The 72,089-nt window shown below is 46.9% G+C and overlaps 1 protein-coding gene across 1 annotated transcript; it reads left to right on the forward strand.

The window, feature by feature from the left end:
* The first annotated feature begins 3,431 nt into the window (after positions 1-3,431).
* LOC147124987 (5-hydroxytryptamine receptor 2A-like) lies at positions 3,432-44,960 on the forward strand. The gene is made up of 3 exons (XM_086007488.1): positions 3,432-4,293; positions 11,741-11,941; positions 43,988-44,960. The coding sequence occupies exons 1-3, from the start codon at positions 3,960-3,962 to the stop codon at positions 44,806-44,808; spliced, it is 1,356 nt and encodes a 451-aa protein (XP_085863614.1). The 5' UTR covers positions 3,432-3,959; the 3' UTR covers positions 44,809-44,960.
* Positions 44,961-72,089: the final 27,129 nt, after the last annotated feature.

Raw genomic sequence — 72,089 nt, forward strand, 5'->3', positions numbered from 1 at the left:
CATGGTATATTTAATTGTTGCGCTAATTCATAGAATCATAGAATGATACAGCACAGAAAGCAGCCATTCGGCCCATCGTGTTTCTGTCCGCTCTTTGAAAGAGCTATCCAATTAGTCCCATTCCTCTGCCCTTTCCGCATAGCCCTGCAAAATTTTCTTTTTCAATTATTTTTCAATTCCCTCTTGAAAGTTACTATTTGAATCTGCTTCCACCACCCTTTCAGGCAGTGAATTGCAGATCATAACAATTTGCTGTGTAAAAAATGTTTTCCTCATCTCGCTTCTGGTTCTTTTCCCATTATCTTAAATCTGTGTCCTCTGGTTACCGACCCTTCTGCCACTGGAAACAGTTTCTCCTTATTTAATTTATCAATACCCTTCATGATTTTGAACACCTGTATCAAATCTCCTCTTAACCTTCTCTGCTCTAAGGAGAACAACCCCTGCTCTCCAGTCTATCCACGTAACTGAAGTCCCTCATCCCTGATACCATTCTAGTAAATCTCTTCTGCGCCCTCTCCAAGGCCTCGACATCCTTCCTAAAGTGTGGTTCCCAGACTTGGACACCATACTTAAGCTGAGACCTAACCAGTGATTTATAAAAGTTTAGCATAACTTCCTGCTTTTGTAATCTAAAATTGTGCCATTTAGTTTATATTGCCTCTCATTCTTCCTACCAAAATGTATCACTTCACACTTCTTTGCATTAAATTACGTCTGCCATGTGTCTGCCCATTTTACCAGTCTGTTTATGTCCTCCTGAAGTCTGTTACTATCCTCCACACTGTTTACTACATTTCTGAGTTTTGTGTCATCTGCAAACTTTGAAATTATGCTCTGTATACCATGGTCCAGATCATTAGTACTTATCAAATCGAGCAGTGGTCCTAATATTGACCCCTGGGGGACACCACTGCACACTCCCCTCCAGTCTGAAAAACAACTGTTCACCACTACTCTCTGCTTTCTATCTCTTAGCCAATTTCGCATCCATGCTGTCACTGCCCCTTTAATCCCATGGGCTTCAATCTTGCTAATTACATTACATACTGATTATGTTTTATTCAGCTGCAGTGTACTAAGTTATAATTTGTTTCAAACAAATACAGGTACTTAATGAATGCTTTCTTACAGCAATCAAATAAATACGAAGTAATTAAATTAAATCTCTAGGAGGGTTATTGTGTTCATTTAACAAAAAGCAGAGGCATGTTAGGAAGAGGCAATGGGATCTTTTATCATTTTACTGCAAACCTCTACTTTGAATCTTGCTCCAATCTTAAAATTGTTTGTTAAGAATTATTAACATCTTGTCAAAGGCCAATAATTCACATGGGGGAGGGAACATAAAAGAGAAGTGAACTACGAACTGAAATATCACCCAAGCACTGACAAGTGCACAGCACAGAGGCGTTTCAACTCCACGCTGGGTGCAGCAGCCAGTGTCGCAGGAGGAGCAGGATAGACTGTCCGGGGAGCACAGAGCCTGTAGGGGGTGTCCCATTCACAGAACAAACTCCTCCAGGCTTCAGATCTAATGCATCAGACTCATTCGCCCACTTGAGCATAATAGAGGCACGGGGTTCAGTGTGAAAGCTGTGACTGAGATTTATAACCTGGTCCACGAGGACCTGCGGGACTAATCAACCATCTGTGCCGCACTATCGGTGGCAGCAAAGATCACTGCTGCTCGCAACCTTTATGCCAAAGGGGCTTTCCAGGCACTTGCCCACAGCTGTATTGTCGTCCATTACGGATGTAGCTGGGGCCCTGGTTCCCCACAGGCCCACCTACCTGCACTTCAGCAGCAAACAGCAGCAGTAGAGACAGCTGCAGTTTTACCATATTCATGACTTCCCTGAACTGCAGGTGATCATTATCGCTATTTGTGTGCCTACTAATAACTAAACAGGAAGAGATATTATTCCATCAATGTGTAAATGAGAGCTGATCCCCTCGTGTGGAAAGGTTGCACAGTGTCCACCATCTCTGCGCGTGTTGGCTGCAGTGCAGGTGGTGACAGTTGGTGCTCTACTCAATGCTAAAAAACACTTTTAAAAAACAATTATTCTTGGGATGTGGGCATCGCTGGCAGGGCCGGCATTTATTGCCCATTCCTAGTTGCCCTTGAGAAGGTGGCAGTGAGCCGCCTTCTTGAACCGCTGCAGTCCGTGTGCTGAAGGTACTCCCACAGTGCTGTTAGGGAGGGAGTTCCAGGATTTTGACCCAGCGACGATGAAGGAACTAAGCTTTGCCTATAATTAGGGCTGCATGCCATGTGGTAATCACATGATCGAGTTATGAGTAGTACATGATCAGGTGGAGCTGTCCTTTGGATGAAAAAGTTCTTCCAGATTTCACTCCTGAAAGGCCCAGCTCTAACTTTAAGATTATGTCCCCTCATTTTGGATTCCCCATCATAGGAAATAGTTTTCTGTATCTACCCTATAGAATCCTTTTAACATTTTAAACACCTCAATCAAATCACCCCTCACTCTTCTACACTCAAGGATTACAAGCCAAGTTTATGCCTGTCCTCATAATTTAACCCTCTAAGCCCTGGTATCATTCTGGTGAATCTGCGTTACATCCCCTCCAAGGCCAATATATCCTACCTGAGGTGTGGTGCCCAAAACTGAACGCACTGCTCCAAAGGCTTTATATAACTGAAGCATAACTTCCTCCCCTTTGTAATCCAGCCCCTTTGAGAGGACAGAGGATAGCCTTTTTGATTGCTTTTTATACCTGTCTACTATCTTTAAATGATTTATGTATTTGGATTCATCTATACTGGCAAACTGGCATTAAATCTGTTTAGTAGCATTAACATCATGAAGCAATTTTCCAATTCAGAAAGCAAATGATGTTTCACATTGGGTGCAAAATTATGTTTATGATGTTTTTCATCTTGTACAAGTCTCAGTTGATAATGTAGAAACACTAAAAAGAATACACCATAAGCTCTGTACATAATTAAAGCATATTATCATGAATAATTTTGAACATACTGAGTTAATGCTCCCCTCATGTTCTGTGTGAGGTAATGATGGATAGAGCAGAAGCTAACAAACTAAGGGAAAAGATCATTTCCAGGATAATGGAGATGAAAAATAAATCAGAATTGGTGCTTCAATAAATTACTTGCCTATGTGTGATAATAGTTTTGGCAGAGATTGTAATAAATCAGTCGGTTGTTTGACAATTTACTGAAACCTGAGCTGCAGAAGCAACTAAAATGAATGCGTGTGTATGTAAGAATGGTACTCATGTAGGCAGAAGATATATTTATGTATCATTCCAAGGACATGAGGCACTATTCATTGAATATTGAATGCAGGTAGGAGTGCAGGGTTTTGATTAAATTAATATTTATAAGTATAGAATGAGAATAACAATGTAATAATCTTCTAATTATGATTCTTTTCAGAATCAGACTCATTCAACTCCAGGAGAAGAACATCTTGATTAGATTGATTAATGAGTTGATGAAAAAACAGCCTGTGGAAACCCAAAAGAAACTTTACAGCTTCTGAAAAAAAACAAAAGCAGAAAAGGGACAGAAGAAGAAACAACCATTTGAGAAAAGTGGATGACACCATGAACCACTTGAGGAGCTTGGCAACGATTGTGGTGATATTCTGGTTGCTGCTGCAAGAGGTGTGAAGAAAATACCACAGTCTATGTTCAGATAACCCAGGTGTGAACTTTGAGAACCCTACTGTTACCTGCACTTCACTGTTACTCATTCTGTTAGTCTGACAAAAAAATGCTTGAAGGCTTAAAATACTTGACTTCTCAATTGAATGCTCACAGAATGATGGATGGATTATCTTCGTATGTGTCCGAACTCACAGAGGTAGTCTTCCCTTTAATACAGACCTTTCACAAAAGTAAAGGACAAAGCATTTTGGATCTTATTTAAAAAGTAGTTCACAATTTGTCAGCTTCACTGCGGTTCCATGTCTCTGGAATTTAGTTTTCACAGTGTTCTGATGGCCAGATACATCAACAGCTCTTATACCCTGAACCAGAGTTTGACCACAGGGGAAGTACTTAATGCCTCAGACCCAGAGGACATCTCACACACAGCCATCTCAAAAAAGAACTGGCCAGCCTTGCTGATTCTTGTCATCGTCGTGTTGACTGTTGGGGGCAATATATTAGTGATCATGGCAGTCTCCCTGGAGAAAAAACTGCAGAATGCAACAAACTACTTCCTAATGTCGCTGGCTGTTGCTGATATGCTGGTGGGGATTTTAGTCATGCCAGTCTCGTTAATTACTATTCTCTATGGTAAGTTTTGTTTGGGTTTTACGAACCTGTTGACAATGTGGTTGGCAAAGCCTCTTGCAAAATTGTCCACAGATTTCAATTAAATGCAGCAATCAACCCATTTTGGAATGGGAAATGGGCTGAGATCTGTAAGGTAATTAATTTTCTCTTCCAACGACAGAAGCTGGCAATCAGATTCCAGTATTGTGCGAAGGAGCACAATTCATAATTCTGCTATGTGATTCTTCCTATTGTTGAATGGATGTAACCAGAACAGCAAAAATGTTGCATGTGCATTTAAGACCATCAAAATCTCTGAGACTGTGAGTGCAATTTAAAGAATGTAGCTATCCTAATTATAAAATCGAAAGCATGTGTTTTAAATAAATTTAACAACAAGCACTTGCAAGTATTGGCACATATGTTTAATGTTCAGAGGGAGAATAAAGCAGGTAGCCGTAAAGAAACATGTCTAGGGGTGAAAGACAATGTGCCAGGCAGAATTAAGAACCGATACTGTGGAGAGATAATAATGTAGAAATTGGTCCTTATTGTGCCTGTTTTCAACGCAAAAATAGGGGCAAAAGTTACCAATTTCACAGGGCTATGTCCTGCGCCACAAAGACACCTGAAATATGTCCAACGCCATATTGGCCTCGGATGATTTTCAGGCGTTCCGCTGGGCCACCTTAAACAGGCATTAGGCCTGTTGCATATGCTGATGAGGGGCCTAACAGCTATTTGAGGACCCCTAGGCAAAGTTCTTCCATACTGAGCGGAGCAGGCCAGGGCCTGTTTCACTCAGGTTTTGTGGGATTGCTGTGGCCTAACAAGCGGTCGCCACCAAAGAGTATATTTTTGTTCACTTACCTTCCAGTGGAGCCAGGAGCAGCCGGTGTGCTTCACCCACCTCCACAGCACTCCTGAGGAATGTTACCGACTCACGATTGCCCCTTCCAGTTCTTCTTTCTCCTCCTAGGACTTAACTTGGGGCCGCTGCCTGCGAGGACCACCTGTTGTGCCTCCAGAACCAGCTCACCCCAATTATTACAATGAGGACCAGGGCCAAATTCCAGGTGAGCCTCGAGCCTCCTGGTTCCAGCGCGTGTTGTGTGTACGCCCCTCAATTATGCACCCCAAAATGGGCCATAACGAATTTCTACCCCAATATGGCAGGAGGCAAGGAAAGCCCAATCATTTTCAGCATGGATTTGTTAAAGGCAAATCATGTCTGACTAACTTGATTGAATTCTTTGATGAGGTAACAGAGAAGGTTGATCAAGGTAATGCAGCAGATGTACATATGGACTTTCAGAAGGCATTTGATAAAATGCCACACAGAAGGCTTATTAAGAAGATGGAAGCCCGTGGAGTTAAGAGGAAAGTGGTGGATGGATACGGAATTGGCTCAGTGATAGGAAGCAGAGGGTGGTGATGGATGGATGTTTTTCAGATTGGGAAGTGGTTTGCAGTGGTGGTCCCCAAGGGTCAGTTTTGGGTCCACTACTCTTATCAATTTTTATAAATGACCGAGACTCAGCTGTAGAGAGCAGCATTATAAAGTTTGCAGATGATACGAAACTTGACAAAGTAGCAGATAGTGATGAGGATAGTTGTACACTTCAGGATGACATAGATAGGATGGTGAAATGGGCAGAAGCATGGCAAATGACGTTCAATGTGGAGAAGTGTGCACTTAGGGAGGAATATGGAAAGACAGTATACCTGTACTATAAATGCCATGATTTTGAAAAGTGTAGATGAGCAGAGAGACCTTGGGGTCCACATACACAAATCCTTAAAGGTGGCAGGGCAAGTTGATAAGGTGGTTAAAAAAATAAATGGGTTACTTAAATAGAGGAACAGATATAAAAGCAAAATGATCATGCTAGAACTTTATAAATCACTGGTTATACCTCAGCTGGAGTATTGTGGACAATTCTGGGCACCATGTTTCAGGAAAGATGTAAAGGCCTTAGAAAGGATACAGAGGAAGTTTACCAGGATGTTACCAGGGATGAGGGACTTCAGTTATGAGGAGAGGTTGGAAAATTAAGGACTGTTCTCCTTGGAACAGTGAAGGTTAAGAGGTGACCCAACAAAGGTTTTTAAGATAATGAGAGATTTTGATGGAGTAAATAGGGAAAAACGATTCCCTCTGCTGTGTGGGTCAATAACCAGAGGTCATTGATTTAAAATCATTGGCAAAAGATCTAGAGGGGAGATGAGGAGAAACGTTTTCACTCAGAGAGTTGTCGGGATCTGGAACGCTCTACCTGAAAAGGTGGTGGAAGCTGATTCCATCAATAATTTTAAAAGGGTGTTGGACACGTACTTGAGGATGAGGAACTTACAGGGTTACAGACAAAAAGTGGGATGTGGGACTAAGGACAACTGCTCTTTCAAGGAGCCAGCACAGGCACGACGGGCTGAATGACCGTCTTCTGTGCTGTATGATTTTGTACATGTAGTCTTGAGCACCATCTGATTAATATACTTGGCAAAACTTGTTCAGCATACACAGAAATTACAGCACAGAAGGATGCCATTGGGGTTTAGCTGGCTTGAACAATCCCACACTCACGCCAGATCATTAGAACCAAGCACATTGCCCCTGTGAACTGGGCAGAGAAGCTTCTAATCACTGCTTTTAAAACGTCACAATAAATGGAATAGAATTTGCACCACTATTAAAGTGATGCCTCTGCTGTCTTTTGGGGACTAGAAGGTGTACTGGAGAAGACATTGAATGATATACAGTATTTTGTACGAAATGAATGAAAGTCGACAATTAATTAATAATTAGCTTCAAATGGTTCCTGACTAGAATGGCCAAAAAGTCTTTATGGCAAAAAGACCAGCAACTCACAAGAGCGTTTATCGTGCATTGTTATGCTTTAATGCTTATTTCTAGTTTAGTTCAAGATCTTTAATGAAACACTTCACATGCCTTAGTCCCCACTGAGGTTCAGTTTTATTTTAATATGTAGATTCCACAGTAATACAACTAATATACTAAAAGAGTAAAAGCTATTAATTATATACGAGATTCTACAAAGAAATACTTATTGTAATATTCGTATAATATTACAAAAGTACAGCCTGCGTGACTCTTGTTACATCTGTCAATCAGATCATTAGGCTGAAGGACAGTTACAGAATAAAACATAAAAGGGTGAAATTAATAAACTAACAAAGGCCATCTAACAAACTGCAAGGACTGTTACTTCCTTATCACTTGTCTGCATTTCCTTCACAGATGCCCTCCATCTATCTGGAAGGACTATCACTTCCCGTATCATTTATCTACACTCCCTCCTTCGATGTAGCGCATACAACTGTATTTGTACATAACGGTTCCTACAAACAGGCTCCTTTCCTACAATGAGGTGTTGTGGTTCAGGCATTAATTGGAACTATAACTTCAAAACATATGGCTTGCCTATTGACTAGATAGCAGAATGATGTTTATGCCTCACCAATACATCCCTTTCCTGCTACATCAGCTTGGAATGACACCTCGTCATCATAAAGGTGTCATATATCTCCTGCTTCCCTGTGAAGCTGGGAAGACAAATAGCATCCAAGTTGCCATACTGTCTCACATTCTCACTCAGGCCCTGAAGGCCATGTTATGTTAGAAGAATGTTTATATCAAAATGGTAATTAGATTGTGCAGGGTTGCCAACCCTCCAGGATTGTCCTGGAGTCTCCAGGAATTGAAGATTCAACTCCGGGACACTGCTGTGGGCAACCCTTTGAAAACTTATATCAGTTATAAAAAATATGGGAGATGGGGAAAAATCACTGTCAAGAATCGGATAGCGAAGAACCTGCTCACTTTCACATGGAAAGGCAGTGTGTCGCAAGGATGGACATGTCAGGTGACCAATGGCAGTAGCGTGGGGGGTGGGGCAATTGGAGGTCATGTGACAAAATCTCCCACAATACATCCAACCAGAGTTGGTGACCCTAAGACTGCTCGCGCTATGAGGTCAGCTACAATTCAAGAGTTACTGCACACAGTGCTTTAATTCAGAATCTATTAGTCTCTATAACAAACATACGTGTATATAAAATAAAACAAGTCAAGCTCACGATTATACTTCCATTCTAAATCTAATTTACTTTTATGGCTACTTTTCATTTAAAATCTGATTTTCTAACAGTATCTGACTGAAATGGCTGACAATTTTACATGCTTCTTTCTTAATAAGGCCAGTTGTCATTTAATATTAACAGTTGTCGCTACTTCAATCCATTTAATGGCATTTTAAATGAAAAGTCACCAGGTTACAGTGTTCTGAAGATTAACCTATTCTTAACCTTTTCTAACATTGTAATTGCACCCAGGACAGGCTGCAGCCAACATCCTATTGCTTCTGGCAATAGAAGAACAGATAGCATGAAAAAAAATCATATTTCTTTTTGGTATCAGACTACAAAATGACAAGTAACCTTTCCAATGTTGAGTAGATCACTGGGAAGCAGCGGGCAGCAATCAAGGGCACGGTTTCAATTAATTAATGTGTTTTCACCTTTTATTTTAAATGCTTCATACAGAATAAATGCAAATGGACACGGAGATACAAGTTTAACCATTTGTCTTTCAACAGTTCTGCTCTCTCGCATAACAGATAGCATATTTTATCAATCTCTAAGTGACTGCAGGAAGCACAGCAAAGTCTTTTCCTGGAATTGAGCACTTCCTAACCAGGTGCCGTGCTTAGTGACTAAATATTACATCTATAAATCCAGCTCCTTGCTTCTGTGCTGTCCACTTACGGAAACTATATAGATTGTGCTCAGAGTTTAACTCAATCTGTTAGCAGGCGAATATTACCGCAGCCCAGATACACAGTGGCCCCTACACTTTACAGTTTGATGCGTTGTGGACATTGGCTGCCCAGAAATGAAAAGTTCAAAGGTCGACCGTTGTTGTGTTCCAGAGAGAGGGTGAATAGAGCAACCATGACTACATCACATCTGAACAATGTGAGGACAATTTTGTGCTGCTGTTACAATTTTTGAGGTAAATTACATAATCACATCGTGTCTTTCCATGACAAAGAAACCTTTGCCAACCGAACTTTAAGAGCGAAGATGCCCACTTAAATAATACCTTGTTGTAAGATTATCTTGGCTAGTTCTTCCTCATGACTGGACTACATTTTGTATTCCACTCTCTCACTTGAGTATCCTCTACACTTTTCTATAATAAATATCGTAAATTCAGTACATGGGGTGTATATTTCATTGAAAACTAATGTGAAGCTTGCACTTATTAGAACATATTATAATACCTAGAGGACCTATCATTCCCATTGGTGGCACTGTGATAGGAGCTTTCCATGTTTAGGGTATCACATCTGCAACAGGTCTATTTTCATCCCATGCTTTTCTATTCTCTGGAATCATCTATGGAATTAAACTGTTCCCATAAAATCCCATCATTATAAGCGATAAAAACAGCATAACTGTATTTCACACAATATGGATAAATTACTTAATCTTCTCTTTCTCTCTCACAGTTTACAACACCATTTCATGTAGGGTTGTCTTACAATACAGTCCATTCTATGTTTTACTTTATATACTCAGTCTTCATAAACTTCATCCTTAATTTATCACAACAAAGTGTTACAATCCATCTCATCCACATGGACTGACCTTTGTCATATGTTCTTTCTTCAAGCGATTGATATTGAAGTTTATCCCGAGATTGGCGTCACAATCTGCACGTGGATACTAAGCTGTCCCCCGTGCTTGTAATTGTTTTTATATCTACATGTGGAAATTTTGAGGTGAGGATCTCAGAGACAGCAGCGCCAAATGAATGCTGAGATTCTGTTGTAAATCTGGCAAAAGTATATATTACACTCCCTTCAATTATAGAGAGAGACAATAATGCCAGTTAGTGCCCAAGAAACACATAGAGCACAATGGCATCAATAATGTGTTCAGTCTATCTGGAAATTTTGTGTGCATTGATTTTATGAGGTGTGAAAAATATCCTTTTTCCTCTCTTTCTAAGCAGCTACTGGGTTTGACTCCTGACTGCTGCACACTGCAGTGGCAGTGAGTAGTTCATCTTGGATCCCAGACATTGATTACAGACTGGAGTGGGAGAGCTGTCTGATTCCATGGGCCTGACAACTGATGGCTCAACGGGCTCTTGTATTCTCTTGTTCTGCTCTGTTTGCTGGGGTTTTGGGTTGGATGACACCACTAGGGGATTATGAACATTTGGGTTTATGCTGCTGAGATTGGAACAGCAAGAAGCAAGGGGCCGGAATTTGCTGAGAAAATAATGGCGTGTGAATGACGCACACCGTTATTAATATGCAAATCGGCCAGCAACTTGTGGTGAGGAAGAGATACCCCACGAAACTGGTCCCTCACCCTTAACCTCCCTGTGCGTTTAATGATGTTGTTACATTTGCACATGAATTTACCATTAAACTCGCCATAGAAAGTTAAGTCTAGTAACTAATAGTGGAAGTACCCTTTTAACGATGTGATAATTGTTAATGACTGCCAATCAACTTCTCTGGTCTAGAGTGTGAACAATTAAAAGTGTGAAGTCTTATTCCTTCAGGTAGTGAATTGTTGTTGGAGATTTAAAAAATGTCAAATTGTAAATTTTTAGTTTTTTCTCTTTTCCTTTCTGTCTCTCTTTTTCACTTTCTCTTAATCCAATTTTCCTTTCCCTCTCTTTACTTCTCTTTTTGTACCTGATTTGACATTGAATTCACCCACTCTAATTCACCCTCCTTCTCAGTTCTTCCTCTGTTTATTTCTCAATCTTTAATTTTCATTGGCTAAAGAAATACACAGTTGGCCCCATCGTTCACCAAGGTCCCAGATGCCCTGTTACCCTCACTGTACCATTATCAGCTTGCACTTCCAGCAACTGGGTGGAGAAAAAAGCCTAATTAACCGGGCACTGCTCCAGCAAATTTTGGGCCAAGGTATAAGCATTAGAGTAAAAAAAAATTCATGGTGGAATCCTTTGCAAACAAAGGCTTGGTCAGAATAGGTGCTTTTTCTGTTGTGATTTCCTGATACGAGTCAGTACACAGTGAAGAACAGCACTGTATAACAGGTTGTTACTCCCCAAATTCTGTGCTTACCTTTGTATTTTCTGACAACTTCTCTCATAACAAAAGCTCAATAAAAAAAGGCACACATTGAAAATAAAATCACCAATTTCAACATGACACATCACTGCTGGGCTCTCAATCTTACTGCTCAGAGGAGTCGCCCGAGTGATTGCTGGGAACAATCAGAACAAGGCTCAATCCTAAACTGCCCTAGCTGGGAAGAGGTCTGAACTACCCCCTAAGCCACATGTAGTTCATAGAGTGGAGACCAGGGGCTCTGGGGAGAAAATCGAGGGATTAACGAGCTCTCATACATATATATATACATAAAATTCCACTTTTAACCTGAATGGTTTGTGTTTCAGACAATACCTGGCCTTTCCCGGAAAAGCTGTGTCCCATCTGGATTTACTTGGATGTTCTCTTTTCCACTGCATCCATCATGCATCTCTGTGCAATATCACTGGATCGTTATGTTGGAATACGAAATCCTATTGAGCACAGTCGCTTCAACTCACGAACCAAAGCTATTATAAAAATAACTGCTGTCTGGACCATTTCAATAGGTAAATATTGCATCTGCTTCTAGTCCAATGGTACCTGACTTACCTGTTTCCCCACATAAGGTAGAACATCAAGCATGAGTGAATTGGAGGTAGTTCAGAGAAGGTTCACTAGGTTGATTCCTGAGATGAGGGGGCTGTCTTATGAAGAAAGGTTGAGCAGGCTGGGACTATACTCATTGGAGTTTAGAAGAATTAGAAGAATTGAAATATATAAAATTCTGAGGGGGCTTGACAGGGTAGATGCAAAGTGGATGTTTCCACTCGTAGTTTCAGAATAAGGGGTCGCCCATTTAAAACGGAGATGAGGAGGAATTTCTTCTCTCAAAGGGTCGTGAATCTTTGGAATTCTCTACCCCAGAGAGCTGTGGAGGCTGGGTCATTGAATATATTTAAGGTGGAGAGGGACAGATTTTTCAACTATAGGGGAGTCAAGGGTTATGGGGAGCGGGCAGGAAAGTGCAGTTGAGGCCAAGATCAGATCAGCCATGTTCTTATTGAATGGCGGAGCAGGCTCGAGGGGCTAAATGGCCTACTCCTGCTCCTATTCCTTATGTTCTTATGTTCTTATGAATTAGTGTCATCAGTGACATCAATCCATTATATAAAATTCTGTATCCCAGGCAGAGCACTGTGAGGCACAATCCTGAATACTGCTTTCCCCAAATATTCATGTTTTTCTCTTTGAGTGCTGCCAACTAATTAGCCAATTTCTTTGAAAAGCAACAGCACCATATAAAGCATTTCTTTCTTTGCTTTCACTCCTCTGTAATGGAGAATAGCCTGGAAATTACTACAGTATTAGCGAAATTAGCAGCCATGCATTTATCAATAACTTGCATTGATATACCCCATTAACGTGGCTGAAGATGATAGCTTCGGTCTTCCCAGTGTTTAGCTGGAGGAAGAAAGGTCGAGAGAGGTGATGGAGAGGTAGATCTGGGTGTCATCAGCATACATATGGAAGCTGACCCCATATATTGGGATGGCATTGCCACAGGACAGCATGTAGATGAGGAAGAGGAGGGAGTCAAGGTTGGGCTCCAGAAATGTTGGTGTGATGGTGGGAAGAGAAGCTATTGCTAGAAATGCTCTGGCTGTGATTGGGTAGCTAAGAGTAGACCCACAGGCCCACAAGGGCAGTCCCACAGAGCTGGACAGAGGAGGAGAGGTCGTGGAGGAGGATGGATTGAAGGCTGCAGAGAGATCTAGGAGGATGAGGAGTGATCATTCTCTGGTCACAGTCACAGAGGATGTCTTTCATGACTTTGGTTGAGGCTGTTTTGGTTCTATGGGAGAGACAGAAAGGCAATTGGAAGGATTCAAATAGGGAGTTCCAGGAGAGATGGACACTGATCTGAGAAGTGCCCACACATTGAAGGACTTTAGATGAAAAAGGGAAATTGAAGATAAGACAGTAGTTAGTCAGGACAGAGGAGCCGAGGGTGGCTGATGTGTTTTTGTTTGGGCTCAGTTCCAGAGTGAACAGGTGGATAAGTTATTGAAAATTAGTTTTCATAAACAGCCCCTAAAATTGCACTCCAAATATTAAAATTCTTAGTTAATTGTGTACTTTTGAAAATTGTGTATGTGCACATTATTCCCCAATTGCACTTAATTAGCCTTATTATGTACCTACTGATTGTATTCTACAAAGGGAACTCTTGTTATTTTAAGCAATCCATTTATATTTATCCATCCATATTGCTTACTTGTATCTCAGGTTATGATTTATCTCTAATTCACCGTGAAAGTGTACCAACTGACTTTTATATTATTTCCATTGAACACCGTACGACTCCAAGACCACAGCCAGGCCTCAAATTCTAACAATATTATTTAGAGCATTCAGGGACTATTTCAACTTTATGAAAGCAAGTTCCAAAGTAAAAAAAGGATTCAAAACTGAAAACAAAGTGTTTGAAATTCACTAGCACTCTTATGGTTTAAATAGAATTTACTTGTTGATCTCCCGTAGTATTACTCCTGAGCAGTCTCGGGTGTGAAGCATGGATGTCAGGTTTGGCAGCTAACCTAGCCTGTCCCTTTAAGGTCACTCATCATCAGTACCCCAGTAATTACAATGGCTTGTTAAATATTTCACACTGTAGCTCAGAAGAACAAAGAATGAACACACTTCAGATACAAGGCTTCATAGGGATAATCTCACAATCCCGCACTCCCAGTCCAGAAGCCGCACGTGAAGCGAGTGTGTGTCAGAACTAAGGTTACAAAATTGAATTCCCAATTCTACGACTCTCTGAGAGCATGGCTCCCCATTGGCAATGCACGATCAGCAAATTAGCCATATTATGAGACAGAGAGAGAGATTAGCAAATATGGAGAATTATTAACTCATGGTCTGCCTGAAACAATCCACTGGGCACTTGGTTGCTCCTGGCTTAATTAGTTTCCAAATAGTACACACCTGTGATGCATGTCTTCTATATAACTGATCCAAACATCATAATAATAACTTCTGATTCAATTCACTTCCATTATGTGCAAGTCCATGTCCAAGTTGTAAGGGGTCGTTTTAACGAGCTTATGGTGTGCTAAATCAGTTTTGATTTTCGCACTACTCGTGAGCGGTTTCGAAGCGCTCCCCCCTCACGGTTCTAGACACTGGGCTTATTGCCAGACAACCTTTGTGTGTTGGCCAACTCGTGACTCGGAAGACAAATGGTCAGATGAGACAGATTGAGTTTTAAATCAAAACGATCTTTATTTTTGAAAGAGAATGTACACAGAGAAAATTGGCAAGAATAAATGCAGACGAAAAATAACGTTTCTCACAGAGGACTAAATTATACACTGAGAAAAATAACTTTAAAGCATATAAACAGTTCTAAATAGCGATAAGCTAAAAGCGGGGGTGAGGGAAGCGCACGGACACATCGAGGGATAAATCACACTCCTGACTTACAAATACCCTTAACGTTACAAACCCTCCCGTTACTGAATATACCTCAATTATGTCAGTTAGGTAGAGTTGGGCCTTTATGCTCACCAGAATTTCAAACCCCTTCTGTCCTTTGGTACTTCTTGTTACGTCTGGAATTTCCGATCTTCCTTATGGGACCGGCTCCTGGACCCTGTTACTTGGTGTCATCCGGGACCTCCGACCTTCCTTATGGGACCGGCTCCTGGACTCGCTCTCCTGTACAAACTTTGGAAGTCCTCCGAAATCCTCGAGCCGTTTTCTGTTCCGCACGGTCCTCGAACTCCTGATGGCAACTGGACTTGGACTTCACGGTGTGAACCATCTCCGGAGGAGTCTTCCTTACTCTGGTCGAATCTTAGACTGGCTTGCTGACGATTTACCTGAACGGTTATACTCTTTTCTGGCCCTAATCTTGGCGCTAAATCAATCGTTTTCCTTTGTTAAGGTTGCTTTAACAAAAGCAAGCACATTAATTTTAACTGCTCGCAAATTGAACTAATGGGAATCCGATTAGTGTCCCTTCGTTTGTGTGTGCTCTGCAGTTTCTGAGATCGGTTACCGCTTTGCCATAATGGGAATCCGTTTAGTGTCCCTCTGTTTGTGTGTGCTCAGCGGTTTCTGAGATCGGTTACCGCTCTGCCAGCGATTAGCGCACCTCCAGGTGCTAATAGTTTTGTTTACTGCTGTAACCACATTACAATATCAAAAACAGTAAGGTTCTGGATTCTTCTAATCGATGATGACTCAGACTGCTTTAAGGTACTGTGTGTGTGTCCTTTTGAACTGGGCCATGAGAACTGCCAACTCCATTCTGTGTTCTCACAATGTGGCCACTTCAGGGGCCCTACCCGTATACTGTATTTCATGGATTTTTGCGAATCCTACAGTCCCCCCTGTGATACAATGAGCATCTTCAATCGTCTTTGTATCATAAAATGTCTTTGGGTGAGCACAAATCCGTTCCCTCCCCAACTGACCATCCCCATAATTTATCTTGCTAAGGAGTGTACCTCGCCCGCACTTTCCTCATTCCGAACAACGAAGTTTGAGAAAACATTTCCTATTGGAGACAAACCTTTAAACAATATACAGACTCACCTAGAGTCATAACAGAATAATCATAATACAATATAATGCGAAATCAAACAAGGTACAGAACAATCCAAAATATTAAAACAACAGTAATTACACGGCTGTTTATACTGACATAGTGGCCCCGCCAATTTGGCTGACTAGGGAATTCCCTGCTGTGTCCCTTCCTTCTGCACTGTACACAGACCAGGTACAAAACTATCCCCAGTTGGCACACCACCAAAATGTGGGAAGCCAGTCGGATCCATGATGGGACCTCTATATTATCAAAAAGGTCCCACCACGGTGGAACCACTATATCCTGAATTTCTGCCCCTATATCAACGGTCTTTTGTTCCAAAGTGAAAAAGTGTTTCTGCGAGGTGGCGACCGCTTTGAGCAGCGTGGTTAGGTGTTCTGGGAGAGGGGGAATCGTAAAACCAAAATGTGCTACATACTTTTGGAGATCAGTGAAATTCTCCTTAACGGTGAGGTGAACAGTGGATGGTTCGGGGATTGGGATAATCTGCAGCTGTGCCACTTGAACTATTGCCTTGGGTTTAAAACAGAAGCTGCTGTCACTGACCGCGCACCAGCCGTGCTGTCCGTGCCGGTAGTGAGACACTGCGGTGGCGACACAATATGTCCCACCTCCTATGTATGCCACCTGTGGGGGAACATGGCCCTGTGCCATGGCTTCCATAGTGCAATTGATAGGCTTAGCATCAGCAGACCTGAACCCGCATTGTGGTATTGAATAGGCGTTCAAGTGCTGGGGACACAGGATTATGTGTGCTCCCCGGCTATGGCACCCCGAGAAGTCAGTCCCCGTCATAGCATGCTCCCACTTAATGACGTAGGGTGGGACCTCTGCAAAACGGACATGAGCTCCCCCCCGAATGACTCCAATGTTCACCACCCTATACACCGGCGCAGGTCGGGCTGTCCTGCTCATTATGGGGATCCGCACGACGACCCCCATGATGGTGTGGTTGGAGCAACCACAGTCCACCGGGACTGGGTAGGCCTCAGAAGCGAGCCAGAGCTGGCATGGACTTAACGCGTTCTCAAAAGGGTGGAGGGCTGCGAGGTGATTGTTACTGATCCAGGAGGGGACCAAACCCTGTTTCAAGTCCTCCAGATTGCTGCGGCCCTTGCCCAGCAACCATGCTCTGTATAGTACGCACACCTCATTCTGGGCAGCCTGATCTGAGGCGTTCCTGTCCTCCCTAATGAGAGCGTTGACCGTCTGAGCCTGCTTCTCCAGCTCCACTATGACCTCTTTTAAGTGGAGAGTCATAGCCTGATCCTCATGGAGCTCCGAGCCCACCACCCGATTTTCGTCCGTGAGGATTCCCTTCAACTGGGTCTTTAACCCGTTGACCTGCTGCTGCAGTTCAATGTCGTCCAAACTATTTATGATGGATGACCCAGTGTTAAACCCTGTGAACCAGTCGTTCACGGCGCCCCTTCTTTGTCTCCCCACTTGCTCCCATTCCTTGTGGCCCTCGGTATAGAGTTTGGTCCTGTTGACCCTTGCGAAGTCAAATTCAAAGAACTTCTGCAGGGTCTCTTTTAGCAGGGCCTGATATAGCCTTCCTGTTTCTACGGGGCACCATTCCGGCAGGTGCACCTCGGTCAGGTTGAGGATGACCGAGGCCACCACGTAATGGACCCCCTGGTAAGCCATTTGATCAGTCGGAACTAAAACTAAACCATTCCCCGGTCCCTTGGTGGTGGTGGGGCACCCCTCTGTTACCGTCCGTGGTGTCTGGGTCGTGGGCAGGGGCTGTTGGGGGCGGGTCACTAACTCAGTGGCATTAACTGCGATTGGGGAGTAGGGGACCGCGCATGCGTCCAAGCACGATTCCCAGTCCATCCCCCTCCCGTTATCTTGCCACTGGCTGTGGAAAATGATGGAAACACCTGCGGGGCAGACTTTTCCTGAACCCCACATACATACGTAAATCCCTTGATCGGGTTCCCACCATTTATCCCAGCACACTGTCAGCCCTCCCTGGGTCCCTGTGATGGTCCGGTGAGTGTTGTTCCCTAACCTTTCCCACTGTCCTCTGGGGTTCCCCATGTCCTTGCTCAGTTTCCTGAGCCACCACCACCTATCCAGGGGGATGTTCCCCCTGCACGTTAAACAAATTCATTTTCCCACAGTAACACTGATCCGCGTGGCCTTGATCGTGACTGTTAAGTCTGTGTGTTCCAGTTGTATTAAGATTAATTACTGACACAGACTACAAGAATAAAGTTCAACAGGTCTTTACTAGTTGGAGGTCAGGACTATACTAAATACAATATCACTACACAGTACTTATATACCGGTGGTCACCACCGGTATTACGTATACAGCAGCCAGAGAAAGTAGTACATCTCTTAAGGTGGAACAGGCTTAAGTTCTCTTAAGGTGGAACAGGTTACATACACCACAATCCTCCCTTTTTAGCTTAACAGTCATATCCCCATTTAACATAACATAATAACATATATACATATATAACTTCAGGTATAAACAGTTCAAAGGTTCAGTCTCTCAGGAGGCCTTCTGATTCGGTTTGGATAACGCCTTTCAGTGGTCTCTGATTCTTGTTGCTGAGGTGACTCTTCTTGTTGGTTTCCTATGTATTGGACGTCATCATCAGGTACAGTCCCTGCCGAGCTAGATGCTTCAGGTTCATTAACATCTTCCACAGTTGTCCCTGTCGCAACCATGGGTTCAACCCTTGCTCTTGATTCTACCAGTTGATCTGCATGACGCCTTATCACATTGTTACCAATATCTACTGTGTACATCAGAGGTCCTTGTCTGGCCCGAATTGTTCCGGACTGCCATTTTTTGTTTCCATAGCCCCTTGCCAACACTGGTTGTCCTACGTCGAAACTTCAAGTGGACTTGTTATTAATATGCCGGAACTGTTTGTTTTCCACTTCCCTCCGCACATTTGGTTTTAACAAGTCCAACCTGGACCGCAACCTCCTGTTATAAAACATCATGGCAGGACTTTGGTTAGTCATTGCATGAGTGGCGTTTCGATATGCCATTAGGAAATTGTCCACCTTGTGTTGTAACGGAATCTGATCATCGTTCATGGCCTTTATTGCCTTTTTGAATGTTTGGACAAATCTCTCGGCCAACCCGTTTGTCGCCGGATGATATGGGGCAGAGGTATAATGTTTCACCGCATTCTTCTTTAAGAATTTTTGGAATTCTTCCGACACGAACTGTGGTCCGTTGTCCGAACATATCTGTCCTGGCAATCCGTTCCTTGCGAATATTGTTCTTAACACCGCAATTGTCTTTTCTGAAGTAGTGGTATTCATCTTGATCACTTCTGGCCATTTGGAATGTGCGTCCACCGCAATTAGGAACATGGAGTCCATGAATGGACCAGCAAAGTCAAGGGGCCAGAAATTCGCGGCCAGAAGCGTGAGTACGGTCGGGGTACTCACGCATTTGGCCGTTGGAAATGCCGGAGTTCAGCAGGAACAGCGCATGCGGGGAACGCCGGCATTTCCAGACCCGAGGTCTATTCACAGCGCGTGCAACTGCACAGGCAGAGCTTGCGCAGTGAACTTTGTGGATTTCAATGATGGATTCAGTAAGGGTAAGTCCTTAGAAGTTACACTTGAAAAAAGCAAGTGTAAAGTTGTTCATTGGCTGCGGAGGAAGATATATTTTATCGTGGAGCTTCTGAAATGCAATATTTTTGTTTGGGAAAGGGAGGGAAGTTATTTTAAGAAATTTTAAGTAAGTTTTAAAGTTAAATTTTTTTTTTTTAAAGGGTTTTCAGAACGGTAGGTAGAAGGAGCAATTGTGGCTGTGTGAATGGAATGTGAGAATGAGTTATGTATGTATGTCCACATATATTCCTTTACGTATATGTATGTATGTTTTATATTCCTTTACTAATGTGTATGAATGTATGTTTTTAATTATGATTTTCCAATAAGTTACTTTCTCTGAAAGTCATAATTAAATAATACATTCATACACATAAGTAAAGGAATATATACATAACATGCAAAGGAATATATACAGACATACATACTTTCAGAAGCTCCACGATAATAAATATCTTCCTCCGCAGCCTCTGGAGCAACTGTACCCATGCTTTTTTCATGTGTAAGTTGTAATGACTTGACCTCACTGAAAGCATTAATGAAAGCGGCGAAATATACTGCGCACGCGCTGCCTGTGCAGTCGCACGCATTCTGCCTCTGAACCCCTTCGTTCAGAGGACAGGAAATGCCGGTTTTCCCCACATGCACTGTGCATGCTGAAAACCGGCATTTCATCCGGCCAGATGCGTAAGTACCCCGACCGTACTCGCGCATTTGGAAGGGAATTACTGGGCCAACATTTTACATGTCAATAAAATGAAAAATTTAACAATTGCACGACTTGCCCCCTCGCATCTGCGACTGAGGGTCCAAGGAGGTGCATTGCGCAAGAGGTCGTCATCGTACGTATCCTCACACTGTTCCCTTTGGGGAACTGTATGAAGTGGTGGAAGGATTTATGGCCGTGATTAACGCTCATTCCGTGACCGTAACCATCTTTGAACCAGCCATTAGGGTGGTTAGTCCTATGGCGGGAGGGTTTTACGGGCTCCCACAAGCTATACAAGGAGGGGGGGCCACCCACACCCACAGTAACAATCTCCTCGAACGTCTTATCCGCCGGTTCATCTGGTGATAAAAGGTGTTTCAATTGCCCGTATGTCTTCGCACCCATTAAGTTTAATAAAGTTAGTGCTTTCTCTGCATCTGGGATTTTATTTGCTTTACAATAATTTTGTATGCGTTCTACATACATGGCCCAATCTTCGATGTCACTATCAAAGGTATTAATGTTCCCATGTTTAGGCATCGTTGCAATTTATTTTATCCCAAGATGGCGGCTTCCCGCTCTTGTCTTCGTCCGCCTACAAAATGGCGGTTTTAACGCGCTTGGCGGTCTTCACCCACTGGCTGCAATGGCATTTGGCGTGCCGCTGCTGCTCCCCTTTCCCAGCGGTTAGTAACTCCCCCGATGCTGTCTCCGCTTCACCGCGGCTCCCTCGGGCATTCGCGCTTCCCCGATGTCGCGCCTCGCAGCCCTTCTTGCAGCCCGGTTATTAGCACCGGCTGCATTCGCCTTCACCGCGGCTCTCGCGCCTTCAGTCGCCCCAGACGCTGCGCCTTTTTGGCCCAAAAGCAGCCCGGCCCTTATCACCAGCCGCGATCGATGTCCCCGCACTGTGCCTTTCGGCCCGAATGCGGCCCGGCCCTTATCTCCGGTCGCGATCGATCTCACCGCCCTTATTCCTCCATCTTCCTCCCCCCGTCTGTACAGCCAACGCGGCCGACTTTCTGCTCGCGTCGCTGACCGGCTTACCCACCACCGAGGTAGAAAGAAGATAGCTGACTGCCGCTGATGGAGGCTTCGAGTTCAGGATGTCTTCTGCACTCCGGGTTCTCGATGCCTGCTGCGCGACGTGTCTTCCAGCAGGGTGATGAGGGTGGATGCCTCTCTTCGACGCCCGTTCTGTGGACGAAGCCGCCGTGGATATAAACTGCCGCAGGGTAAGAATCGGACTCGTCGCCACTGTTAAGTCTGTGTGTTCCAGTTGTATTAAGATTAATTACTGACACAGACTACAAGAATAAAGTTCAACAGGTCTTTACTAGTTGGAGGTCAGGACTATACTAAATACAATATCACTACACAGTACTTATATACCGGTGGTCACCACCGGTATTACGTATACAGCAGCCAGAGAAAGTAGTACATCTCTTAAGGTGGAACAGGCTTAAGTTCTCTTAAGGTGGAACAGGTTACATACACCACAGTGACCCGCGGACACGATAGTGAGACTTCTCCATAAGTGAAACCAATGTCATTAGAGTATTTAGTGGCGTTCGATCCCAGCCAACCCGGCCAGTTGCCCTCGTGGGTATATCCAGCGACTTCCTCTGCCTTGCGCAGGCCCTGCCCGTCGTGGGCCAGGGGCGCCGTTTCCCCGGTACATCCGAAGATGTGGTGATCCTCCATCTCCCCTCGCCACGCGATGTTGAGGCCCACGAGGGCCGCGAGGATGATGCCTCTTAGTAGCATCATTGGATTAATATCTGTTGGAGAGATAAAAGAGAATGTTCGAGCCGGGCTCCTTGGGCTCCTCGGCTTGGGTGTGGGGTGAGTGGGTCCCGCGACCCCAGCTCACTTAACTTGCCACTCTGTACCGTTCCAAAATGCCACCATACCTCCGAAAAACCTTATACATACATACTAAATTTACAAATAACTAAACCTTACTTAGCAAACTATGGTGTATGTACACGTGCCGTCCGTCTCCGGACGGCCAGCTTAAAATCTGTGGGGACTGTCGCAGGCCTCCCCCTGCGGCGTTCCCACCTCAGTTTCAGCTGCTGGTCCCTAGCAGCCTGTAGCTGCTGGCTGTGAACTGTTTAAAATTCCCACAGCTTTCCTACGGGGGTATCTTTTTACAGTAACCGGCGGCCAGACCTTTTCAATGCTACACTGAGGAGCAAGACCTAAGACCTCTGGCTCCTCCCCTTCACTGCTGTCAGGTGCGGGAACTTCGTCCTCCGACTCGGCTTCACTTTGGCCAGGGACAGGACCTAGGACCTCCGGCTCCTCCCCTCCTGGGTCCCAGAACAATGGGGGAGTCTCCCGCTTAGATGGGACAACTCCTCCCCTCACGCAGGCTGCACATCCAGCCTGTGTGACCTGTGGCTGCAGCTCCCCTACAGTGTTTGATTCTTTACTGGCCTTTTCAGCCCCCGCTGCCTGTTTCCCTGCCTCCGGTTTAAACAGTTTACATTGGTTAATGTGAAACCATTTAGTGCGCCGGGGCAGTTTCACAGCATACACCATGGGGCTGGCCTGATCTACAATACTGTAGGGACCCATGTAAAGTGGCTCGAAACTCCCCACACGGGCGAAGTTTCTTACCATTACTATGTCCCCTACCTCCCAGCGATGGGTTTTACTGGGCTCGAGCAGCATTTTATTTCCCTGATGCTGCCTCCCCATGTTACCTGCGGCTCCCTCATAAATCCTTTGGAGGCGTTCAAGGAGCGTGCGGGCAAATTTGTCCCGATTCACCTCCCTTAGCTGCCCCTCCGTTAGGACTGGGGCCAGGACATGAGTGGGGGTTCTCATGACCCTGCCGGTCATGAGCTCATGTGGAGAGTACCCCGTACTCTTTGAATGGCTGGCGCGGACCCCCATGAGGATAAGAGGCAGGACTTCTGCCCACCTTTGGGGCGAACCCATTATCTCCTTCTTTATTTTCTCTTTTAAGGTGCGGTTCATCCGCTCCACAATCCCAGATGACTGGGGATTGTAGGCGACGTGCCATTTCCCTTGAATGCTCAGCAGCATCAGGGTATTCTGCATGACTTGGCCGGTGAACTGGCTTCCCTGATCGCTTTCCACGAACTGGGGCAGTCCCCATCTCGAGAACACCTCCCGCACCAAGATTCTTGCAGTTCCTAACGCTGTGGCTGTTCGGCAGGGGAAGGCTTCAACCCATTTAGAGAACACGTCCACCAGAACGAGGCAATACTTATAGGCCTAGAAATTCATTATAGCCACTTTTGGGGCGGTAAAGTCGGGCGGCCGCTAAAGTTTGCGCACGGCGCAAAGTCGAGGCCACTTCGCCGATATTCAGTTGCATCGCCCTAAGAGGTTGCTGCTGCGCTAAAACAGGCGATGCACGACTATCATTAGGCGCTAAGCCGGCAGCCCGGGGCGCTAACACCGGAAGTTGGGCGCAGGGCAGGTTCGGCGAGCTGCTGATTGCCGGCAGACACTCGCTCTTAAAGGGGGAGGGTGGATTTGTTTTTTTGACAGGCCGAGACTAGTGTATTTGTGTTTTTGGGGAGGGCTTCTCTCCATCACTTCCTCCTCCTCCTCCTCCTTCTCCTCCTCCTCCTGAAGGAGGAGTGTTGCAAAACAGCTGCCTTTTCTACTGCAGGAGTGCCCTTTAATTTGCGCTCCCCGCGGCCCGCCTCGGCTGTGTACCGTTCCACTTCACAGTCGTTCGGGCCGCCAGGCGCACAATGGGGCGGCGCGAGTGAAGTTCCGGTTCCGAGCGCACAAAGGGCGTTGCACGACGAAATGACGTCATGATCTGCGCGCGCAGATGAGCGCGCGCAATGACTTTGCGCCGGTGCTAAATGTCTACTGAAGTTGGGGCGAGGCGCAGATCGCGCTGCGCCCAGGCGCTAAGCGCCTAGCGCTCGAGATCTACTCCTCCTAAGGCGCTAACGGCTGGCGCAGCCAACTGAATTTCTAGGCCATAGCCTCCCTGGGTGGTGGGTAAGGGTCCGATATAGTCAATTTGGATTGTTTGCCATGGTCCCTCTACCCTCCTAACGTGTCCCATCGGCACCTTCCTCCTGTGAGGATCGGGGTTATTTGCCGCGCACACAAGACAGTTCGCGCAAAACTCCCGGACGTCCTCCCGGAGTCCTGGCCACCATCCTGCCTGCTCTACCCGCTGCCAAGTGACCTCAGGCCCGGGGTGCCCTGCTCCCGGCCCCTCATGGGCCAGTTGAAGGAATTCCCTCCGGTGCTGCTGAGGCACCACCCACTGCTCTTCTCTAAACAGCATCCCCTCTCTTATGGAAAGAGATGCTGTGCCATATGGGCCTTCTATTTTCTTCCCCTCGCTAACCGCGTTAAATACCCCTCTCAGGGCAGGGTCCTGAGATTGGACCGATTTGAGGTCCGGGGCTAGTGCTACCCCTACACTCTTCTGAATCGCATCCCTGCCTTTTATAGCTGCCACTGGCCCAGGCCCGTAGGGGTCCCAGAAAATGCCGGTCTGGGCACCCTCTCTCGCCAGTGAGTCAGCTCGCTGGTTTCCCTGACCGCGAGGTTCTGTGGAGGAGTGAGCCTTCACTTTGTGGATGAAGACCTCACCCTTCTCCCCCATGGCTGCCAGGATCTTTTCCAGCAGGGGCTTTACCACCAAGGGTCTCCCATCCGCGGAAGTGAATCCACGACGGGACCAGATGGCCAGGTATTCGGTACACGAATTGCATGTGAACATGCTGTCCGAGCAAATCGTGTACGGGGTAGGGAAGACTTCGGGGTGGGTGACCACATACGCCACAGCGGACAGTTCTGCCTGCTGGGCGCTCATGGTACTGGGGAGTTTAATTGCCAACGCAATGTTTGCCGTCGGGTCATAAACTCCGCACCCCGTGAGCCGTTTTCCAGCAGATACCATGCTGGAACCATCCACATAGATCTCACGGCCGGTGGGATGTATCCCAGCCCGGAGACCCACGTCGACCTCCCATACCCCTTCTACAGAACACTGATGGGCTGTCCTAGGGTAAGCCAGGTTGGCAGCTAATCTGGGCTCGCACAGGCCTCGTACCCGCAGATCCATTTGGGAGAGGAGTAGGGTCCAGTGCGCAATGCGGGCACTGCTTACTGTCCCATCCTTAATCCTCCCATCCAAAAGCATCTTGGTGGGCGTGTGGTGTGTGAGGAGGGTGATGGGGGAGGTGCCTGTGAAGATGGCGGATCTTTTCACAGCCCAGTGTGTGGCCAAAAGGTGCCGCTCACAGACCGAGTAGCTCCTCTCCACGTCGGTGAGCACCCTGGAGGAGTAAACCACGGGTCTCAGCTTGCCATGTCGCTCCTGGAGCAACACAGCACTCAGACTGTCCCCGCTGGCCGCCACCTCCAGGAAGAACTCCCTTCCCCCATCTATCGCTCCCAGGGCCGGTGCGGTCTGCAGCTTCCTTTTTAGGAGCTCGAACGCGGCCTGGCATCCTTCATCCCACGACCACTCCACTCCCTTGTGCAGGAGTCGGAGTAGCGGGGCTGCCATGGCCGCATAGTCCTCCATGAAGTCTCAGCAGTACCCGGTTAGCCCTAGAAACGACCTCACACCCTTTATAGTGATGGGGACCGGTAACTCCTGTACCGCCTCCCTCCTAGCCCTATCGATGGCCCTTTCTCCGGCGCGGATGGTCAGCCCCAGGAACTTGACTTCCTTCTGACCGATCTGCGCCTTCTTTGGGTTAACCTTAAACCCCTTTCGGGTCAGCAGCTCCAACAATTGAGCCAGCAGTGGGCCGTGCTCCCCGACCGTGTCGGTAAACAGGAGCAGGTCGTCCACATACTGCACTAACTGAAGGGGCTGACTGAACTCCTTCAGGCTGTCCACCATGCATTGGTGGAAAATGCTGGGACTTTTGTGGAAGCCTTGTGGCAAGCAGTTCCAAGTATATTGTTGCCCCTTAAAAGTAAAAGCAAATTTATACTGGTCCTCCCTCCGCACAGGGATTGACCAGAACCCATTAGAAATATCCAGCACCGTGAACGTGGTCGCGGATGCGGGAATACTCCCAATGAGGTCGGCCACTGCTGCCACTGTAGGGGCACATGCGGGGATGTTGCTGTTCAACACCCGATAGTCCACCGTGGCTCTCCAGGAATTGTCCGGTTTCTTAACCGGCCAAAGCGGAGAGTTCACATGGGTGGCTTTTGGCCTTAGCACCCCCTGCTGTACCAGCGCTGATATGGCCACCTCCATATCAGCCTCTGCCTCCTTTGGGAAGTTGTACTGCTTTTGGGGCCGGGCCATGGGATCCCCATCTACCCTGACCTCAAAGCTGACGACTCTCCCACAGTCGTGTTTGTGCGTGGCGAACGCACCTAACTGAGCCTGCACTTCGGCCCTAAATACTACCGGGATACCCTCCATCATTTCACCGAGGTCGTAACTCCCTTTCGGCTTCATGGTACACCGGGTTCCCTTCCCATCCTTTCCCGGGATTACTACTACTCCACTTTCCTTCCCGGTATTGGCCCCCCAAAGGCAATGGTTCCTGAGGTCTACGAGGATCCCATGGCCCACGATGAAGTCGGCCCCTAGGATCCCTTTACCTCCCTCCGCGTCCCATCTCACCAGGACACATGTCCACTTTGTGTGTAGTGTGCCCAAGTGGATCGAGAGCGGCCTGGAGAACGCACCCGTCTGCTCTGCCCCTGTGAACCCGATAAGACGTATGGAACCCCGCTAGACAGAGGTGAGGCGGTGGGATTCTCCATATGAATCACGGTGCAGGAAGCCCCCGTATCCAACAGATAAGTCCCCGTACCCTTCTCTACCTCCATCTGCACGAGCGGTCTCTTCCATCCGTCATACCGGAGCGCACATAGATAGACGGGCTGCGCGGGTTCCAGTCATTGCGGGCCACTTTGGGAAGGGGTTGGGGGAACCACTGGACCGGTGGTGGCTGCTATCTTACCCTTTGTGAGGACCAATGATCTCACTGAAGCTAGCAGCATGTCCAGCAGCTCTTGAGGAGCATTTGGCTCCGTTTCCTTTTCTGGGGCAGAGGTCGGGGTTGTAGCCGAGGCTTGGGCTGGGGCAGTTGGGACCTTCTCCCTATTATCCTTCCAAGGATTTTTGCAGTCCCTGCGCCAATGCCCTTCCTTTCCGCAACCGTAGCAAGTTTGCCTGCTTTGGTTGGGACGGCTCCCTTCTTGGCGCCACTCCTTACGGGGCTGGTCATCAGGCCTGACCTCACAAACCTTCCCATTTTTCGGGGGGGTTTCACTATCTCTACCATTTCTAAAAGTGACTGTGAGTTGACGGATTACCGTCGCCTCCGTGGTCAGAGGGTTTCGGGGGTCGAACCAAGCCATTGACTGCATTCGAACGCGGGGCAGGGAGTTATTCATAAGGCACCTTAGCCAGTGAACTAACGGTTCCCCATCCAGGTGCGCTCGCGCCGGCATTCACGGGCACGCATCCTGGTAGACTGGCCACAGCCTGTCCGCGAACGCCTGCGGGAATTCCCCGGGGAGCTGGACTGTTCTCTCTACCCGGGAGAACGGACTCCCCTCGTTCATCCCCATGGCCTCCAGGATCTCTTCCTTGAGCTTGCCATAATTCTCCTGACCCCTCTTACACTCATCGGGTAGCGTCTGGAGGAGATCGCTACCCAGGGAGAACAGCATCATTTTGGCCCTTTCTGCCTTGTCTCAGTCATTCACACAGGCCGCCTGCTCTATCTCCCTAAAGTGCAGGGAAGGGTCCCCCCTCATGGTGAGCTTGGGGATGTAGCTCACCATGGAACGCAATTGTTGCGTACCGTGTGGAATCTGGAATTGGTTCTGGATGTCCCCAGTTTCCCCGTCGTTACCGGGTGGTCCGTACCTCCGCTGTATAACGGGGTACACCGGTCCCGGTCCCTGACTCTCTCTTGGGCTAGCCTGGTCTACCTGGGGTTCTTCATCCCCCACCTGCTCCTGTTCCCAGACCTCTGGAAAACTAGGGGCTAGGGGTGGTGGCTGTGCAACCTCAGGTTCCCTAACCTGTTTAGTTCTAGGGGCTGCCTGCGGGACTGCCCTGACTGGGTTGCCGTTAAATTTGGCCTGGCCGATTTTTGGGCTAATGAGACATATCATCCCCTTTGCTTTGGCCAACTCCATACGTAGGCTTTCAATTTCCTGCCTACAGGGGCCGTGGTCTGCTTCCTCAAACCCCTGAGCGCAAGCCACCTTATAAGCTGCTTTTACCTCGGCTACTTTCTCCTCCTGTGCCTTAAGTTCCCCCGTGAGACTGCTAATTTCCGCCTTTAACTTCCTTTCTCTTTCCCTAGATTCTCTTGCTTGGTACTCAACATGTTCTACCCTAAAACTAGCACTCCCTGCTAACTCAGCTATCTTGCCCTTTAGCCTTTCTACCCTGGCTTGGTGCTCACGCTGTACTTCAGCGGCCTGGCTTTCCATGTGCTCTACTTTCCCCCGAAGATCCCGGACCATCGCTGCCCTCTCTTGGCTTATTGCTTCCAGGGCCACTAGCACTTTCCCTTCTGCTGCAACCTTTTCCTGCAGCTCTTGGGACAAATGCCTAATCTTAGATTCTTTACTGGCCACCGCGTGGTCCAGTACCAGAACCTGCTTTATGTAACACATGAGCCATACCGCTATCTCAATGCCCTTGCGGTGCTTTTTACTAGCCGTCCACTGAGCGGCTGCCTTTAGGGGACACTCGGCTCCTAACATGTCACACACCCATTTTTTCGCTACATTGACTTTCCCACATACGTAGGAAGCTAACTTATCTTCCATCACATCTGTCTCACCCGAGTCTTTGTCCACCACACAAGGTTTCTGTAGCCAGTGTCCTGCCGCGGTCACCATTCTGTAAGGGGTCGTTTTAACGAGCTTATGGTGTGCTAAATCGGTTTTGATTTTCGCACTACTCGTGAGCGGTTTTGAAGCGCTTCCCCCTCATGGTTCTAGACACTGGGCTTATTGCCAGACAACCTTTGTGTGTTGGCCCAACTCGTGACTCGGAAGACAAATGGTCAGATGAGACAGATTGAGTTTTAAATCAAAACGATCTTTATTTTTGAAAGAGAATGTACACAGAGAAAATTGGCAAGAATAAATGCAGACGAAAAATAACGTTTCTCACAGAGGACTAAATTATACACTGAGAAAAATAACTTTAAAGCATATAAACAGTTCTAAATAGCGATAAGCTAAAAGCGGGGGTGAGGGAAGCGCACGGACACATCGAAGGATAAATCACACTCCTGACTTACAAATACCCTTAACGTTACAAACCCTCCCGTTACTGAATATACCTCAATTATGTCAGTTAGGTAGAGTTGGGCCTTTATGCTCACCAGAATTTCAAACCCCTTCTGTCCTTTGGTACTTCTTGTTACGTCTGGAATTTCCGATCTTCCTTATGGGACCGGCTCTTGGACCCTGTTACTTGGTGTCGTCCGGGACCTCCGACCTTCCTTATGGGACCGGCTCCTGGACTCGCTCTCCTGTACAAACTTTGGAAGTCCTCCGAAATCCTCGAGCCGTTTTCTGTTCCGCACGGTCCTTGAACTCTTGATGGCAACTGGACTTGGACTTCATGGTGTGAACCGTCTCCGGAGGAGTCTTCCTTACTCTGGTCGAATCTTAGACTGGCTTGCTGACGATTTACCTGAACGGTTATACTCTTTTCTGGCCCTAATCTTGGCGCCAAATCAACTGTTTTCCTTTGTTAAGGTTGCTTTAACAAAAGCAAGCACATTAATTTTAACTGCTCGCAAATCGAACTAATGGGAATCCAATTAGTGTCCCTTCATTTGTGTGTGCTCAGCAGTTTCTGAGATCGGTTACCGCTTTGCCATAATGGGAATCCGTTTAGTGTCCCTCCGTTTGTGTGTGCTCAGCGGTTTCTGAGATCGGTTACCGCTCTGCCAGCGATTAGCGCACCTCCAGGTGCTAATAGTTTTGTTTACTGCTATAACCACATTACAATATCAAAAACAGTAAGGTTCTGGATTCTTCTAATCAATGATGACTCAGACTGCTTTAAGGTACTGTGTGTGTGTCCTTTTGAACTGGGCCATGAGAACTGCCAACTCCATTCTGTGTTCTCACAATGTGGCCACTTCAGGGGCCCTACCCGTATACTGTATTTCATGGATTTTTGCGAATCCTACAAAGTGTAACCTAGTTATATGTTAATCAATAATCAGCTGAGTTTTCCAATGTCCCATTAACTGATCACAAGTACAACACCTGTAATTGAGGCCTTTTCCTGAAAAGTTGATGGTTTGCCATATTCAACACTCTTGTATAATGAGTCTCCATAGCTCCTAAAATAGAATAACGTTGCGCTGACTTGACTAGTGATTGGACTCCACGGTCTAGCCCAAATTCCCAACTCCACTGGAACCCTGGGTCTAACCCAAATTCCCAACTCCACTGGAACCCTGGGTCTAACACAAATTCCCAACTCTACTGGAATCCTGGGTCTAACCCAAATTCCCAACTCCACTGGAATCCTGGGTCTAACACAAATTCCCAACTCCACTGGAATCCCGGGTCTAGCCCAAATTCCCAACTCCAATGGAATCCCGGGTCTAGCCCAAATTCCCAACTCCACTGGAATCCTGGGTGTAGCCCAAATTCCCAACTCCACTGGAATCCTGGGTCTAGCCCAAATTCCCAACTCCACTGGAATCCTGGGTCTAACCCAAATTCCCAACTCCACTGGAATCCTGGGTCTAGCCCAAATTCCCAACTCCACTGGAACCCTGGGTCTAACCCAAATTCCCAACTCCACTGGAATCCTGGGTCTAGCCCAAATTCCCAACTCCACTGGAACCCTGGGTCTAACCCAAATTCCCAACTCCACTGGAATCCTGGGTCTAACCCAAATTCCCAACTCCACTGGAATCCTGGGTCTAGCCCAAATTCCCAACTCCACTGGAATCCTGGGTCTAGCCCAAATTCCCAACTCCACTGGAATCCCGGGTCTAGCCCAAATTCCCAACTCTACTGGAATCCTGGGTCTAGCCCAAATTCCCAACTCCACTGGAATCCTGGGTCTAGCCCAAATTCCCAACTCCACTGGAACCCTGGGTCTAACCCAAATTCCCAACTCCACTGGAATCCTGGGTCTAGCCCAAATTCCCAACTCCACTGGAACCCTGGGTCTAACCCAAATTCCCAACTCCACTGGAATCCTGGGTCTAGCCCAAATTCCCAACTCCACTGGAATCCTGGGTCTAACCCAAATTCCCAACTCCACTGGAATCCCGGGTCTAACCCAAATTCCCAACTCCACTGGAACCCTGGGTCTAACCCAAATTCCCAACTCCACTGGAATCCTGGGTCTAGCCCAAATTCCCAACTCCACTGGAATCCCGGGTCCAACCCAAATTCCCAACTCCACTGGAATCCCGGGTCTAACCCAAATTCCCAACTCCACTGGAATCCCGGGTCTAACCCAAATTCCCAACTCCACTGAAATCCCGGGTCCAACCCAAATTCCCAACTCCACTGGAATCCCGGGTCTAACCCAAATTCCCAACTCCACTGGAATCCTGGGTGTAGCCCAAATTCCCAACTCCACTGGAATCCCGGGTCTAGCCCAAATTCCCAACTCCACTGGAATCCCGGGTCTAGCCCAAATTCCCAACTTCACTGAAACCCTGGGTCTAGCCCAAATTCCCAACTCCACTGGAATCCTGGTTCTAACCCAAGTTCCCAACTCCACTGGAATCCTGGGTCTAACCCAAATTCCCAACTCCACTGGAATCCCGGGTCTAGCCCAAATTCCCAACTCCACTGGAATCCCGGGTCTAACCCAAATTCCCAACTCCACTGGAATCCTGGGTCTAGCCCAAATTCCCAACTCCACTGGAATCCCGGGTCCATCCCAAATTCCCAACTCCACTGGAATCCCGGGTCTAGCCCAAATTCCCAACTCCACTGGAATCCTGGGTCTAGCCCAAATTCCCAACTCTACTGGATTCCTGGGTCTAGCCCAAATTCTCAACTCCACTGGAACCCTGGGTCTAGCCCAACTTCCCAACTCCACTGGAATCCTGGGTCTAGCCAAAATTCCCAACTCCACTGGAATCCTGGGTCTAACCCAAATTCCCAACTCCACTGGAATCCTGGGTCTAACCCAAATTCTCAACTCCACTGGAACCCTGGGTCTAGCCCAACTTCCCAACTCCACTGGAATCCTGGGTCTAGCCCAAATTCCCAACTCCACTGGAACCCTGGGTCTAACCCAAATTCCCAACTCCACTGGAATCCTGGGTCTAGCCCAAATTCCCAACTCTACTGGAATCCTGTGTTGCCCAACAGTAGGACCTCTTCCACAATTCCAGTTTTCATCTGCCCCTTCTCCCCAACTAACACTTTGCTTGCTCCACAAAATAGAATGATAGGAGGATACTGAATGACAATAGTGCACGAGCTGTGAGAGGCTCCTCGCCAGGTTTGTGTGCTGGTCACTTTCTCACCCGGAGGTGACTTCTATAATTCACAGATGGCTCCTAATAGCATGTTGGCCTTGCATGTAAAATGAATATTAAAAATTAGCTTTTAAGAAAAAAAAATAACCTTAACCTTAAAACAAAAATAACAAGCCAGGTAGCAAAAGACTCTCTTTGTGCTTGTAGGTACCTTGCACTGATAGACCCAAGGGACTCAAATACAAGGCATGCTCAGAAGGATTCCTTGGACTTCAACAGACACCTGGGGGGAGAAATTCAGTTGGTTGCGCCACCCGTTAGCACCTTAAGAGGGCGATAATTGGGGCGCGAGCCAGCTAGTGCCCGGGCGCGGCGATACCTGCGCCTCTCGCGAAATTGAGTGGACATTTAGCGGCGGCGCTAAACCGCAATGCCTGCTCAGCTGCGCACGTAGATCCTGATGTCATTTCATGGTGCAACGCCCTTGGGGCGCCCCGAACCGGAACTTCAGTGGCGCCCCCCTCCTTTCCGCCTGTCGCTCCCAGCGACTGGTTGACTGGAACGGTTCCCAGTCTCTGTGGGGCTGGGGGGGCGCTATTTAAAGGGGGCTCTTCCTGGCTTCTTTGTGGTAGCCATTTTTGAACCACTCCTTCTGTGAGAGGGAGAGAGATTTGCAGAGAGACAAAGGGTGGAAGCTTTCTGCATTGAGTCAGCGCTCGCAGAGGTACTATTGGCTTCTGACCAGAACTTTGTAGTTGGTTTGCTTTTTCACCGGCATAACGTTGAGTGGCCACATACTATGGGGGCTGCAATGGGTGGGAACGTTGGGCTTCTCCATTACATTGAGAGGGCACAGAGACGCAGAGAGAGAGTGCCAATCATGGCCAGACGGAGGAGGGCCAACAGGCGTCGGCACACGAGACCCTACCGTCCCAGGGTTTTCCGCCAACAGTTCTCATACCTCAATATGTCTGAGGAGCAGTGTTTTCGGAGGCTGCGACTCAGCAGGGAGGTGATCACTGAGCTCTGCCTCCTGCTTTAGCCAGATCTGCAGCCTCAACTGAGGAGCAGGACGTCTCTGTCGGTGGCAGTGAAGGTCACAGTGGCTCTCAACTTCTATGCCACCGGCTCCTTTCAATCCGCTACTGGGGACATTGCCAATATCTCCCAGTTCGCGGTGCATTGCTGCATCTGTCAAGTCACGAATGCCCTCTTTAAAAGGAGACGTCAGTACATCTCCTTCCCCATGACCCCGGACAAGTAGCAAGAGCGTGCTATGGGATTTGCAAGAATAGCGGGCTTCCCCATGGTCCAGGGCGCCATTGACTGCACGCATGTGGCTTTGCGGGCGCTGCAAGAGAATGCCAAGGATTACCGCAACCGGAAGGGTTTCCATTCGTTGAACGTCCAGTTGCTCTGTGACCACAGACAGCTGATAGTCGCTGTCAATGCCCGCTTTCCAGGCAGCAGCCACGAAGCCTTCATTCTGCGCCAGACTTCTGTGGCAGACCTTTTTGAGGCCCCGGCTCACCCAGGAGGCTGGCTTCTCGGGGACAAGGGCTATCCTCTGTGCACCTGGCTGATGAACCCGCTCCGACCGCCCAGCACCCCTGCTGAAGAACGATACAATGAGAGCCATCAAGTGACCAGGAACATCATTGAGCACACAATCGGCGTGCTCAAGCAACGGTTTCGCTGTCTGGACCATTCCGGAGGAGCCCTTCAGGACTCACCTAACCGAGTCTCCAATTTCGTTGTTGTGTGCTGCATGCTGCATAACCTGGCAATCCTCAGGACTCAGCCACTGCCACCAGACATTGGAGCACCAGCGGAGGAGGAGGAGGAGGAGGAGGAGGAGGAGGAGGAGGAGGAGGAGGAGGAGGAGGAGGAGGAGGAGGAGGAGGAGGAGGAGCACCAAGACGGGAGGGAGGCACAAAGTGCAAGGGCCGTCCGTCAGCGGCTTATACCAAGTCGGTTCTAGGCCCCCTCTGAGGGAATGGCTTCTGCCATTCAAAGAACATGAATGGAACCGTGCCACAACCCCTAAGCCGGTCAAGGCAACAAATAGTTCAAAGAGCAAACATGCACATTCTGAATAAAGACACTTTTTTATTTAACAAACTGTGTGCCCTTCCCGCCTGACAAAGTAATAGAGAGAAAACCCAAAAAAAGCAGTCAGTCATATAATTGGCTCTCACAACCTGGAGACAATGAACAAAACAGTAACCAAAAAATGACCACGATCCTCGTCCTTCAATAAAATATTTAACAGCATTTTGCCACACCTCCTACTTTTTGCCCTTCGAGGGTGATCTGCTTCGCTTGCGAGATTCGCCCCTTCCCACCCTGCAGCTCCTCCGCAATGGGACCCCAGTGGCTGCAGCAAGGCTGGGGGAAGGCTGCTGAGTGTCAGAAACTGAGACTGCAGATGCCCTTGAGGGATGGCCTGGACCAGCTGTGGGCCTGGAGGGCCCGGCTGCTGACTGCTCCAACTCTGCATGGGCGGCAGCAGTCTGTCCTACAGGTGGTGGCAGCTGCAGTGGAGAAGTGACAGTGTTGGCAGCAGGAATGCTGTCATCCTGACAGAGGACAGCAACTCCCTGTTTGGACGACACACTGGCACTCCCACGGGGCAGCACTGCAGCATGTGAAGCAATCTGCTGAAGCACAGACTGCTGGCCTGCTGCGGCGTGGCGAGGGCCCCGGCAATTCATGCCTGATCCAGTGAGGGTGGCAGCAGTCAGTGCTCGTGTGGCCTCAATCTGCATCTGCATGAGACCAGCCACTGACTGCATTGCAGCACTAAGCACTTGCGTGGCAGCCGCCTGTGCTGCGCCGAAGTCCTAGCGACTCCTTGCCTGTGCTGCGCCGACATCCTGGACACTCCTTGCCTGTGCTGCGCCGAAGTCCTGGACACTCATTGCCAGTGACACAATGGATTCGGGCATCCTTGCCACTGCAGCCATGAGCTCAGTGTGCCTGTGCTCCGCCTGGGCGCCCATTTCAGCGAGGAGCCGCACCTCTTCTGCGCTCACTGTAGCAGGACTCGAGGCCAGACTCTCCCTTCGGGGAGAAGGCCGCTGAGCTTCCCTACCCCCCTCCCCGCGCGTTGCTGCAGCCCGCGCCCTGGAGCTTCACCATCCTCAGACCATTCCCCCCTGCACCCCTCCAGGGAAGATGTGTCCCCATTATGGCCATGGGCTGCCTCGGCTGAGGGTGGCACTGATGGTCCAGCTGCCTCCTCGTCGTCGCCTTCAGAGTCACTCACAGTGGCAGCTTGAGGGCCCGCCTCCTCACCTGGCGAATCAGCATCTGAAAGCAAGGAGGTACAAGAGTGGCTTTAGCGTGAGGACAGGGTGGCAGCGAGGGAGGCATGAGTGCTGCAATGTACTGTATTGGGTCGATAGTGGCAAAGGATGCTGGTGTGAGGCACAAGTGGAAGGAGAGAGGTCAAAAAGGTGACGACCTTACCATTGCTGTCCAGAACGGGGTCGGCATCTCCAGTGGCGACGGGGCCAATCATCCAGCCTGCCATAATCCGCTGGACTCGCTGCTCCAGATCGGTGAGGGCTTGAAGGTGAGGCCAGCCTCCCCCGGTCCATTGCTGCTGCCTCCTGTAATGCGCCAGCTTGCCCTGCAAGAGAAAGGACGGGCTCTGAGTACAGTGTGAAACCCTGATCTTGGCAGCACTGCCACCCATGGTGGAATAGCCCTTACAGTGTGAAGCCCTGATCTTGGCTGCACTGCCTCCCATGGTCGATTAGCCCTTACAGTGTGTAAAGTGCTGAATGTGCGTGTGAGTTTCCTGAAAGGGCCATAGGTGTTGGATGAGGTCTGGGCATTGGGGCTTTCAGGACCCTTTGGCCATAAAGTGAGGTCGACATGCAGGGATGAAGAGGATTCTGAAAAGGGTACTCACCCTGATGACCCGAGTGAGGTCGTTGAACTTCTTCCTGCATTGCACAGGGGTCCTAGGCACCATGCTGCTGGAGGTCACTCTGTGAGCCACCTCCCTCCAAGCTTTGCGATAGTCGTAGGGCAGCGGCCTCCTGCCAGTGTCTGGGAACAGGATAGATCGCCTGCGCTCCACCGCGCCAACCAGAACCTGCAAGGCCCCCTCACTGAACCGCTGCGCTCGCTCCCTGGCCCTCTCCATGGTCCTAGACGTAAGAATGTGGCAGTAGGTCTGTCCAGGCCGAGAATCAGGGCTCCGATGCGCAGGGTGTGGCTGCAATCCCAAATCGAACCTCCCCTTTAAGAGCTGACCGGCGCCAGCGTGTTTGCGTGCAATCGCTAACTGGCTGGACCTGCGCTGCGCCTGCCCTCGGTGGTAGCGCCTCGCTTCTCCAGCTTAGTGCCTTAAGACAGTCGTGCAGCGCCTCTTTTAGTGCTCCAAGCACCTCCTGGGGCGAAGCAGGCCAATTTACCAGTAGGTGGCGATAATTTGCGCCAGGCGCAAAATTTCGCACCCGGCCAATACTTACGCCACAAACGGGGCAATACTGAATTTCTCCCCCCTGATATACTGTTTAAGGTGGAATCCAAATATACGAAGTATGCAGTAAAAAAGAACAAACAAACAAATGAACGGATTCATATTTATATAGGGCTTTTCATGTTCTCAGGACATCCCAAAGCCCTTCACAGCTGATGAATTACTTCTGAAGGGTAGTCACTGTTGTTCTATAGGCAAATCTGGCAGCCAATTTGCCTACAGCAAGGTCCCACAAACAGTGGTGAGATACATGACCAGTTCATTTGTTTTTGCTACTGTTGTTTGAGCGATAAATGTTGGCCAGACACCAGGATATCTATGCTGTTCTTTATCGAATAGTGCCATGGGATCTTTTATATCCACCTGAAAGGGCACACTCTGTTTAACATCTAATCTGAAAGACAGCACCTTCTGACCGTGCAGCATTGGATCACTCATTTCAAAATTGACCCTTGCTCCACTACTAATTAATTCACATCATCAAATTAAAGCTACTACGATACATTTAAAGCTATGGTCTGGGAAAGTTGCTGCCCAGTTGTAAGGCATACAAACCAAAACATCCAGGTTTGATCCTTGTTCTATTCTAAGTTTGCTTATCCAAACTGGGGCAACATTTGGGGTACTAAAATTGGACTCGGTACCTCTAGGCTAGGGAGTTGAAAATTATCTGGGTTTCCCACCCCTGATCACTACCCAGTGACCAGTGCTGGGAAATGGGCACGTGGATGTCTGGTGAGAACAAGCTGTGATGCCTCCATAATCTGGTCTGTTGGCACTCACTGTCTAGCATAATACATGAAGAATGGTTGCTTGTGTGAGGTATGAGTGGATAAAAGGTATCCCAGCATGAGATACTGCCTTCAGAACAAAAGGGGAAGAAAACTGTGAAGGGGCATTTCTAGTTAGCCGTCATATAATTTTAATTTCCCTAGTTGTCACCGAGTTCTAGGATTTGGTACAACCTCTACTTCCAGCTGGAGAACATATATCACTCGTAACTTACCCAATATATTGTTGAAGTTCCACTCTTGGTCATGCCATTAAAGAAGATGCAGAGTGGAGATAAGATACTTTCCCACAGGAAGGGTGCAAATCTCAAATGTTGAATCACCTTGGCCTGTTCCTAGCTCAGCAAAACATGGCAGTCAAGAGGAGGAGGCCCCAAAAAGGTAAGTCTAGAATTATTTCTGTGGGATCAGGTGAAGCTGGCGAGCTGCAGTGGGCCTGCGATATGTTAATGAGGCCGCACCCCTCAAAATGGAACGGAGTGTCCCCACTCCAGGGGGCAGGGGACAGACAGCCTGACCGCGCATTCCCTCCTCCGGTCTGTCACCCGATAATTAGAAGTCTCCCTCTGGACTTTCATGCTCTCACATATGGGCCGGGGTTTGCTTGCTAGTTTTCACAAGCCCATGATTCCCCACTCCACCCCCAACGTTTTAATGGACAGGCAGTCACGAGCAGATCCGCTGAGAGCTGAAAGCCACGACCAGAATCTTCTATTTGGTTTGTTGTGAGCCTGCCAATTTGATAATATTTCAACACTAGATTTGGGAAACTGCAACAAAATATTGGGATGGAGTTGAAGAAAAAAATTAACATCATTTGTCTCCCAACCTGGGTACAGGCTCATAAATCATTAAAATTAACGAAACCATAAAAAGTGCAAACAAAGCACTGATGTTCATTTCGAGAGGAATAGAATTGACATGCAGAGAAGTAATATTCAACTTATATAGAACCCTGGTTAGGCTACACTTACAGTACTGTGCTGAATTCTGGCCTACATATTACAAAAAGGGTATAGAGGCACTGGAGAAGGTGTATAAATTTACAAGACTGATAGCAGAACTGAGAGGTTATAACTTTCAGGAAAGATTAGCTGGGGCTCTTTTCTCTCGAAACGAGAAGGCTGAGCAATGATCTGATCGAGGTCTTTTAAATTATGAAGGTGTTCAATAGGGTAGACGTAGAGAAGATGGGGGAGAGACCAAAACTAGGGGCCAAAAATATAAGATAGTCACTAATAAATCCAATAGGGAATTCAGGAGAACTTTCTTTACTCAGAGAGTGGTTAGAACGTGGATCTTGCTACCACAGCGAGTAGTTGAGGCAAATAACACAGATACATTTAACAGGAAGCTAGGTAAGTAGCTGAGGGAGAAAGGAATAGGAGGATACATTGATACAGTAAGATGAAGTAAGGTGGGAGGAGGCTCATGTGGAACATAAACATCGGCATAGACCTGTTGACTCGAATGGTCTGTTTCTGTGCTGTAAATACTATGTAATACTCTGCTGTGTAGGGAGTACTATAGGAACTGTCAGTATCTGTAAATGTAGTAGTGAGAGAAATTAGGGTTGAAGAGTGCTCAACGTGTTTTGAGTTTTAATGCGCAAAATGGCTGCCACATTTCCCAAAATTTCAACATCAACTACAATTCAAAAGCATTTATTGCCTGTAAAGCGCTTTGAGACATTCTGAGGTGATGAAATGCTCTGTATAAATGCAAGTTATTTCTTAATCTGTGAAATTGAATCTTGAATGGTGTAGTTGCCAATTGAAGTAAACTACAGAGGCATAAATCATTCTCATGTTTCCTTAATTAAGAATAATTAAAAACACCTCAGGCATACTATTCATAATCAGAACAATGAAAATATAGGAAATGCCATCTGTCTGGAATCCATTCACCAGTTTTATAATTACATAAAGTATTGAGTAACTGATGTTATTTGCAAAACCTTTTCCACTTATTTCAAGTTTTATTCTTAAATTGATCTCATTTTATTTATACTTTATCCAATCCCATATTTCTGTAAATGAATAGATAGCACTCACCTTGCATATGAGCACAGTTATGCCTTACTTGATTACAATTTTTCTTTAATTATTATAAAGTGGATCCATAACAGAGAGAAGATTCTGAGAATAGAAAATAATATGGTGAGATTCTTTTATTTTAAAACATCACCAGAGATTTCCCTGGGAGTTCTGATCAGTTGGCATAACTTCGGAGGAAAATCGGCAACACCCACGTTTACACAGTTTATCCAGGGATTCTGCCAATCTTCCGACAAAGTTACGGTAGCTAATTAGGAAATGGTAAAAAATTGTGGCATGCCTTCTCTGATAGCTCTGATGGTAAGTGTAGCATTCTTGGGAGGAACTGTGGACCTATGGATCCCAAAGCTCTCACCTCATATCTGGGTTTGTCATAGACTAATTGATTGATTGCTATGGTTATTAAACAACTCCATTATCATTACATCATGCGACTACCAGGATGGTAGAAGGAAAACTAGATGGATCTTGGTTCTTTTTAGTTTAGCAATTCCTATGAATGCAGATTTCACAGCCATTAATGTCATTTCCAAGGTTTCACAATCACTTCCAGGCACCTCCAGCCATTGCTTATCGAGCTATTCTGGAACCACCCCTCGTCAGCTGCTGTGGTCACCAGAGTGGTATAGCAGGGACAGATTCACCATATCAGCAAGAAAGTTGTCGTTTTTTTAAATATATCAATCAAAAATTCCCAAGACTAATAGGCCTAGAAATTCAGTATAGCCACTTTTGGGGCGGTAAAGTCGGGCGGCCGCTAAAGTTTGCGCCCGGCGCAAAGTCGAGCCCCCTTCGCCGATATTCAGTTGCATCGCCCTAAGAGGTTGCTGCTGCGCTAAAACAGGCGATGCACGACTATCATTAGGTGCTAAGCCGGCAGCCCGGGGCGCTAACACCGGAAGTTGGGCGCAGGGCAGGTGCGGCGAGCTGCTGATTGCCGGCAGACACTCTGGCTCTGGTGAGCTCTTAAAGGGGGAGGGTGGATTTGTTTTTTTGAAAGGCCGAGACTAGTGTATTTGTGTTTTTGGGGAGGGCTTCTCTCCATCAGTTTGTTATGTGGTACCGGTCTTCTTCTTCTTCTTCTCCTCCTCCTCCTCCTCCTCCTCCCCCCAAAGAAGGAGTGTTGCAAAACGGCTGCCTTTTCTACTGCAGGAGTGCCCTTTAATTTGCGCTCCCGCGGCCCGCATCGGCTGAGCACCGTTCGACTCAACAGTCGCTAGGGCCGCCAGGCGCACAATGGGGCAGCGCGAGTGAAGTTCCGGTTCCGGGCGCACAAAGGGTGTTGCACGACGAAATGACGTCATGATCTGCGCGCGCAGATGAGCGCGTGCAATGACTTTGCGCCGGCGCTAAATGTCTACTGAAGTTGGGGCGAGGCGCAGATCGCGCTGCGCCCGGGCGCTAAGCGCCTAGCGCTCGAGATCTACTCCTCCTAAGGCGCTAACGGCTGGCGCAGCCAACTGAATTTCTAGGCCATAATTTCTTCTAAAAAACTAGGGGGAGAAATTCCCCGAGAGGACCATTTGAGGCGCTAAGTCAAAAATGTTTGAAAGTTAGCATCAGGCGCTAACCTTTTCAAATATTTGAGAATTTCCCATTTTTTGCTCCAAGAGGGAAGTGGAGCGCTAAATCAAGCACTCCACTTGTCTTTTAGAGCACAAGAGACGGGGAATGTCCCGATCCGGGGCGATGTGCTCAGCAGTAAGTGGCGCTGCCACGTTGCCTGGGCTCTTCCCTCAATTAAAGGGAACGGCTTCCCACTGCGAGCTCTGCATTTTTTCTTGGCATCTGCTGGAGCACCGGGGTGCAGGAGTGCCGTGCAATCAGCCCGCGTCCAGTGCTCAGAAAAGTTTTTTTTTTAATCGGCGATTCTTTTCATGCTGGCCAGCCACCGCGCCTTTAAATGGCGCCCCGCAAGTGGCCGGCCTCACTGTTCGTGACCCCTGCAGCAGTCGGTAATATCGCTCGGCACTGCTGCGGGGTGCAAGGGGGGATTTTTCTCCCGAGGCGCTGCACCCGGAGATGACGTCATGATCTCCGAGCGCAGAAGATCAGGGCAATACCCGGTAGCACTGCCGCTAACCTCGGTAGGCGCGGTTAACATCTCGGGGGGGGGCAAAATGCCATTTGCGCCCACTGGAGGCGCTAACGATGGGAATTCCGCCTCCTTAAAAATTCCTTTGGTAAAAATAAAGTGCTTACCCTAGACTTCCCCTTTAAAAAATAATTATTACTTAAGGCTCTTTTATGTAGACAGTTTGCTATCAGCAGCAAGTGCTCAGTATTCTAGCAAATTATAAAGGAGAACCAGGAGGAAGGTGTGGGACTCATTTCTATTAGTCAAAAACAAAAACAACAACAACTACTTGTATTTATATAGAAAGACTTGCATTTCTATAGCACCTTTCAAGACCACCGGACGTCTCAAAACGCTTTACAGCCAATGAAGTACTTTTAAAGTGTAGTCACTGTTGTAATATGGGAAACGCGGCAGCCAATTTGCGCACAGCAAACTCCCACAAACAACAATGTGATAATGACCAGATCATCTGTTTTTGTTATGTTGGTTGAGGGATAAATATTGACCAGGACACCGGGGATAGTGCCTTTAATGCAGTAAAACATCCCAAGGCGTTTCACAGGAGTATTATAAGACAAAAAATTTGACACCGAGCCACATAAGGAGAAATTAGGGCAGGTGACCAAAAGCTTGGTCAAAGAGGTAGGTTTTAAGGAGCGTCTTAAAGGAGAAGAGATAGCGAGGCAAAGAGGTTTAGGCAGGGAATTCCAGAGCTTAGGGCAGAGACAACAGAAGGCACGGCCACCAATGGTTGAGCGATTATAATCAGGGATGCTCCAGCGGACAGAATTAGAGGAACGCAGATATCTCGGGGAGTTGTGGGGCTGGAGGAGATTACAAAGATAGGGAGGGGCGAGGTCATGGAGAGATTTGAAAACAAGGATGAGAATTTTGAAATCGAGGCGTTGCTTAACCAGGAGCTAATGTAGGTCAGCGAGCACAGGGGTGATGGGTGAACGGGACTTGGTGTGACACGGGCAGCAGAGTTTTGGATGACCTCAAGTTTGCATAGGGTAGAATGTGGGAGGCCAGCCAGGACTGTGTTGGAATAGTCAAGTCTAGAGGTAACAAAGGCATGGATGAGGGTTTCAGCAGAAGATGAGCTTAGGGAAGGGCAGAGATGGGCGATGTTATGGAGGTGGAAATAGGCGGTCTTAGTTATGCCGCAGTTATGTGGTCAGAAGCTCATTTCAGGGTCTAATATGACACTAAGGTTGCAAACAGTGTGGTTCAACCCCAGATGTTAGGGAGAGGGATGGAGTCAGTGGCTAGGGAACAGAGTTTGTGGCAGGGATCGAAAACAATGGCTTCGGTCTTCCCAGTATTAATTGGAGAAAATTTCTGCTCATCCAGAACTGGATGTTAGGCAAGCAGTCTGACAATTTAGAAACCGTGGAGGGGTCAAGAGAAGTGTTGGTGAGGTAGAGCTGGGTGTCATCCACGTACGTGTGGAAATGGACGCTGTGTTTTCGGATGATGTCGCCGAGGGGAAACATATAGATGAGAAAAAACCCAACAGGCACCAGCAGAATAGTGGAAAAGTGAAGAACAAAGAGCAAGTCAAAGGTGTCCACGCTGCTAGTGGTCCCTATAGGATTTAAAGGGATTCAGACCAGCTGTTTCCACAAGGATATAACTTTAAGGAGGAAAACGATGACAAATGGTTAGATTAGACCATGAAGCAGAACCTGGGTGGTGGAGCACAGGATGAGCTTGGTAGCATCTTCTTGTCACATTCTGGTTCCTTACTTGTCCTTTTTGCCCCAGGTTATTTTAAGTAAGTTTATTTTAAGTATTTTACAATTTCATAATCTCTTTGAAACTCTTTCTTCCAGGCATATCGATGCCAATCCTTGTTATCGGCCTACAAGATGAATCCAGGGTTTTCATTGACAACAGTTGTGTTATTAATGAAGAAAGCTTTGTCCTTGTGGGTTCGTTTGTAGCATTCTTTATCCCACTGATTATAATGGTCTTCACCTACTGCCTGACTGTACAGGCACTGCAGAAACAGATCAGTGTGTTTTTAGGCGACCAAAAACAAAAGCGGGCAAACTTGCATGTCTTTAAAAAGGACACCTTAACAGAAAACGCAGCAATGATACAAAGGTCGGAGACTGCAGATATAAGTCCAAAGCCACCTTTGAATAAGGAAGCTAGGCTCTTCCGGAAAGGGACCATGCATTCGATCAACAACGAACAGAGGGCTTCAAAGGTTCTTGGAATTGTCTTCTTTTTGTTTGTAGTCATGTGGTGCCCGTTCTTCATCACTAATGTCATGTCTGTTATCTGCAAGGATTCTTGCAATGAAGCTATCATTGGAGAGTTGCTCAACGTGTTTGTCTGGATTGGTTATACCTCATCCGGTGTCAATCCGCTAGTTTACACGCTCTTTAACGGAACTTACCGTCGAGCTTTTTCCCACTATATTCGCTGCCATTACCATATCAGAAGAAACAGAAATCACTTCACAATCATTGCCACCACATCAGCAATATATGAGAGAAATTTGGAAAGGAGTACCATGAACAACGGAAGTAAGTCAGTGAGTAATGAACTGAGAGTCCCTGAAGAAAGACTACATGTCGCACTAGGATCAACAAAGTCTTCTATAGACAACTGCATTATCATCAGTGAAAAAGTTAGCCGTGTGTAATATGGGACCTAGCATACTAGGCCATTAGTTGCGAGTAATGTGGGGCCTAGCATACTAGGCTATTAGTTGCGAGTAATCTGGGGCCTAGCATACTAGGCTATTAACTGTGTGTAATGTGAGGCCTAGAATACTAGGCCAGAGACACAATTAAACCTCTGTAATGAATATGTGTATTGGTCAGAAAATGTTTATTGCCTGGTTGAAAGATTTCAAACAATTTTGCTACCCAAAAATTATATTTTTGGTGTGTATTTCATGTGATAGACGCTTAACAGATAATGTCATATTCTCTATTCTTCTGGCATTTCAAATACCTACTTGATTCTCCAACATTGTATCGAGGGACTGACTACCTCTTCAAGGTGTGCTGGGCAGGATGGCTGGACTGGATGGGATTTCTTAAATTGCTTTATACAAATAGGAAAGCAAACTACTGCGGATGCTGGAAATCTGAAATGTAAACAGAAAATGCTGGAAATACTCAGCAGGTCAGGCAGCATCTGTGGAGAGAGAAACAGAGTTAACATTTCAGGTCAATGACCTTTCAGCAGAACTGGAAAAAGTTAGAGATGTAACAGGTTTTAAGCAAGTAGGAAGGATATTCCCAATGGCGGGGGAGTCCAGAACCAGGGGTCACAGTCTAAGGATAAGGGGTAAGCCATTTAGGACTGAGATGAGGAGGAATTTCTTCACCCAGAGAGTGGTGAACCTGTGGAATTCTCTACAACAGAAGGCAGTTAAGGCCAATTCATCTATATATATAAATCGGTACTTCTGTCATTCTGTCTATCTGTCTATCTGTCTGTCTGTCATCGCGTGTGCGTTGCGGGTATGCACTCAAAAGTTACAGGGCGTACCTACGCGCGCGTTACCTCCAAAGAAAGCTTACGCTTCCGAGACGGCTTTAAGCCTATTTACGTTTCGGCCGGGCTAAAATTGCGCCCGCGGTATCCCAAAAACCTTCAACATTCCGCTCATTAACATCTCATTATCCGCTCATTAGCGACAGAGTGACCTCGAGCTCGACCAATCGTACGCCGGGTTGCTGGCGTGTGCCACCGGGCCAATCGGTGCGTGTGTGGCCGGGCTTTATCGTTCTGAACCGAGGTGAGTCGCCGCCATCTTGATTCCAAACTTTTCCTTTCTTTTTCCCGCTTTCTGCATCTTAAAAAAAACGTTGCTTTTAAAACATATATTGTTTTTTAAAAAAATGATTTAGAAAGTAATTAACTTATCTAATCTCATTAATTTTCCTACCTTTCCCCGTTTTTCCAGGTAGGCCTAGAAGCCTCGGCGTCTCCTCCACACCCACGCCCGAGCTAGGCACCTCCCGGCCCCACTCGAAGGCTGGAGGGCCGAGCCTCAGCCCAGCGCCGCTAGGGTGCGCGCGCAGCAGGAGCTGAGACGCGCTCTCTCTCTGTGGCTGGCCGGGGGGGCGGGGCTTGCTGAGCGTCCAGCGTTACCCTGGCAACCGGGCCCGCCGGACGTCTCCCACAGCCGCAATCGGCGGTCTTCACCTCGGGGGGGGGGCCGCGACCCTCGGGGGGGCGGGGGGGGCGCGACCCTCGGGCGGGGGGTGGGGGGCCGCGCGCGCAGCAGGAGCAGCTGAGACGCGGCGTCTCTCTCTCTGGCTTGGTCAGCGTCACGGTTACCCTGGCAACCGGGCCCGCCGGCCGAGAGAGACGCCACGTCTCAGCTCCTGCTGCGCGCGCAATCGGCGGTCTTCACCTCGGGGGGGTGCGCGCAATCGGCGGTCTTCACCTCGGGGGGGGCGACCCTCGGGGGGGGGCGCCCCGCCCCCCGCCCTCTCCCCCCCTTTTCCCCCCCACCCTCCCTTCCTCCCCTCCCACCCTCCCTTCCCCGCCCTCCCCCCGCCCTCCCCCCTCCCCCCTCCCTCCCTCCCCCGCCCTCCCTTCCCCTCCGACCTCCCTTCCCCTCCCCCCCGCCCTCCCTTCCCCTCCGCCTGCCCTCCCTTCCCCCCCTCCCTTCCCCGCCCTCCCCCTCCCCTCCCCCCTTCCCCTCCCCTCCCCCCTTCCCCGCCCTCCCCCTCCCCTCCCCCCCGCCCTCCCTCTGTTCCCCCCAGTCGCTCTCTCTCTTCCCCCCAGTCGCTCTCTCTCTTCCCCCCAGTCGCTCTCTCTCTTCCCCCCAGTCGCTCTCTCTCTCTCTCTTCCAACAACAACATTCCCTCGAAAAAGCCTCGGCACCGCCGGGCACTTCAGCTAGTTAAATATATTCAAGAAGGAGTTAGATATATTTCTTAAAGCTAAAGGGATCAAGGGATATGGGGAGAAAGCAGGGACAGTGTACTGAATTTGGATGATCAGCCATGATCTCATTAAATGGCGGAGCAGGCTCGAGGGGCCGAATGGCCTACTCCTGCTCCTATCAAAAAAAAGTATAGAGGCTGAGTCCGCACTTTACAGCCTTCCAGACTCAACACTGAGTTCAACAATTTCAGACCATAACCACTGCTACCATTTTTTCAGACAGAAAGTGCTGGTAATGATTCTGCTATTGTTATTTTCAGCTCCTCTAGACCCAACTTTTATTTCTTTTCTTGTCCCATTACTATCCCCTTTTGCTTCGCACCATCATTCCTTTTGTCATTTAATCTCTCCTGCCTTCCTTCCACCCTATCACAGACCTTCCCTTTTTCTCTCTCCTCCCCTCCCCCCCTTTCCCTACCTCTGCACTTGCTTAAAGCCTGTTACATCTCTAACTTTTTCCAGTTCTGATGAACGGTCACTGACCTGAAACATTAATTCTGTTTCTCTCTCCACAGATGCTGCCTGACTTGCTGAGTATTGCCAGCGTTTTCTGTTTTTATTATACAAATAGATACTTTGACCAGTACCAAAGCTGTCAACTTGTATGAAATTTGCTGCTGTTTTTGTAATGACCATACTTCTGGACTGTCTCAAATATGTTCTGTTCTATCTTTCGTAACTGTTGGAAAACAAAATTGTGGGAGACTTGTTTGTTCACCGCTATTTGCAGAATTGTCTTGTTCAGAAGTCAGTTTACCCACTCTAAATGTTCTTTCCTGCTCTTCAGAAGGATTTAGCAGGGTAGATAAGGGGAAACCAGTGGATGGAGTATATTTGGTTTCTCAGAGGGCATTCGATAAGGTGCCACGCAAAAGGTTTTTACACAAGATTAGGGCTCATGGGATTGGAGGTAATATCATGTAATATCGTACTCCCACATCGCTCTTGTCTCCTTGGACCAATGCCAGCTGAGAGGGCAGGTGGAAGCTAATGCCATTCAGAACCATAGACGTGGAGGTGAGCAGCGTTGGGTAGCCACACTTCTCTTCATTCAATTTGCCCTCATTCTCCCCTGCCCCTGAGGTGACATGCCTGCTTTCTCCTCAGCACCTCCCCACCATAGTCCAGTGGAGATTGGCTGAGCATCATCTCTCACTGTCATGATGTCAACCTTTAAAATGCCAAATAGTGAGGTTAATCAGGAAGCACTTTACCACACAAAGGGTGGTGGAAATCTGGAACTCTCTCTCAGGCTCTGGATGCTGGGTCCATTGAAATATTCAGGACTGATTTTTCTTCGGTAAGGGTATCAAGGAATATGGAACAAAGGCAGGTAAACGGAATTGAGGTGCAGATCAGCCATGAATGGTGGAACAGGTTCAAGGGGCTGAATGGCCTACTCCAGATTCCTATGTTTCTACCACTCTCATTTTAAAACATGTAAAGAATAATGCCAGAGTAGAAAGCTGGGAAACGTACATGGGCAGTCCCATCTGGATATCACGCACAAAAGCAATAAAAATGGTGTATCCCTTTGCATACTGAAAGACAATTTCAGATTTCCAACTGCAGAATCTCCAGGAATTCACTGGTTTGCACATTTCTGGTGATGTGGCGGAGGAGTTCCCCCAAAAGGGAGGGAGATTCTTTGGGATTTTCATTGAAAAATATTGGGGGAGGGGGAGAGAGCACCAATAATACAGCGCTATGAAACCATTCACAGGGGCACTCATAGAATGCTAGAATGGTTACAGCACAGAAGGAGGCCATTCATCCCGTTGAGCCCATGCCGGCTCTCTGCAAGAGCACTTCAGCTAGTCCCACTCCTCCACCCTTACCCCGTAGCCCTGCAAATGTTTTTCCTTCAGGTACTTATCCAATTCCCTTTTGAAAGCCAGAATTCAGTCTGCCTGCACCACTCTTTCAGGCGGTGCATTCCAGATCCTAACCACTTGCTGCGTAAAACAGTTTTTCCTCGTGTCGCCTTTGGTTCTTTTGCCAATCACCTTAAATATGTGTTCTCTGGTTCTCAACGCTTCTGCCAATGGGAACAGTTTCTCTCTATCTACTCTGTCCAGACCCATCATCATTTTGAACACATCTATCAAATCTCCTCTCAACCTTCTCTGCTCTAAGGAGAACAGTCCCAGCTTCTCCAGTCCATCAACGTAACTGAAGTCCCTCATCCCTGGAACCATTCTATTAAATCTCTTCTGCACCCTCTCCAAAGCCTTCATATCCTTCCTAAAGTGCGGTGCCCAGAATTGGACACAATGGGGGGAAAATTCAGTATCGCCCCATTTGGGGCGCCATTATTGGCGGTGCACAAAGTTTAGTGCCTGGCGCTAATTATCGCCTCCGACAGCAAACTTGGCTTTTATCACCCCTGGAGGTGATTGGAGCGCTGAATCAGGCGCTTCACACCTCTCTTAAGGCGCTAAGGCCGAGGAGCAAGGCATTACCTCACAGCGCTGGTGAAGCTCTTGTGATGTCAGTCAGCAATGGAACACAGACACACTGGCACCATCCAATTCTTAAAGGGGAGTTCTGACGAATGGTCATCGACCTGAAATGTTAACTCTGTTTCTCTCCTCACAGATGCTGCTTGACCTGCTGAGTTTCTCCTGCATTTTCTGTTTTTATCTTAAAGGGGAGGGTTGATCTTGCTCTCCATCCACATCCTGCTCATTGCAGCCTTGAATCTCGGCCTGAATCTCAGCCTGGAGAGACCTGTACATCAAATCTGCTGGAAAGAACAATGGAGAGAACCAGGGACAGAGCTCAGAGTGCAGCCCCCACAGTCTCTTCTAAATCGATACAAGGAAGGGCAAATCAAAATCAACCTGCAAAGTGCTGCTCAGTACCCAAAACTCCTTCACACAGCGTTGAATCTCCCCAGAAGTCTCTCTCTCTCTCAGAATGCGTGGTACAAAAATGTCACCGACAAAAAAAGGCAGGAAGTGGTCACCTTTAAATAGCGCTCCCCTAGTCCCTTTCTGACAGCATAACGCTCCCCTCAACCTGTCGTTGCTAGCGGCAGGCAGTAAGGCAGGGGGCGCCACTCAATTTCCGGTCCGGGGCGCTAACGGGGCGTTGCGCACTCAACTGACGTCACGATCTGTAGGCGCAAGAGATCATGGCGGTAGTGTTTAGCGCCGCCGCAAAATGTCTAGTTAATTTCACGACCGGCGCAAACATCGCTGCGCCCGGGCAATAGTTGCTTTGCGCCCCACTTGGCACCCTCTTAAGGCACTAACAGGAGGCGCAAACAACTGAATTTTTCCCCAATACTCCAGCTAAGGCCAAACCAGTGTTTTATAAAGGTTCATCATAACTTCCTTGCTTTTGCACTCTATCAGGGGAAAATTGGCTCGCGCCTCCTTTGGGGCGATAACCTCGCTACATTTAGCGCCCTGAAAAAGTTAGCAGCCCCTTGCCCGAAATTCAATGGTAGCACCCCAAGCAGTAGGCGGGGTGCTACTGGAAGCGCTCGCCTTCCCTCTTGGGACGCTCCCATTGAATATTGCGGTGCTACGTGCGGCAGTGCCACGCGCGTCGGTACGTAGCGCCGTGGTACTGCAGGCCTCCTTCCCTGATTAAAGGGGAGGGGCCTAGCACAGCGCGCACCGGGGCCCTGCTGGACCACCAGGGAGCGGGGTGCCGTCAAAGGAGACCAGCACTTAAGAGGAGTGCCGGACTGCCCGATCGCGGCCGGCTCCCATCAGCAGGCGGCGAGAGGGGGAAGGTGCTGGCGAAAGCCCAAAATAAAAATGGCCGCCTGGCACCTGCCCATTAATTATCGCCACCCCGGCTGCAAAAACGCCACTCTGACCCTGTCGGACATAGCATCCGGCGGTAGGTCAGGGGGCGCGAACCAATTTTGCTGCCGGAGCGTGAGCCGGGCACTGTGCACAGCGATGACGTCAGCACCGGAAGCACAGTGCCGCTTCACGCTACCGCCACCGCCACCGCTAACCTCCTGCTGAATTTAGCGGGAGGCATTAGCGGGGCCACGCCCGCGCGCTAGTTGCTTTGTGCCCCGTTAACGCCCCCTCGGGGTGCTAACGAGGTGCAAAGCAACCGAATTTTTCCCCCATGACACTTTATAATGGCCAGGATCCCGTATGCTTTTTTCACCGCTTTCTCAACCTGCCCGGCCACCTTCACTGATTTGTACACAGATACCCCCAGGTCTCTCTGTTCATGCACCCCCTTTAGAATTGTACCTGTTACGTCCGTGAATAATTGAGACACGGACAGCAGGAGTGAACAAAGTAAGTCTTTACTGGTGGAAGTCAATAGTGAAACTAAAAACACAGAGGCTCAATAGCGCCTTTAATACAGGGGTGGTCACTGCCGGTACTGCAGTCTGAGACCAGTTATTCTCTTAAAGGTACATACACAACAATTCCTCCCCTTTTAGATAAACAGTACATAACATTCATTTAACAACTAAATGATAACTAGTTACAATCACAATTACTGTTGCTAGATACATTGATTAAGTTTAAGCAATTATAAGTTCAGTCTTTGAGGAGGCTTCCTGATTCTGTCTGGATAACGCCTCTTTGGGGTATCAGGTTCTTCTGGCAATGTTGAGTCAGGATCAATGTCGTTGTTTGGTTCATCTGCTTCCAATATTACCGGTTCTGCGGTAGCTGCAATTGGAACGTCGATTTCATTACCAGGTGTATCAGATCGTGGTGTGGAGTTGATGTTTTCCCGTGACTCTAGAATCTGGTCAGCATGGCGTCTTACAATGCTCTCCCCAACGTCCACGGTATACATGAGAGGTCCTTGTTGTGTACAAATCGTTCCTGGCTGCCATTTCTCAGTGCGGTAGTCCCGGGCCAAAACTGGTTGATCTATCTTAAAACTCCTGGTCGGCCTTTCATTCATATTCTGAAACTGCCTGTTCTCCACATCTCTTCAGACGTTTGGCTTAACCAAATCCAAGCGGCATCGTAGTCTTCGATTGAAGAACATTATGGCTGGAGTTTGGTTGGTAACCACATGTGTCGCATTCCGGTAGGCAAACAAGAAGTTGTCCACCTTGTGTTGTAGGGGTATATCTTCATTACACATTGCCTTGATAGCCTTCTTGAATGTTTGGACAAACCTCTCGGCCAATCCATTAGTGGCTGGATGATATGGGGCAGATGTGTAATGCTTAACACCATTGTTCTTTAAGAACCTCCGGAACTCTTCAGACACAAACTGTGGTCCATTGTCAGAGCAAATCTGTTCAGGCAGCCCATTCCTGGCGAATATGGTTCGTAAAACTGTGATAGTTTTTTCCGTGGTGGTTGAGGACATTTTTATTACCTCTGGCCACTTTGAATGTGCATCCACCGCAATTAAAAACATCGAGTCCATGAAGGGACCAGCAAAATCAATGTGCACCCTTTGCCATGGAGATGAGGGCCACTCCCATGGATGCAGAGGAGCTTGTGGTGGGGCGTTTTGGACCTTCTGGCATCCTGCACAGCTCTTGGTCATCTCTTCGATTTCTCTATCGATTCCCGGCCACCACACAAACGCTCTGGCTAAGCTCTTCATTTTTACCCCACCCAGATGACCCTCATGAAGCTCATTGAGCACTCTATCCGTCAACTTAGGTGGAATTACTACTCTGGATCCACACATCAAGGTTCCTCTGCACACTGACAGCTGTTCTCTTCTCGGCGAGAATGCTGGCAGCAGTGGTTCGCCATGTGCTGGCCATCCCTTCACCGTTAAATCATAGACCCGTGATAGTGTCGGGTCATTCCGTGTTTCCTTTTCTATGTTTGCATTCGTCACAGGGAGACATTCGACTATGGTCGAGTGGAATAACTCCATTGGATCCACTGCAAGGTCTTCCTCTTCCACCGTCGGCAACGGTAGACGTGACAATCCATCAGCATTTCCATGCTGTTTAGTTCCTTTGTACTCGATGTCATATTGGTGTGCCCCTAGGAAAAGGGACCATCTCTGCAGCCGTTGTGCTGTCATTATCGGTACGCCCTTCTGAGGGTTGAAAATGGAGACAAGAGGTTGATGATCGGTTAGTAGAGTAAATTTTTGACCGTGCAGGTAGTGATTGAACTTCTTCACCCCCCACACCAGGCTGAGGGCCTCTCTGTCAATCTGGGCGTAGTTACGCTCGGCAGAAGTTAATGAGCGTGACGCAAAAGCTATCGTCCTCTCTAAACCATCAAGGAATTTATGTGACAGTACCGCCCCAATGCCGTAGGGAGACGCATCACACGCCAGCCTGATTGGCAGTGCTGGGTTGTAGTGAGCCAATACTTCCCTTGAAGTGATTAAGTCCTTACTCTTCTGAAAAGCACGCTTACAATCATCGCTCCATTTCCATGCTACCCCCGTTCGTAGCAGGGCATTCAGTGGGTGCAGAATTGTCGACAAATTCGGCAAAAACTTAGATAGTAATTCACCAATCCGAGGAATGACCTCAGTTGCGACACATTTTCAGGCGCTGGAGCCTTAACAACCGCTTCAATTTTGTCAGGGGACTTATGTAACCCCTCTTCATTAATCACGTGGCCACAATACGATATCTGTTTCTTAAAAAATTCCCACTTTGGGCGGTTGGCTCGCAGCCCATGTTCCCGTAGTCTAGTGAGCACCTGTTCTCGGTTGTTAAGGTGTTCACTGTCATCTTCACCTGTTACAAGGATGTCGTCCAAGTAACACTGAGTCCCCGGAATCCCTTGCAGGACTTGTTCCATCGCTCTTTGCCATATCGCCGGAGCCGATGCTACTCCGAATACCAATCGATGATACTGGTAAAGACCTTTGTGAGTGTTTATCGTGAGATACTTCCTAGAGGACTCCTCAACCTCCATCTGCAAATATGCTTGTGCTAGGTCAATTTTTGTAAAACGCTTCCCTCCAGACAGTGAGGCGAATATGTCTTCTATCCTTGGAAGAGGATATTGTACTGTGTGAAGGACCGGGTTCACCGTCACCTTGAAATCCCCACAGATGCGAATCTTCCTTGGCTCCCCGGACTTATTGCTTAACGTTTTCTTCATGACAGGAACGATGGGTGTCGCCCACTCGCTCCAGTCGACCTTAGACAACACGCCCGCCTTCTCCAGATTCTCCAGCTCTGCCGCGACGGCTGGGCGAATTGCATATGGTACCGGTCTTGCTTTGAAAAACTTGGGAACTGCATTCTCTTCTATTTTTATCGAGGCGGTTACGCCTTTAAGCGTGCCCAGTTCTTGTTGAAATACCTCTTTGGCGTTAGCTAAGATTGTTGACAATCGTCCAGGAGTGACGTCTTCATCTTTTTTACCGTCCACCGTCATTGCATGAATGGAGTGCCAATCTAAGTTTATCTTCCTGATCCATTCCCGTCCCAATAATGGTGGTCCACCATTTGGCAGTATGTAGAGATACAATTTCCGTATTTTCTTGCCGTTGTATTCGACAGGCACCCTTATTCTTCCTCTGGGGTATACTTTTTGCCCCGTATACGTCGTCAAGACGATGGATGTCTCTCTCCAGGGTATGTGTGAAAATAGCCGCTCGTAGTCTCGTCGATTCATGACGGTTAGCGCTGATCCTGTATCCAATTCCATTTTAACTTGGGACCCTGCTATCGTGAGGGTGACCCAAATGGTTCGGTGATCCTCTTTTGCGATTACATTGTGAAGTTTGAGACAGCTTAGTCTCCTGTTCCCGGATTCACTATCGCTCATCTGGTCTTCGGAACTACCGTCCGTCATCTTTTGTACTTTCTTGTACGGTTCCTTAGTAGCCTTTTTGTTGTCGCTGGTCTTCTTCCCAGACCTGCAAACTCGTGCAATGTGTCCCATCTTCCCGCATTGCCTGCATATTTTGTCTTTGGACCAGCAGTCCTTCTGGTCATGGTTAGTTCTGCCGCAGCGTCATTTCATGGGTGCCGTATTCCTGTGGTTTTTGTTGAATTTTGTTGAATTTCTGTAGCTCCCCTGGCTGCTGCTTCATACGATACTGCCACGCTGAAAGCCTTATCTAGTGTCAGCTCTTTCTCTGAGAGTAACTTCTTCTGTGTTCCTTCACTCAGGAGTCCACAGACAAATTTGTCCCGTAGGGTATCTGCCAGTCCTGCTCCGAACTAGCAGTGCTTTGATAGCTTGCGTAGTTCCCTAAGATACTCAGCATTGCTCTCATCTTTGTGCTGCATTCTCCTGTGGAATTTAAATCTTTCTGCTATCAACAGCGGTGCAGGGTTTAAGTGTTCCTGTAGGACAGCAACAATTTCGTTAAAACTCTTCGCCTTCGGTTTGGCTGGAGTAATCAGGTCCCGCAATAGGCCGTACGTTCTAGCGCCCATTAAGTTTAGCAATATCTATGCCTTTTTCCCCTCCGCTATTTCGTTTGCCTCGAAATATACCTCGGCTCTTTCCACATACGTGGTCCAGTCCTCTATTGTATTATCAAAAGCAGTGATACAGCCAGTCTTCGGCATCTTGCAAATCTAAAATGGCGCCTCCCGCGCTTTGCCTTCTTCCCCGATTTAACAAATTGGCGCCTCCCGCGCTTTGCCTTCTTCCCCGCTGTTGTTAGCGCTGCTTTCCACGGTTTCTTGCGTGTTTAATATTGATTTTTTTTTTCTTTTATTACTTTCCCGTCGTGGAGCGGGCCCTCTAGGACACTTCCCTCCCTCTTCTTAGGTCCGAACGCTGCCCGGCTCCGAAGCACCGGCCGCGCCCTGTGTGCTCCACCCTCTCTCTCTCTCTTTGCTTCCCGACTCACTGCCCGGCCCCGTTGAAAAGCCACCCGATCGAGCTTCAGCCCGCCGCAGCCCAGGAAGGATCAGTGCACTACCTGCCACCAGCCCGATTAGCTGGGAAACCACAGACCGAGGAACCAAGCCTGGCTCTGGACAGTCTCTCCTGCAAGTTTCCAATCCGACGACTTGGAGGGCGGTTGCCCACGGTCGACGCCTGTTTCTCGAGTTTCTTTGGATTTTATTTTTTTTTCTTTCTTCTGGCTTCGACCTTCAATAACTTCGTCTGAGGTGCTGCCGAGTTGCAGGTAAGTTCGTTTCTTACTCGTCGCCAGTGTTACATCCGTGAATAATTGAGACACGGACAGCAGGAGTGAACAAAGTAAGTCTTTACTGGTGGAAGTCAATAGTGAAACTAAAAACACAGAGGCTCAATAGCGCCTTTTATACAGGGGTGGTCACTGCCGGTACTGCAGTCTGAGACCAGTTATTCTCTTAAAGGTACATACACAACAGTACCCTTTAGTTTATATTGCCTCTCCTCGTTCTTCTTACCAAAATGTATCACTTCGCACTTTCTGGCGTTAAATTTCATCTGCCACGTGTCCACCCATTCCACCAGCCTGTCTATGTCCTCTTGAAGTCTATCACTATCCTCCTCACTGTTCACTATACTTCCAAATTTTGTGTCATCTGCAAATTTTGAAATTGTGCCCTGTACACCCAAGTCCAAGTCATTAATATATATCAAGAAAAGCAGTGGTCCTAGTACTGACCCCTGGGGAACACTGCTGTATACCTTCTTCCAGTCCAAAAAACAACCGTTCACCACTACTCTCTGTTTCCTGTCATTAGCCAATTTCGCACCCATGCTGCCACTGTCCCTTTTATTCCATGGGCTTCAACTTTGCTGGCAAGCCTATTATGTGGCACTTTATCAAACGCCACCCTGGAAATCTCCTGATCTCCTGATATGGCCAGTCTGCCCCTTGGCGATGGTGGAGCGATTAAAATCGGGGCTGGGCAAGGGGCCAGAATTGGAGGAGCGCAGATATCTTGGAGGTTTGTGGGGCTGGAGGAGGTTACAGAGATAGGGAGGGGCGACTCCATGGAGGGAATTGAAAACAAAGATGAGAATTTTAAAATCAAGGTGTTGCTTAACCAGGAGCCAATGCAGGTCAGTGAGCATAGGGATGATGGGTGAATGGGACTTGATGCGAATTAGGATACGGGCAGCAGAGTTTTGGATGAGCTTACATTTATGGAGGGTGGAAGATGGGAAGCCGGCCAGGTGTGTGTTGGAATAGGCAAGTTTAGAAGTAACCAAGGCATCGTTGAGGTTTTCAGCAGCAGATGAGCTGAGGCAGGGGCAGAGTCCTGTGATGTTACAGATGTGGAAATAGGTATCTTAGTGATTGTGCAAATATGTGGTCGGAAGCTCATCTCGGGATCAAATATAACACCAAGGTTGCAAACAGTCTAGTTCAGCCTCAGATAGTTGCCAGAGAGGGGAATGGCATTGGTGGCTAGGGAACAGCATTTGTGGCGGGGACCGAAGACAATGGCTTCAGTCTTCCCAATATTTAATTGGAGGAAATTTCTGCTCATCCAGTACTGGATGTCGGACAAGCAGTCTGACAATTTAGAGACAGTGGATGGGTCGAGAGAGGTGGTGGTGAGGTAGAGTTGTGTGTCTTCAGCGTACATGTGGAAACTGACACCGTGTTTTTGGATGAATTCGCCAAGGAGTAGAATGTAGATGAGAAATAGGAGGGGGCCAAGGATAGATCCATGGGGGACACCAGACTAAAAGGTTCAAATTTCAGTGAGTTATACTTCAGCTCTTGAGTGTGGAAGGGAATACATAATAAATGTTAGGACACTGAGAAGTGCAGAATATCAGAGAGACCTTGGAGTGCATGTCCACAGATCCTTGCAGGACAGGTAGATAAGGCTGTTAAGAAGGCAGACAGGATCGTTTATTAGCCAAGGCATAGAATATAAGAGCAGGGAGGTTATGCTAGAACTATAGCCAATTTCGCACCCATGCGGCCACTGTCCCTTTTATTCCATGGGCTTCAACTTTGCTGGCAAGCCTATTATGTGGCACTTTATCAAACGCCACTAGTTAGGCCACAACTAGAGTACTGTGCACAGTTCTGGTCACCAAAATACAGGAAGGATGTGATTGCACTAGAGAGGGTATAGAAAAGATTTACGAGGATGTTGCCAGGACTGGAGAATTTTAGCTATAAGGAAAAATTGGTTAGGTTGGTGTTTTTGTCTTTGGAACAGAGGAGGCTGAGGGGAGTTTTAATTGAGGTGTATAAAATTATGAGGGACCTAGATAGAGTGGATAGAGAGGACTTAATTCCCACAGCAGAGAGGTCAATAACCAGGGGGAATAGATTTAAAGTAACTGGTAAAAGAATTAGAGGGAAGTTGAGGAGAGCTTTTTTCACCCAGAGTGTGGTGGGAGTCTGGAACTCTCACTGCCTGAAAGGGCGGTAGAGGCAGGAACCCTCACCACATTTAAAAAGTACTTGGGTATGCACTTGAAGTGTCGTAACCTACAAGGCTACAGACCAAGAGCCAGAAAGTGGGATTAGGCTGGATAGCTCTTTTTCGTCCGGCACAGACACAATGGGTCGAATGGCCTCCTTCTGTGGTGTAAATTTCTATGATACTATGATTATGTAAAATCTAATATTACTATTGGCTGGCCAGTCGTCTCTGCTTCATGGTTGTTAGTGAATGACACACTCCCAGAATAAATCCAAACTTCCTATTAATAGGGCACAGCTGACCAAAGATAGATGTTAAATTAGTTGTAGCCTATGTTTTGCAATAAGTATAGTATGGCTGAATAGGCTTCTATATTCTCATCCGTGTATTCAAATCATGGCCTCATCCCTCCCCATCTCTGTAACCTTCTCCAGCCCTACAACCCTCCGAGATCTCTGCATTCCTCCAATTCTGACCTCCCTAAACCTCTCCGCCTCTCTACCTCTCTCTCCTCCTTTAAGATGCTCCTTAAAACCTACCTCTTTAACCAAGCTGTGGTCATCTGTCCTAATATCTCATGTCACTCGGTGTCTGATTATGCTTCTGTGAAGCGCCTTGGGATGTTTTACTACATTAAAGGTGCTGTACAAATGCAAGTTGTTGTTGTGTTTTTAACTGAAGTGATGAAGTGTTTGGCTGTCCCCACAAACTTTAATCAGTTTCTCCTTCCCAGTTGCCATTGTAGAACCTATACAGCCTTGACAAAGCAATTTGCTCTCAGTAGATGTCTGCATGAGCAACTGAATTGAATAAATCAAGCCTGTATATTTGAACGCCACTATAAAATTGGGTCTTTGCTACAGAGCAAACATTGAATTCCAAACCTTAGATGCAATAAGATATCGGCCCGGATTTTGCTGTAATAATAATGGCGAGGCTAACAGAGTTTGCCATTATTACAGGGTAAATCTGATAGCAACTTCTAGCATCCGCACATGCGCAGTTAAACACGGAAATCCAGAGGTTGATGTCAAAGATACCCTGCTCCTCCACAGGGTGCGCTGTTGCAGTCCTTGCTGATAGATTTGGCACTGAAATCACTGTAATGGCGTGAACTTAGGGTAATTACCCACGAGTCTTGCACTAAAGACAGCTGAAAAAGATAGGGTTAATGCATTCAGGAGTAAGTGAGTTTTTAATGGCATAAGTGATAATTACAGCTGAACAACCACTCTGGCCGTGAAAAATTAATTTTGTAAGTGTGGAGTTTCATTCCCTCAGAAGATAATTAATGTTGCAGATTTTTAAATAAATAAAAATTAAATTTTTTTTTAGTTTTTATGTTTTTCTCTTTTATCTCTCTCCCTTAATCCCATGCGTATATCCCAATCTTTATTTTGCTTCCTTTACAATGGCCCAGAAATTCGGGTCCCAACGCGTGAGTACGGACGGAGTACTCACGCGTGGACCCGATGGAAGTGCCGGAATCTTGCATGCACTACGCATGCGTGGGAAACCGGCACTTCCGATCCTCTGAACCAAGGGGTTCAGAGGTCGAACGCGTGCGCGCGGGGGTCTGCACGTGCGCGTTGAACTTCCTTTTTTTTTCAGGTTTTAATGTGCGGGTAAGTCTGTACATTTTAGAAATGTAAAAAGCAGCCGTAAGGACTTCATTTTCAAAGGTAAGTGGTCAATTATTTAAAATTAAAACATTTTTTCCACAGGTTTTTTACTTTTAAATACTTTAAAGCAAGGTAAGTTTATTTTTAGCCCCGTTTCTTTATAAAATTATTTTTTTCAAAAATTTAAATTTTTGTTTAAAATAGTTATTTAATGTCATTTATAGTTTATTTACAAAGTGTGATTTTTTTTAAAATTTATTTGAAGGTAAGGTACAGTTTTACAGCCTCAGCATTTATATGTTTTGACAGGTCTATCTGTCAAGACTTATGAACGGAGCATTCCCTGCTCCGATTGGCTGCCTGTTGCTCACGTGATCCCAGGGGACGCTTCGCACTAACTACGCCCCTGGGACATGCCAGCATAGCGCGCTGGCCTCTGGGACAGGCCTCGGAGAGGAATTCCACGCAGGCCAAGAGGTCAACTGCCGGCACGCTATGTAAGTGTAGGTTGGGGGCTTGCACCCGCGGGAAGCCCCCGACCCGAATTTCTGGGCCAATAATTTAAATGTAATTTATATTTCCTTTTTTTTTACTTCCTGATTTGCAGTCTGCATGTCTCAGTGTGGATTCTTCAATCTAATTAGCTGAAGAGCGGCCCAGGCCAGCAAATTCCAGGCCCTTGTAATCTCTGTTTTCAATGGCCCAGTAATTCCGGTCCCAACGCGTGAGTACGGACGGGGTACTCACGCGTGGGCCTGTTGGAAGTGCCAGATTTCAGCATGCACAGCGCATGCGCGGGAAACCGGCATTTCCTCCAAGGGGTTCAGAGGTCCAACGCGTGCGCGCAGGACTCTGCGCGCACGCGTTGAACTTCCTTCTTTTTGACAGGTTTGCCCGTGTGTAAGGGCCTCAACTTTTTAGAAATGTAAAAAGGAGACGTAAGGACTTGATTCTTTAAGGTAAGTGGTCTATTATTTAAAATTATAACATTTTTTCCACAGCTTTATTGTTTTTAAGGACTTTACAGTAAGGTAAGTTTATTTTTAGACCCGATTTCTTAAAAAATTATTTTTTTCAAAAATTTGATTAATTGTTTTAAATAGTTTTTTTAAGTTATTTATAGTTCATTTAATTAGTGGGATGTTTTTTAAAATTTTATTTAAAGTTTAAATAGTGTTTTGGGCGCCCGTAGTTTTCATGAGTTTGACAGTTCTTACTATCAAACTCATGAATGAAGTTTTCCCTCCCCTGATTGGCTGCCCAGTGCTCATCTGATCCCAGCCGGCACATCGAACTAACTACGCCGCTGGATCAGGCAAGCACAGTGCGCCGACAGCTGAACTGGGCCAGTGACAGGAATTCCAAGCAGGCCCAGGCTTCAGCTGTCGGCGCGCCGGGTAAGTGCACATCGGGGGCTTGCACGCGCAGCAAGCCCCCGAACCTAATTTCTGGCCCATTATGTCAATGTTGCCAGTCATCTGCTTTAACATTCTGGGCTCTGAAGCTGATTAAATCCATTTGGATGCATGGATTATTTCTATCATATATGAACCAGGTATAAAATATTGAATATATATATATGGATATATAGCATGACTTTTGTTTGTATATTTTAAAATGTAATGAAGCTCCAAAATTTCAAAACTCTCGCAACCCATTCTATTTTTGTTGTGTGATGGTGGCTTTGATGATTAGAGCACGACTTGTAGGTTCCTAAAGATGGACCAAGGATTCTGCCCAGGGTCTGATATTTTAACATATTTGTTAGAGTATTGTGATCAATTGCTCTCTTGTACCCTTTGGCCCCAGTTCATTTAACTACAAGGTGCAAACTGGGTGAATTACACTAAGGGTACAAGTGATATCAAATCAAATGGTTACTCTTCAGCAGGTCAGAGGCTGGGTATTCTGCAGTGAGTGTCTCACCTCCTGACTCCCCAAATCCTCTCCACCACCTACCAGGCACAAATCAAGAATGTGGTGCAATACGGTCCACTTGCAGCTGCAGTATCACTCAAGAAGCTCAACACCATCCAGGACAAAGCAGTCTGCTTGATCGGCACCTCACCCACTAACCTAAACATCCACCACCTCCACCATTGGTGCAACATGGCTTCAGTGTGTACCTCTCTACAAGATGCACTGCAGCAACTTACCAAGGCTTCTTCAGCAGCACCTCCCAAACCTGCGAACTCTACCACCTTGAAGGACACCCAGCGACCTCTACCACCTAGAAGGACACCCAGCGACCTCTACCACCTAGAAGGACACCCAGTGACCTCTACCACATCGAAGGACAACCAACAGGTGCATGGTAACACCTCTAAGTTCCACTCCAAGTCACACACCATCCCAACTTGGACATATATCGCTGTTCCTTCATTGTCGCTGGGTCAAAATCCTGCAATTCCCTGTGGGAGCCCCTTCACCACATAGACTGCAATGGTTCAAGAAGAAGTCCCACCATCACTTTCTCAAGACAATTAGTAATGAGCAATAAATGTCAGCCTTGCCAGCGATGCCCACGTCCCGAGAATTAATTTTTAAAAAGTCAAACAGCTATTCACATAGAAAGTCAATCATGCAAGGTTGACAGTACAGTCAGTGAAGATGGGTGGCATGTGTTAGTAGTAGACGTGTGGGGGGATGTGTTTGCATCCATACTAATCCTAGTGGGCAAAAGGTATATTTTTCAAGTCTGTGTAACAGATTATATTGGTCTTCTAGCATAATTAACATTTGCCTGGGCAAGTGTGCACTCAATTTCCTGTAGTTAATTGGGGAAAGGGTGTCTGTGGTCTTGTGAGGGAACTGGATCTGTCAAATACCTGGTAGTCTCTTGGTATGTCACGTCTTATAACTGGCCTGAACCATTATCCTGACTCCTCAATTTAAGCAGCTTCTGCTAAGCAGCACAGACAAGAACTGATGCTATTGAGCTTGTGTACCAAGTATGCACCACGCCCTAGAAATCCGATTGCCCAGCTCCCATTTTTCAGGCAAGAAACAAGTGTCGAAGGTCCAAAGTGTGGCATGCTCTGTCTGCGTCACACACCATATGGATTAGGGTGCCCGCCTGAAACTGGCATTAGGCCCATTGTCTATGCGAATTGGGGTCAACACCTGCTTCAGACACCTTTGCTAAATTGGATTGCGACTGAGCGCAGCATGTGCTGTGTATGCTGCCATCAGTTTTCTTGGGCGCACAACAGCCACACTAGAGGTCCTTAAATGGACTCCTGGAGGCTGCCACCGAAAAGGTAAGTACAAAATTATAGACTCACCTAAATGTGGTTCAGGAGGAACAGGAAAGGCATTAAAACTGCGGACCACGCTCTCACCTCTATTGATTGTCTCATCCCCTTCCCACTGGACTTACCTGATGCCCTTAGCCGGCATGTCAGCTGGTCGATCTCACCCCCCAGGGACCGCCGAGCTGCCTCTGGGGCCACGGCTGGTGCCCGCAGCTCACCTGTCTTATGCAAATGAGGCTGGTGGACCAATTTCTCATGGTCCTGCCGTTGGCCTCTTTAGGTGAGTGCAGCTGTACTGGGATCATGTCCCGAATTCGGCCGCAATCCAATTTCTAGGCCCATGTCTTTCCCTGGTGTGTTCCTGCTATGCAGCGCCGATTCCAAAGGCCCAAACCCTCGGCACTTTAAAATTGAGGGGAAACTTAAAATTTACTCTGAACTTTGTTACTACTTATCATTCCTTTTACATCAGTTCGGATGAAACTTCATCAACCTGAAACATTGGGCCAGAAATTCAGGTCCCCACGGGTGAGTACGCGCTGTGTACTCACGCATAGGCCCAACGAAAGTGTCGGTTTCGTGCATGCACTGCGCATGCGCGGGAAACCGGAACTTCCGTTCCCTTAAAGGAAGGGGTTCACAGATCGAACGCATGCGCCGGAGAGGCAGCGCGTATGCCTGGAACTTCTGCTTTTTTTCCAGATTTCTCTGGGATGGTTAGTCTCCAGGAGCTACGCTTTTAAAAAGCAGTCACAAGGCCTGCTTTTAACAAGGTAAGTGGTGAATTAAGTAAAATTAAAACATTTTTTCCACAGGTTTATTATTTTTAAATACTTTAAAGAAAGGTAAGTTTATTTTTAGCCCCACCAAAAACTGTAATAAATTTTTTCAAAAATTTAAATTATTGTTTAAAATAGTTATTTTATGTAATTTATAGTTATTTTTAAAATGTGATTTTTTAAAATTTATTTGAGGTTTTAGTTATGTTTTGGGGCTGAACTCTAATCATATATTTGACAGCTCTTCCTGTCAAATCTATGAATAGAGATTCCCTGCTACGATTGGCTCTCTATGGCCCACGTGATCCCAGGGGATGCTTCGAACTAACTGCGCCCCTGGGATACGCAAGCACTGCGCGCCGGCAGTTGGAGGAGGCCCAGGATCGGAATCCCATGCAGGCCCACAGCTCAACGGCCGGCGCGCTAGGTAAGTGCAGGTCGGGGGCTTGCACCCGCGGGTAGCCCCCAACCCGAATCTCTGTTTCTCTCTCCACAGATGCTGCCTGACCTGCTGAGTATTTCCAGCATTTTCTGTTCAGATTTCAGATTTCCAGCATCTGCAGCATTTTGCTTTTGGATTCCTTTTACATCGTCTGACCCTCCAAGCCCATTCTAACTTCTCATTATATCAGAAATTGAGCAAATACATGTCTAAATTATGAATGTTGTTAAATATGTAAATTCAAGTGATGTGTTTGACCAAGCATTAAGTTAGGCAAGAACACTTGGAATGGAATTTGATGAGGACTTAATATGCTTTCCACAGAATTAATCAAATAGGCCCCTGTGACTATTTAATCCTCACTGCCGAAGAAACTAATTGTAAAAGCACACGTCTGCAGTTTCCAACTTCATGCCTCATCTGTTTTAAAAAGAAGATAGAAGAGTTCTTTGTTCCCGTTTCTCTTTGCTTTGAAAATAATTTATCTCATTTCCCAAGTTTCTTTTTCGCAAGTATTTCTTATAACGTCTGAGTTTAATTTATGCTAATTGTATTCATTAATTGCAAGCTATTTTTAAAAAATCATATCCAGCTCCTGACACCACAAACTAGGATAAGCTGCAGATATTTTAGCCTGGGAATCAATGTGTGATATTAGTCTCAAATCACCCACTTCTGTTAAAACAGAAAAAGTAATGTCATATTAATGTGTTCGTATTGCACACATTGATTTCTAGCTTAACTTTTGTTTCCCCAATCCATATCTTCTCACACACCAGCCTTAAAATGATGCAGTGAGACACTACGATTTTATGCAGAGGCGTTAAACCATTTTAAATAGAGGTGGGAGGAATATTAGACAAATATTCCCATGGAGTAATTTTGGGGACATGGAAAATGATGTGTAAATGGAAACAATGACAGAAAGTGTAAAGTCTGTGGTTTGTGCAGTTAATTACGACACAGACTTCAGGAGTAACATACAACAGGACTTTACTATTCGAAGGTCAGGGCGAATCTGCCCTATAAATCATGCCACAGCACTTATATACCGGTGTGGTCACCGTCGGTATTACCGTATACAGAAGCCAAACAAGTAGTGCCACACCTAAAATAGTTCTCTTAAAGGTGAACGGTTACATACAATAGTCTCTTAAAGGTAGACGGTTACATACACTACAGAAAGTAAGGATTCCAGTGGCAGTGTAAACCATCAGAGTGAAATGCAATTGTATTTTCAGTGTAGTTGCTTGGACCTTTCTATTAGTTATTGTAATATCGCTATTCTCAGTATTTAAAATAATGTTTTCATTTTCTTTGTCATTTGTTTTGCAAAAGCAGGTGTAATGGTGAAGAAATTGAATCAGTTCATCTGTAACAGCAATGTCATTCCCGATTCGCTGCAAGATGACTGGAATGTAATTTGCAGTGGATTACTGGGGAGAGATACCATTCTGTACATTTATATATACAAAACAGCTAAACTGACCTAACTAGTAATTACCTTGTTAATGTCCCGAGCTAGCTATAAATTCCTTATCAGTCAATGTCACTTTGGAATGATTAAATAACACAGGTTACTAAGAATGGAACACCTATCTCATTGTACAACCACAATCAAAACAAATAATATTCATGCATTGATCGTTTCTGCTCCTTTGTGAGTTATTTTTGCAGAATTACTCCTGACTCAAAGGAGCAATCTACTTATTTGTAGAATATTGATTTGTAGCTGAGGTTCTATTTTACCCTTATTCCGAAACCGCCCCCTCCCACCCACCCCCTCCCTCCCCCCCCGCCCCCTCCCCCCCCCCCGCCTTACTGGTCTACTGCCCCATTGACTCAATTGTTCCCACCTTTTTCTAGGTCAGGTATAGTTCCATGAAGTGCACAATTGAGATTAACATGTCAGTGCCGTGGCCAAGCCACTAGTAACAGGAATGCCAATTGCAGCCGGCACAAAGATTAAAGATGGCCACTCTATCAGGGTTACAAGAACTCTGTTTTGCTGGAAATTTATATATTTAAAAAAATTACATTTTTAATTGGCAGATTGTTACTGGTAGATATATAATTTTAGTGATTCTACTGACAATGTCAATTAAAGGACACTGCTCCTTTAAATTTGTAGTGTCTCACATTCTAAAACAGGCCTCTGTTGCAGTCCCATTGTGTACCCTCATTGTAAATATTTCCACCTCTTCTGAGACTATTTATCCAGATATAGTCACCATTTTAGCTGATAGCAGTTGAGATTGTAGTCCAAGGGAACAGTTATTGTTATGACAATGAATCCTGGCACAGATTAGTCGTGTTTTGCATTTGATAATTGTTTAGAGAGGAAATCTTCCATCATTTTTATTGTGTTTAGGATAACATGTCCGCTGTTTTGTTCGGACTGGGTACTACTGCCAACTAAATAAACCTGTAAATTTTGCTCAGTTTTCACTACAAAGTTAGTTCATATTCATATAATTAATATAGAATAAACTCTGAAGCAGACTAGCTCGTGAAAATGCCAGATCCCAATATAAAGGTCACCAAACTGGCTACGGCTTAATGCTAGCGTTGGCACAGTACAAACACATCTGTAGAAGTCCCTCGTTAATCCCCTCCATCTAGGAAACAGAGAATGTCTTCTCTGGGTGGTTTAAAGCTAGGTCATCAGGCGCATGCGCAGTAGTGTAAACCGCGACTGTCAATTTGCAGGACCTAGATAATGGTGTCAATGCCTGGAATTAGGTACCAGATGGGAAAGTACAGTAGCAATCATTGGATGCTTCAAGTTGCTTTGTTCAAACAACTTTATTTTCGCACTCACTGCAGTAACTATTAAATAAAACTTTGCGTAATATCTTTATCTAGATATTTCTGCCGGTTTCGTATAGAACCCAGCCACTAGGATGCAAGTATGACCTTTTGCACTTCTGACAGGAAACAGATCATCCTGCAGTGTTCAAAAGTAACAATCTGGACTCTACTTCTGACAAGGGCAGCACTGAAAATCAGACTAAAAAACAGTGATCAAAACCGTACACATTTGCTCTTATTTTGATCATTTGTACAAATATTTATTACACTATTTGTTTTATGTGTGCTAATGTTAAACTATTGCCCATAATAAAATGATACTGATGTAAAGCAAACCGAGTTGTGTTTCTTCCACACCGAATGGCGGGTTGAACTGTTCTGTGCAACGATGCAGCCAATGTTTTTCATGCACGTGCATGCAGGGAATTTATAATCAATCATTGATCTGTAAGTTGGGGCCTTCAGCACTTTGGATGCTGCACTGTTCCAAAACTTGGTTGAAGAATTCAAAAAGTCAATTGCACTGTTTATTTTTTTTTTTAATTGTCTCCACTTGTGTTTGTTCAGATTAATTTTGGTTGTATTCAACTCTGTTAGTAAGGTAAAATGAGATGTGTAGAAATTCCATCACAAGGCACCTTGAGTATAAGCCTGTGGTTTATTAAGCGTCAGTGTTGGCTCAGTGGTAACACTCTTGCCATTCCAGAGACTTGAGCACATAATCTAGGCTGTCACTCCAGTGCAGGACTGAGGGAGTGTTGCACTGTCGGAGGTGCCATCTTTCAGAAGAGACATTAAATTGAGGCCTCATCTGTCCTCTCAGGAGCACGTATAAGATCCCACAGCACTATTCGAAGAAGAGTAATGGAGTACTTGGTGGTGCCCTGGCCAATATTTATCTCTCAACCAACTTTACTAAAACAGATCATTATCATATTGCTGTTTTAGGGATCTTGCTGTGCACAAATTGGCTGCTGTGTTTCCTACATTACAACAGTGACTATACTTCAAAAGTCTTTTATTGACTGTAAAGCACTTTAGGACATCCTGAGGTTGTGAAAGGCGCTACATAAATGTACGTTCTTTCTTTAGTGTTTATGTATATTGAAAATACAATGATCGCAGTCTTACAGAACTCAAATATTTCAGCTTTGCTGCAAACAGGATTTGTGATTGTAAGCGTATTTTGCATTTATATGATTCCGTTAAAAATTAATTTGCATTTTCTAGTTGAACAGTTGGAGGTGGTGCCCTTCGGGTGAAGGGTTAAACTGAGGTCCCCAACTAGCCTGTTCAGGTGGACCTTAAAGACCCCACAGCATTATTTGAAGAGGAGCACGATTTCTCCTGGTGTCCTGGCCAACATGCTTCCTTCAACCAACACCACCAAAAACACATTAACTGATCATTCATCTCATTGCTGTTTGTGGGATCTTGCTGTACACAAATGGCTGCACTGTTGCTGACATAACAACGGTGACTACATTTCAAAGTTTATGTGAAATGTTTTGTGTCATTTGTAAGAGATGTGATGGGCCGCTGTGTATATTTCTTTCTAAACATTTTTCCTCCTTTTCCTTGACAGGAGCCTAGCGACAATTACAAGATCTATTTGCATTTATACAGTGCCTTTCATGTCCAAAACATCCCAAGGCATTTTACAGATTGCAGCTAATCTCTTTTCTCTCCACAGAAATTGACTGAACCACTGTGTGTTTCCAGCATTGGTCTGTTTTTATTTCAGATTTCCAATATTTGCAGTTTTTACAGTTTCTTTATTCTCACACCTCCCTCACTGTTATAACTCTTGCCCCTTCTTCCCTTCTTTCGCTGTCTTTTACTTCTGCCCCTTTCCAACCTCCTTCCCTTTCATCTCTCTCTCACTTTTTTCCTTTCCATTTCTTTCTCTCTTGCTTCTGCCCCTCCTCTGCCTGTAGCTCCCTTTTACATTTAAAAAAAAATTCAATTATGTGATGTGGGCGTCACTGGCAAGGGCCATTTATTGCCCATACCTAGTTGCTCTTGAGAAGGTGGTGGTGAGCCACCTTCTTGAACTGCTGCAGTCCGTGTGGTGAAGGTACTCCCACAGTGCTGTTAGGGAGGGAGTTCCAGGATTTTGGCCCAGCGACGATGAAGGATCGGCGATATACTTCTCAGTCAGGATGGTGTGTGACTTGGAGGGGATATTGGAGCTGGTGGTGTTCCCATGTGCCTACTGTCCTTGTCCTTCTAAGTGGAAGAGGTCTCGTCTCCGTGAGGTGCTGCCGAAGAAGCCGTGGTGAACTGCTGCAGTGCATCTTGTAGATGGTACACACTGCAGCCACGGTACGCTGGTGGTGGAGGGAGTGAATGTTTAAGGTGGTGGATGGGTTGCCAATTAAGTGGGCTGCTTTGTTCTGGATGGTGTCGAGCTTCTTGAGTGTTCTTGGAGCTGCATTCATCCATGCAAGTGGAGAGTATTCCATCACACTCCTGACTTGTGCCTTGTAGATGGTGGAAAGACTTTGGGGAGTCAGGAGATGAGACACTCGCCACAGAATACCTAGCCTCTGACCTGCTCTTGTTGCCACAGTATTTATGTGGCTGATCCAGTTAAGTTTCTGGGCAATGGTGACCCCCAGGATGTTGATGATGGGGAATTTGGTGATGGTAATGCCGTTGAATATCAAGGGGCGGTGATTAGACTCTTGCTTGTTGGAGATAGTCACCTTGCCTGGCACTTCTGTGGCACGAATGTTACCTGCCACTTATCAACCCAAGCCAGAACGTTGTCCAGGTCTTGTTGCATGCGGGCATGGACTGCTTCATTATCTGAGGAGTTGTGAATGGCGCTGAACACTGTGCAGTCATCATCAAACATCCCCATTTCTGACCTTATGTTGCAGGGAAGGTCATTGATGAAGCAGCTGAAGATGGTTGGGCCTAGGACACTGCCCTGAGGTACTCCTGCAGCGATGTCCTGGGGCTCTGATGATTGACCTTCAACCACCACAACCATCTTCCTTTGTGCTAGGTATGACTCCAGCCAGTGGAGAGATATCCCCCCGATTCCCATTGACTTCAGTTTTACTAGGGCTCCTTGATGCCACACTCAGTCAAATGCTGCCTTGATGTCAAGGGCAGTCACTCTCACTTCACCTCTGGAATTCAGCTCCTTTGTTCATGTTTGGACCAAGGCTGTAATGAGGTCGGGAGCCGAGTGGTCTTGGTGGAACCCAAACTGGGCATCAGTGAGCAGGTTATTGGTGAGTAGGTGCCACTTGATAGCATTGTCGATGACACCTTCCATCACTTTGCTGATGATTGAGAGTAGACTGATGGGGCGGTAATTGGTTGGATTGGATTTGTCCTGCTTTTTGTGGACAGGACATACCTGGGCAGTTTTCCACATTGTCGGATAGATGCCAGTGTTGTAGCTGTAGTGGAACAGCTCGGCTAGAGGCGCGGCTAGTTCTGAAGCACAAGTTTTCATCATGATAGCCGGGATGTTGTCAGGGTCCATAGCCTTTGTTGTACCCAGTGCGCTCAGCCGTTTCTTGATATCATGTGGAGTGAATTGAATTGGCTGAAGACTGGCTTCTGTGATGGTGGAGATCTCAGGAGTAAGCTGATATGGATCATCCACTCGGCACTTCTGCATATACAACTCACAGACACACCTAGAATAATTATTCTAAGCCTTAGGTTGAGTAGAACGATTCTTTCTAACAGCCTTTAGTGGAATAGCTCTGCGACATGGCATGTCGAATTCTGTACCTCTGGCAAATCAAACGGAGAGCTAAGCTGGTAAATAGTTCCAACAGCCACCAGAATATTGATATCTTTAGATCATAATTTGCTGTTAGTTCCACATTAATCCCAGGCCCAGGCACTTGCACAATCCATATTGCTGCAGCAGATGGTGACATCTCTAGAATTATTACCACCAAACCCAGTGAAAATTTGCATTAAATCGATCTCTTAATTAAAGTGTAACGTTCCAAGTTAAGCAGTCAGAACTTTCTAGGGGCGAAATTCATTATCACCCAGGAATGGGCGCTATTTTCTGAAAAGTTCGAGATTTAGCGGCAGGCGCTAATGAACCTTGCTGCACGCAAAATTCAGTGTCTCAAAGAAAGGACGGGAGCGCTAAATCAAGCGTTAATGACCGAGCTCAGTGGTGTTATACTCAAAGCGCTTAGCAATATCAGGTGCAGTCTAATCGCAAGTCATCATTGCCACAGGCTCCTTCCAGTTCTTAAAGGGGAGGTTCATTCATGCTGCAGAACCTCATTCTCAGCATTGCTGGTTCTGCAGCTGTCTCAGCCGGCAGCAGAATGTCAAGGAGAATGATCCGGACCACTGGAGGAGGTGTCATTATGGCAGGTGAACAGCCCAGAGAGAGAGCTCGCAGATTCTGCGACCAGGCATTGGAGGCGTTGGTCTTCACTGTGGAGAGACAGAGGGGGGTGCTGTACCCAGCAAGTGGCAGGAGGCCCTCACCGCAAGTCTTCCGTGCCATGTGCAGGGGGGTGGCCCAGTAGGCAGCACTGTGGACCCCAGGACCCACACACAGTGCAGGAAGTAATTTAACAACCTCACTCGGGTGGTCCGGGTGAGGCACTGCCTCAACAAATGCTACATATCACCATCTGAACCACAGTCTGCACACACTGGCCAAAGTACCACACCCCAGCACTCACCCACCAACAGTCTCTACCTACCAGCACTCACACCCACATCTCACACCTTGCACACAATGACAGCTATCCAACTATGGCAGGCACATCTCCCAAACACATTGCTCCACACTCACTCACACACTTTCCTCTCTCTTGCAGGTCAAGGTCGCTCACAACAGGAGGGAGCAGGAGTGCACAGGCAGGGGACAAACCAACAC

Source organism: Somniosus microcephalus, chromosome 1, assembly GCF_052327205.1.
Source record: "Somniosus microcephalus isolate GS21.2 chromosome 1, FLI_Smic_1.0, whole genome shotgun sequence".
NCBI classification, from domain to species: domain Eukaryota; kingdom Metazoa; phylum Chordata; class Chondrichthyes; order Squaliformes; family Somniosidae; genus Somniosus; species Somniosus microcephalus.

What these genes read in the sequence shown, in the direction of transcription:
- LOC147124987 (XM_086007488.1), top strand. Translation starts at nt 3,960, where the DNA reads ATGTCTCTGGAATTTAGTTTTCACAGTGTTCTGATGGCCAGATACATC. An exon ending in GTTAATTACTATTCTCTATG is followed by an intron (nt 4,294 to 11,740) that starts GTAAGTTTTGTT and finishes TTTGTGTTTCAG; the next exon opens with ACAATACCTGGCCTTTCCCG. An exon ending in TGTCTGGACCATTTCAATAG is followed by an intron (nt 11,942 to 43,987) that starts GTAAATATTGCA and finishes TCTTTCTTCCAG; the next exon opens with GCATATCGATGCCAATCCTT.